A 72,089-nucleotide genomic window follows, 5' to 3' on the forward strand; every position below is an offset into this window, starting at 1 on the left:
GAAATTTTCCTATTAATTTTCAACATCGCACAGCTCCGCATCAATAAGAAATGTAAATAATATAGATCAATATAATGTTCAAAACGGAGAATTTTATCCATCGACTCCCGAGTTGGTATCAGAGCCACAGGGAGACTACTAAATAATCAATTAAACGTGATATCTTTTCATGAAAATACTGAAAATAATATTCCTAATTCAGTTCTAAGAACAAATGAAGTATTTGAAAATGAAAATATAAATGAATTAGAAAATGAATTTGAAGAAATGGATATAAATGAGTATTTATCTGATGAAATTATAGATCCAGTTCCAATAAGATTTTTACCGGATTTAAATCATGAATTTGAAAATGACGATTGGAATCTTCCTTCTCCATGAATTGTAATATACGTGAATATTTTCTTAATGAAATAAATAACATGGTTAAACAAAAGGAAGAAATAATAAATGAAATAAGTTATTGGGATTATAGATATACAAGTTGTCTAACAGTTGGATGCTCTCCAAATGCATTAAAGGTAATAAAACAAAAAAAGAATATTAAGTGAAAATGAATTCACTTCAACGAATTACATATTAGACAAGTAAAATCTTTAAAGGAATATTGTAAAAATTTACCATACTGACCTCTTCCTACTGAAGATAACGAGCTAATTCTTGAAACTGATGCTAGTGAAGAACATTGGAGTGGAGTTTTAAAAATCAAAGATAACCCAGAAAAAATAAGTAAATATGCTTCAGGCTTATTTTCAAATACAGAAAAAAATATCGCATAAATGAAAAAGAGTTAATTGCTGTTGTTCGGAGTGGTAGTAAATTTAGCAGTTTTCTTTTACCTAAAATTTTTTTTTTTTTTACGAACAGACAATACTCAAGATAAAGCTTTCATTAATAATAATTTACCAAGTAAACCCGAAACAAAACGTTTAATTAGATATCAGATTTTATTAGCAGAATATATATTTGATAAAGAAATTATCAAGTTAACAAACTATTTATGCATGTATATGTGAATATTTCATTACTTTTAGTATTTACGATTCACTATTACTATTACTATTCAACCTTATGTCATATCTATATCTATATATATTATATATATAATATTAATGCATTCATGTATTATATATTATATCTTTAATACAGCAGTAAATACATACACACACAGCAATTAAAATGTGTGTGTGTATATACACACACATATTCATATACATACACACACACACAGACATTCATACATTCATATAAATACATATATACACATGCACAGATATATATATATATATATATCTATGTATGCATGTGTGTATATACATATGGTGTATGGATAGGGCTCATTTAATCAAAAACGGTTCCCAAAGTGTTTCTTTCTCCTTTAGTATAAGTGAAATTTATATTAATTCCCTAAGGGTCTTGAATTTTTGTATAAAACATATCCAAATATACTTGTGTATTATATACTTAATTATAAATTGGATAATAATGATCCTGAAATATACATATATACCTATCAATTTCACACATGCCACAAAGTTGTAATTTTATTAGAACTTGTTCATATTCCTTTACCTTTGTTCTATCTCTTAAAATATTACCTTCTCTAGTAAATTCTAATCTAAATGCTTCTATTGTTCTTGTTATCATATTATTTAAATCATTATTAGAGCATATGGTGTTTTTAGCTTAATTTCTAAGATGTTCCTCAAATCTAAGTGTACTATTAACAAGAGTTCTTTCAATAAATCCTTTAGTTGTATCATAATCCATTTTATTAATAGTTGCAATTAACCTTAAAGTTGTTTCCCATTTATCTATAGTTTCTTCAGTGTTAGAGACATAGTTTGTCCCTGTGCTCTTGGGCAAATTGTCCATCCATCCCACTTAATATAAATACTCTCTCCAGCTCAATACAAAAAATTAAAAGGCCTTCTTTTTCTTCTTTTTTTCTTTTTTTTTTTCCAGTTTCTAGTTTGTATTACTATTAGTACTTAATTATAGTAGTAGTACTTGTTACTTACTAGTACTGCTACTCTTTCTGTTTCTTTTTTTTTTTTTTTGGTTTCTCTTTTTCTTTCCCTTTCATTCATCCACCGAAGCCTCCTCAGCCATAATAATCATCATCTCTAGGCTCTACTTATTCTTATAGAGTATAGAGAGCAAGGGAGGGACTGATTGGTCAGTGGATCTGATGGAGACATCAGTAGTAAGTATGGGTGTCAATCGAGTTTTTTGAGTAGAAATTTAGTAAGCCTAAACTCAGCTTACAAGTTATGTGGATTTTTAAGTTTTGAGTTTTTAGGCTTCGGCCCTATAATAAAAAGGTTCAAGCTCAATCCACATCACTATATGAGTTTCGGGGTCAACTCGGCCTTGGCTCAAACTCATAATTAAATATAAAATTATATATAATATATATTTTATAATTATAAATTAATACAAATTTATATATAAATTATTAATATTTTATGCTGTATTATGTACTAGTTTCAAGGCACACACTAATGTATATACAACTAATATAAAAAATAATTGTGATATTTATTGAAATCATTTTCAAGAAAATTAGTTTTATATTTTGAAAATACATATGCAAAAAATTCAGCAAAATAAAAGTCATAAAAAGTAGTTATTTGGTAGTTATTCATAACCATAATTGGTAGTTTCTAATTAAAAAAATTAAAATTTACTAAACAAGTTAAAAAATAGAATATAAAAAAATACATATTACTTGGTAAAAAATCATATTGATAGTGGGTAATTATCAAAGATAGATATTTTTTTATTTATTCCAAAAGTTCCCTTATCATCAAGGTAGTTTAGGAAATATATAAAGTGACAGATTTTTGTTTACCCCAAACTTTGCCCTCTCCTTTTATATAGAGTATAAATAATTATAAAGTATACATATTATTAGGGTAAATTCCATTTTGACTCCTTTAAGTATGCATGGTTTCCCACTTTAGTGCCTAAACTTTAAAATGGGATACTTAAGTCCATAAACTTTAAAAGCTGTCTCATTTAAGAAAAATCGTTGACAGAATCTACAAAATGGTCAGGGTTTTTGGGGCATGTAAAACATGTGCAATTAATGAGGTTAAGTAAGCAGTGTAAGTTAAAATGGTCAGGACATAAATGAAAAAATTTCCTATTTGGTAAAGAAGCAAAAACAGCTTTCTTTGTTTCTTCTTCACTGTTCCTATATTGATTTCAAAAAGAGGAAGAGAGGAGTGAGCAAACGATTGCCCAATTTGTACCAGCAAAAGCCATGAACTAATTGTGATCATGGTTCAGAAGTAAAGTACATCATAAACATGGGAAGGAAGTGGGCCGATGGAGAAATAGGATGTGCAGTAAAGAACAAGAAGAGAAAAGGCGAATCGAGTAAGAGAAACAAGTTTTGGGTCATTGTTTGCTTGATGATTTTTGTAATAGTGTAATCAATAGTTGGCTTATTTAAATTGTTATTCTTGTTGGCTAAGGTTTGTAGGAATCTTCTCGAATGAAAAAAAAGCATCTTGAATTAGGTATTCGTGATAAATTTTGGTTGAGAAAATTATTTAATGTTTATTGCATGGACTTGCAAATGATTTGGGGTGTTTTTAAGTGAAAGCGTATGTTGTCCAAACCCAAATGCTCCGTATATTGAAGACATTATGGTCCTCGATCCCCTATAAAATGTGTAAAAAAATTAATTACAGATTTAAAAACTTTTGTAGGTGAATCAGAATATGGTAATTAGGGAATCTAGCCATTACCTTTCTTGTTAAAGATACACTATCAAGGGACATTCACAAACTCTCCTAACAAACGGTACTTAGAGGGAAGGGTTAACTTTATAGATGTGTGCAACCTGGAAATGTGGATATTGGTAGTTCTAGACAAGGGTGGAGAGAGACTTGGGTATGATAACGAAGCTGGTTTTGGGTGGTATTATCTATTGCCAGGGTGACATTGGATACAAACCTATTCTTCTGCTTGTGTGATTGGGATTGTGAGGTCATGGTGAATACATTACCACCACATAGGGTGGCAGAAGTGTTTCTAACAATTGAAAGCGAAGGTTCTCCGATGGGATCATTCCCACAGCTTGGTGCACACTCAAGTCTGGCTAAGAGAGATGAAGCTACATGGGATAGAGACAGTGATGTTGTGATCATACAAGAGGGCGGGAACGGTGATGAAGTGGATCAAGATGGAAGAGAAAATGCTGACATGCAGCCAGCAACTTCACATAGTTGCAAAGGGTGTAGCACTGGTTTGGATAGTAGCAAAGGGCTTGAAGATGAGCAAGGTTCTGCAAATAAGCAAGGAAAAGCTGCTGAAGTTGTACCAAAAAGTGAGGACTTTCACAACAATGCCATTGAAGATGAACCAAAAAATGAAGACATCCAAGGAAAAACTACTGAAGTTGCACCAAAAAGTGAGGATTTTCATAGCAATGCTGTTGAATATGAACCAAAAAATGAAGACATCCAAGGAAAAACTCCTAAAGTTGAAACTGTGGTTGAAGAGAAAGCTGATAGTAGGGGTGCTGCTACAAAGGAACCAGAAGATGATGAGACAAATGAAGATGATGTGCAATAGAATGCTGATGAGACAAACGAAGCTAACAAATAATAAGTGTTTAGTATATATGGATATTAGTAGCATTTTGTGTGTGTTTTTGATATAAATTATGATGATTTAAGATATAACTTGATCCCTAAACTTCTAAATTTTGCAAGTTTCATTTGAGCAATTTAATGTGTAAAAGTTGGTTATATTTGCGGGAATTGAGGTGAACTCTCAACGTTGGATCAAGATGGATTCGATTCGAAGTCATTAAATCTTGATTCAATGATAATTTGGAAAGTAGAAGATCAAATGCAAGTATTAATGGTGCATTGTATGAACAAACATCTGGGCATTATGATTAGTAAGGAATTGGAGCAGAAAACAATCGAGAAATCAATCCAGAAAGCAATACGCAATCTCAATACGTGGCCTTAGGTCACGTATTAAGTGATCGCGTATTCTCCCCTATCTTTCTGCAATTTGTTTTGCAACTTGCTCTGTTTTCACACTGCTTTTCAGCTTAATTTTACCTCAAAATTTCAGCTGCACATGCTCAAGATACCTTAGGGAAGAGAAAAGAAACTTTATGTCTTATCATTAACCACTTTTGACTCTCTTAACAATACATATGTAAGAATTATTGAAGGGAGAGAGGATTGTTGGTAGTTTTTGGCAGACATTAGTTTTAGTTTTTTCTCATTATCTCTAGCTAGAAAGTTGTAAGAAAAAGTTTGAGAATTCATTGCATCACTCATTTTGTTGAAAAAATACAAGATTTGGGTGCTTGTTTATCATCTTGCCTAAGCTTTCTCTATCTTTCTCTTTACTTGTGATTCATTATGTTTGCATGCAATGAAGTTATGCTTTTTATTGTCTTATTTCACATGAGTAGCTAAATTTCTAGATCTAGAGAGTAGATGAATCTTATGGCTACTCGATATGAAGTGAATATGATGTACACTTATTACATCTTGTATTAACTTGTCCATTTATACATGCTTATTACTTGTTGTTACTTAATCACCAATAGCAAGTTTTTAATTGTTATTACATAATGAAAATTGGTAATAATGATATAACAACATAAATGGAGTTTAAGGAGTAGACTCATAAGAATAGAGGTACACTTAAGTGAATTAACTTTGCATTTCACGAAGAACAAAGAGTAGATCTAGTTATTCATCATGAGAATAGGAAAAACTAAACTATTCTAAACCACTACATCATGAGAGTGAGTTTTACGAAATTTGGAAATGAATCTTTAGTTAAACAAGAAGTAAATCTATTCACTTATATCTTTGCGCCATAAGTGGACTCTGTCTCTTTAGATTCAAGTATTTAGTGAAATTTGTTCATTGTTATCTTGCAAGTTATTTAGTTAAAATAGTTAGATAGCAAGTATTTTTATTTCTTTTGTCTTCATTCGATAGATAGTCTAAATAATAGAGTAAGTAAAGGATCTAGTACTTATAATAGTTGCTTCTCGTGGAATCGACCCGATATATGTCCTAAACTACTATTTGACTTATATACTTGCAGTCAAACGGATATATTTTGAATTAAACTTGCACTTATATTGAAAATCCATCAAGTTTTTGGCATCGTTGCCCGGGAGCGATAATATTAGAACCTAACAATCTTTATTAATTTAGACATTTTCTTTATTAGTTAGATTAAATTTTGCCAATAGATAGGTTAAGAATTTTTATTTATTTTTATGATATAATTACTACATTATCTCTTTTCTGCTTGCTTGTAGTATATAAACCAGATATTACGTGTGGTTGCATCTTTTGATTCGAAAATTGAAAGGACACTGCGTAGACAAAAAAAGTGTACACCACAACAAAAGGAAAAAAAGGTTCAAGATATAGAGGGAATCGCTATTGAATTGTCTTTTGAAGAAGAAATGGTGGAAAATGAAACAAATATGTGAACTCTTAGAGATTTTACTCTACCGGAGATGCAAGGATCACAAACAAGTATAGCATAGCTAACAGTAAATGCTAACAATTTTGAGATTAAACTATCACTCATTCAAATGATTCAATAATCTCAATTTGGAGGTAATGTCGTAGATGACCTAAATGCACACTTAATCACATTTTTGGACATATGTAATACAATTAAAATGAATGGAGTTAGTGAAAATGCTATAAGGCTAAGATTGTTCCCGTTTTCTTTGAGTGATGAAACTAAAATTTGACTACACTTCCATGATCCTAATACTTTGACTACTTGGGATGATTTATCTAGAGCACTCTTGAATAAATATTTTCCACCAAGTACAATGGCTAAGTTTAGAATAGACATTACTAGTTTTAGCCAATAAGATGATGAATGATTATATAAATCGTGGAAAAGGTTCAGGGGTTTGCTACGGAAATGTCCACACCATGGATTTCTCGATTGGTTCATTGTTCAAATTTTCTATAATGGTTTATCTTTCTCTACTAAAATTACTATTGATGCACCAGCTGGTGAAGTTTTAATGGATAAATCACCCCAAAAAACTCAAAACTTGATAGAAGAGATGGCGGCAAACAACTACCAATGGGCAAGGTAATTCTAGGTGCCAACTAGGTATGATCAAAATGGACACTCTAAATATGTTAAGTGCCCAAATGAATAATGTGATAAAATTGCTAAGTAGACAATCTGGAGTTGGCCCGAATTCTTCATCTAATGTACATGTTGCATATTGCTCTATATGTGGGGATGACCATGACACTAATGAGTGTGTTGATTTTGAATAGGTTCAATTTGTCAATAATTACAACCGAAATGCTTAAAATAACCCCTATTCAAACACATACAATCCGAGATGGAGAAATCATTCAAATTTTGGATAGAAAGATTAAAGCAATCCTCAAAGATCGACTAATCTATTGAGATTCCAATCAAGGCAACCATCAACGGATACTAAATTGGGTTGAGAGATTGAGGTGAAAAAACTGCCCAAAGGCACCTCGGAGAGATTTGAACGAATAGAAAGGAGATTGGACCAATTAATTAGGATGTATAAAAATGTAGAGGTCCAAATAGGTCATATTGCTAATTCTATCAATAATATAAACTAAGGAGAATTACTGGGTAAAATGGAGGTGAATCCGAGGGAGCATGTTAAAGCCATTACTCTTCGCAGTGGCAAACAATTAGAAGATCCTCCGGTGATTGAAAGTAAGAGGAAAATTGAGAGTGCAGAAAAGAAAAATGAGAGAGAGAACCAAGAGTCAAGTGTAGGGGAGGATAATAGGGAAAGGTAAAGTGAAGATCAACCCTCATCTTCCACTGCCATTCCAATACTTCCGGCGGTGTCATTTCCTCAAAAGTTCAAATCAAATAAGTTTGATAAAGATTTTGAAAATTTTATTAAAATTTTTAAACAATTACATATTAATATCCCTTTTGCCAATACTATTTTATAGATTTCTTCATATGCGAAGTTTTTCAAAGAAATCATGCCTAGATAGAGGAAATTGGAAAACTGCGAAACAATAGCATTAACGGAGGAGCACAATGCCATCATACAAAACAAGCTATCATCAAAATTGAAGGATCCAGAGAGTTTTCCTATACCACGGACTATCAGTAACATTGAATTTTCTATAGTGTTATGTGACTTTGGTGCTAGTGTATCATTAATTTCTTTAACAATGGCTAGACAATTAGGTTTGCATGAGATAAAACACACTAATATTACCTTGCAGTTAGCTGATAGGTCGATTAGATATGTATTGAGAGTATTGGAGAATGTATTGATTAAAGTGTATAAATTTATCATTTTCGTGGATTTTGTGATATTAAATATGGAAGAAAATATGTCTATGCCAATCATTCTTGGTAGATCATTTTTAACAATTGCAGGTACTATTATTAATGTTAAAAATGGCAAACTTAAGTTTCAATTAGGTAAGAGGATGTAAAATTTAATTTGAATGAAAGAAAAAATACCCTTCTTTTACCGATCATGCTTGTTCTATTGGCAACATTAATAAGCTAACCTAAGAGTTGAGCCGAATCAACTTTGATTTTGACCCTCTTGAGTTTTGTTTGACGAATTTAGGGATGCAAAAGGGAACTTGAGAAGAGATTGAAGAATTGGTTAAGTATCTGGATATTCAAATACCTTATGAATAGGGTAATGTTTATGAAAATCTTACTCAAGGAAAAGGGCTCCCACCACCTTAAAAAATTGAGCCTCCAAAATTAGCTATCAAACCACTTCCAAATTATCTAAGGTACAAATTTCTTAGGAAAAAATAGCACTTTACCGGTCATTATTAGTGCTCACCTGAATGAAAAACAATGCACGAAGTTGCTAAGAGTTCTAAGAAAGTATAAGAAAGCAATTGGGGTGGATAATCTTGGACATCAAGGGTATAAATCCTTCTATATGTGACATCGCATTCTATTAGAAGACAATTGCAAATCGGTGGCGAAAATGCAAAGAAGGTTTAATTCAAATATAAAAAACGTAGTAAGAAATGAAATTCTCAAATGGCTCGATGTAGGTATAATCTTTCCTATCTCTAATAGTATTTGGATTAGTCTTATTCATGTTATCTCTAAAAAAAAAAGTGGAATCACTATAATTATGGGCAAAAATGATGAAATGATTCCATCTTGACTTGTGGATCTAGTGGAGAGTGTATATTGATTATCAAAAATTAAATACGGTTACTAGAAAAGACCACTTTTCTACCCTTTTTTGATCAACTATTGGACCAAATAGCCGGTTATGAATTTTACTATTTTTTGATGGCTTTTCAAGGTATAACTAAATAGTTATAGCTCCGGAGGATCAAGAGAAAATTATATTTACCTGTCCTTATGGCACCTTTGCTTTTAGAAGGATGCCATTTAATCTATGCAACGCTTTTGCTACATCCTAACGTTGCATGATGGCCATATTTTTTTTAATTATATTGAGAAAATTATGAAAATATTCATGGACGATATTTTCAGTATTTAGCTCATCTTTGGACTATTATTTTCATAATTTAAATTTGATTTTGTAGAGGTGTGAGGAGACCAATTTTATACTAAATTTGGAGAAATACCATTTTATGGTACGAGAAGGAATCGTTTTCGAGTACAAGATATTATCTAAAGAAATTGAGGTGGACAAAGTAAATATAGAAATTATCAAACGAATGCCACTTCCAAATAATGTCAAGGGGATAAAAAACTTTCTTGGACACGCTGGCTTTTATAAACATTTTATTAAAGATTTTTCTTAGATAGCAAAGCTATTGTGATTTATTATGTAAGCATACCTTTTTCAATTTGATGACAAATGTTTGACTGCATTTGATAGGTTAAAGAAAGAGTTGACTTCTGCACCAATTATAACTTCATCGGATTGGTTGCTACTATTTGAATTGATGTGTGATGCAAGCGACTATGCAGTTGGAGCCATTTTAGGGCAAAGAAAGAAAGGAATGTTGCATGTCATCTATTATGTGAGCAAATTGCTAAATGAGGCACAATTTAACTGTGCAACTATGGAGAAAAAACTATTGGCGGTCATATTTGCTTTAAATAAATTTAGATCCTATTTAGTAGGATCTAAAGTTATCATCTATACTGATCATTCGATTCTAAAATATTTGCTCCATAAGAAAGATGCAAAATCTCGTCTAATTCGATAATTCTATTGTTGCAAGAATTTGATGTCGAAATAAAGGATAAAAAGGAATCCGAGAATCTTGTGGCGGATCATCTATCACGACTAAAGTATCTTCCTACCAATGACCAAGTTCCAATTAAAGAGAATTTTTTGGATGAATTTGTCTTAACAATTGTCAATTCTCCATGGTATGCGAATTTTGCTAATTATTTGATAAGTAGAGTGATGCCAAAGGGTTTTAATTATCACCAAAAGAAGAAATTTTTGCATGATGTTAAAAGTTACTTTTGAGAGGAACCACTACTGTATAAACATTGTGCTGATGGTAGGGTACGTAGATGCATTCCCGAGAACAAGGTACGTGATATTTTGTATCATTATATAATCTAAAAACAAGTGGTCATTTTAGTACATCAAAAAACTGTAATAAAAGTATGGTAATCGAAATTTTATTGGCCAACAATGTACTGAAATGTTAGAAAATATGTTAAAGTTGTGAAATATGCCAAAAAATTGGGAACACATCAAGAAAAACTGAAATGCTCCTTACTACTTTTTTAGAAGTTGAATTATTTGATATTTGGGAGATGAATTTTATGGGACCGTTTCCTAGTTCTTTTAATTATAAGTATATTTTAGTAACCGTGGATTATGTCTCTAAACTCTAAATGTGTAGAGACAATTGTTTCACCTATGAATGATATTTAGGTAGTATTTCGATTTCTTAAAAAGAATATTTGTAATAGATTCGGTATAGCTAGAACCATAGTAAGTGATAAAAGAAAATATTTCTATAATAAACAACTTGATTCCTTATTGTTTAAATATGGTTGTAGGTATAAGACATCACTTCCATACCATCCTGAAGCCAATGGACAAGCGGAGTTAAAAAATCGGGAGATCAACCTTATCTTAGAGAAAACAGTGAAAAATCTCGAAAGAATTGGATGAGAAAACTCGAGAATGCACTTTGGGCATATTGGAAGGCATTTAAAACACCCTTGGGGATGTCACCATATCGTTTAGTTTACGAAAAATTTGTCATGTACCCGTGAAGATTGAACATGAGGCATATTAGGCTATTAAACCAATTAATTTGAATTTTAATCTTGCAAGTGGAAAGAAGGTTGCTTGAGTTAAGAGAAATGAAGGAATACTGACTACATGTTTATAAAAATGCCAAAATTTATAAAGATAAGGTCAAATGTTAGCATGATAAGCATATTATTCTTAAACAATTTGAGGTGGAGCAAAAAATGCTTTTATACAACTTGCGCTTTAGATTGTTTCCAAAAAAACTAAAGTCAAGATGGTCGAGACCATTTTGAAGTCACTCAAATATTTCTTTATGAATTCGTTGAAGTAGTTAATGCAAGAAATGAGAGATTTAAGGTCAATGGACAAAATTTAAAACCCTAAATGGTGGATGAAATCATCTTTAATGGACTTATTTGTCCTTTAATGATTCTTCTTTAACCTTAGGAATCAATTCTTTTTACTCGAACTAATAACTATAAACAAAAGTGCTAATTGGGAGGCAATCCAATGTTTTTGTTATCTATGTTAATTTGGTGCGATTTTGTGTTTAAATTATGTATTTAAGTTATTTTATTATTTTTGTATTGTAGGATTTGAAAATGGAAGCAAAAATGACCATTTGGGGTAAAAAAAAAAAGAAATTTGATCAAGAAACTCAACCCTTCGATTTGAGTAAATATTATTTTTGATTCGTTAGAAAGGAGTAAAATGCATGTTTTGATCATTTTATATATGCACGCATTGATTATTTTGATAAAAGAATGATTTATGATGCATTTTGAGATTGGGGTCAAGAGTGTAATTTTGAAAGTCAGAAAAATCTGCAGAAAAACGGTAGAACAAAGAAAACGCAGTTGAAAACGTGACCTTTTTTGTTGCCTCGTATTGCATTCTGCGAATTTACATTGAAAACGCGACCTCGAATACGTGACCTTGAGGCCACATTTTTTAAGGCTGCATATTTGATCCTGTGAATTTTCAACAAAATACATGAGAAGAAAATGCAGTTTAAAGGCCTTGTTTTCAAGTCGTGTTTTTCTGAAGATCGTTTTAAAAGAAAAAAAAACGCGAGTTCCCTGATTCATTTCTTTTCTTCTTCTTCTCCTTATGTTTTCACACACCCACACACACACAATTCACAAATTCTCTTTTTTACTCCATTTCCTTGCAAACAAATATCAACCCAACATCTTTTAACATTCTTAGAGCTTTTTTTACCGATTGAAATTCAAGAAAAACAATCAAAAAAGCGACTTTTAAGAAATTGAAGGTTAGGATTCTTAGTTCTTAAGTTCTTCAATTGGAGGCCAATTGGGGCATTTTTCATAGGGGTTTTTGTATAATTTTCTTCTCCAAACATCATTCTACATGATTGAGATAAGTTTTTTCATCAAATCTTTGTATTTTAGAAGTTGATATTTTTCAATTTTTTGAGTTTTCTGACATCTTCTAATTTCAAATTTTTGATGATGTTTATTGATATTTTCGACCTCTAATATGGTTATTAAGGTTGTTTAAATATGTTTACATGTTCAAATGTAATAAATTGATGGATTATTAGTTGTTTAAATTTTAATTTGCTATATTTGGGACAAAATGAGAAAAGTAGATTAAATTGTTATTTGAGCCATTTTGGTTGTTGATTATAACTAAAAATGGTTGGTTGATGATATTTTCGCATGTACATTGTGTATAGAGAGTAATTTTGATGAATTTTGTGACTTTTAGGGATAATTTTTGCTTAATCATATTTATGACTAAATGTAAATTATTGTTACTAATTAATGCTTGGTATAAATTTGATTATTGTCAAATTCATTAATTAGAACATATTTGTTGCCTATTTCAATAAATTGGTGATTTTGATAATTTTTGACAAATTTTTGACAATTTTAATGTCGTGTCTCTCATATCATAATAGTAAGTATTATTGAACATTTAATTGATTCTTTATAATATGGGGATGTGTATTTGTGATTAATCAAGTTAATGTTAGTTCCTATACATGAATGATAATTCTATAACATGCCTATGGCTACTATAAATAGAAATCTTCTCCTTTAGGTATTTTATAAGAAGGGAGAACTGCACCAATCATCCCTCACATATCACAGATGTGAAATTTAGTCCCTCAGAACAAAATGATCAGTTTTAGTCCCTAACAAATAAAAAATGATCACTTTTAATCCCTTTTCACTTTTTCAAACAAATTTTGGCCGGAACTCACTGGGCCCACATGCAATGCCCTATTTTTAAAGGGTAAAAGTGGCAAATCATGGTTGACCAATTATGCGATGAACCAACTGTGCAAAATTTTAGTTAAACATTCATTAAAAAACACAAAAACCAACCCACCATTTTTTGCAATTCATCTCAACCCAAAATCTTAATACCTAGCAATTTAAACAGTAAAGCATTGGCGTATTCCACTGTGCTGGATTAAAAGAATATGTAGGGAAATCATAAAGAAAGGACTGAACTTAATGAGATGAAGACGATCAAGGAAGCAGATAAAACAAATTTTAGTGTTGGAGCAAGCACCATTACCACCATTACCACAGGCATACGATTTACCAAAGTTTAGATGATGACCTTGTTACCAAGTACCATGTCGAAACAAGATTACAGGGGACCGAATTAATTTTTTAAGTAATTTAACTTACATGGGTAGAATAAAAAGATTCATTTTGTATGCATATTAAACTGAGGAAACTGCTGTTACACAGAAACAGAGAAGTGGATTCTTACTTCTTACCTCAGATCAGGGGACAACTAATCAACAGATATGGATTTCAAGTTTCAAGCTTGTGGGGCACCTCTGGAAGAAGAAAGGAATAAAAAAAAAAAAGAAGATGAAATTTAATACTCCATAAACTTCTCTAAAAACATATGAAAACGAGACACGGATTGAAAAGGGTAGAGAATGTTAAATAAGAAGTTATGTGCCGAACCAAAAAAAAAGTGAAGCCTCACATTACCAGATGGAGGAAGAAATTGATTGGAAAGACAAGAGGGAAAAACGTACAATTATTAGCTAGGGAGGAAGAGGAAATAATAAATATAGGAGATATATTCGTTTCTCACCCTTTTTCCTTGAATCTTCCACTTCCAATTTCCAAACAAAGGTAGATATAGGGAGTCCAAGGAAGACAAGAAAACTTCATGATTTGACGAATGGGAAAAATTTTTAGTAGTCCGAATCTCCTCCGGCGAGAGAGAGAGAGAGTTGTCCTCTTTCTTGTCCAAGTTTAGTGAGGTGATTTGTCACTTTTACCCTTTAAAAATTGGGCATTGCATGTGGGCTCAGTGAGTTCCGACTAAAATTTGTTCGAAAAAGTGAAAAGGGACTAAAGATGATCATTTATTGTTTGTTAGGGACTAAAACTGATCATTTTTGTTTTGAGGGACTAAATTTTCACATCTGTGATATGTGAGAGACGATTGGTGCAGTTCTCCCTTATAAGAATTACTTCTTATATAATAGGTGAGGGGTGCAAAGTTTTGGTCTGATATAAGAAATTAATTATACTTTTTTTTTAGATACCATGACATACGGAAAAAAATTTGTTATTCACGAGCCTTCTTCCTTTAGCACCAAGAATAGTGAAGGAAGCGAAGAGATGGAGGTGAGTAAGGAATTCGAAAAAAGTAAAGAAGAATAGTCTTTTTCGCCCCAACCTATAAGGAGGCGTCAACGGGGGAGTACATCTAGATGCGCTGAGACCGATGTTTGTGATACTGCTAGGTTTTCAACTTGGAGGAATCAAGAGTGGTACGAAACACACGTTAACTTGGAATTCATTTTTGAAAAGCATGTTAGTTCGAAAATTGAGACGGTTTATCATATTTCTGAGGCGTTTACCCAATTTGGTTGGGTGCCGATTCTCATTTTGCCGACTCATTACTATGCCGACTCATGCACCCAATTTGGTTGGGTGCATGAGTTCTATGCCAGCATTGTTAACAAGGCAAGTAACAGTGGAAAGTTGGTAAACTCATGAGCGTACGGTATTCGGATTTACTTAACTCGTGATCTCCTAGCGCGTATATTGGGATGCAATAACACTAGTCTAGCTATTGATTTGAAGAAAGGATTCATTGTTCTCAATAAGATATGGGATCCATCACACGCATGTCTAAGTTTGGTCTCAAGTACCAACCTTTCCATTCCTCAAAGAAAGAGATGATAGTTGCTAGCGTTTTTTACACTCGCCATCATATTATTATTTATTTGATGGCGCATAACGTGATCCCAAAGAAGAGAGTGATCACGGGGATATATGAAAAAGTGATATTTATTTTCTAAACTACATGTTTCATAATCGGAAATCCTCTTACGCTCGCATCCCACTACCGAACATTATAATCAGTTATATACGGTCAACGGTGAGACGACGCACTACTTCTTTCAAACTTGCGTTTTTCCGTCTCCTGTCTTTAGTGTTCGAGTGGGTAGGAGTTAATTTGCATAGTATAACTCGGGTAGCTGTCTACCCTAGCACAGAGTTATTAGCTTCTTCACTTCATGCAATAGGAATTGCTATGAAGCATCTTCCTCCGCCTACTCAGGAGTGATGATAGAAAGCATGCCATGACCAAGACGAAACTGGACCCTCCACTACTGCTCCACCTCCTTCTCTACCTCAATCTAATTGGCAGAAGCTTTTTAGTCGCTTAGATATAATTGAATATTAGTTAGGGTCAATGGACATTCGCATGCGATGGATTGAAGACTATTTGGACATACCACCTCCTCATGATAATGAAGTCACAGATGATTGAAGACGCACTAGCTTATTGAAGTCTTTTGCTTTTACTTCCATGTTTTTTAGTAGTTTTCTTTTCTTGTTTTCTTTGTATAATGTTTAATTTTACATATATCATTTTGCACTTGGGGACTTGTGGCAGTTTTATTTGATTTTGGTGTTGATTGTCGATGGCTTGTGACTCAAGGTTGAACTAGACCGCAGCCATTGAAATAGAGAGTAACTTGTTCTTATTTTGCTTTATTTTCTTTCCCTACACACTAGAAACAATGTGTATGTTAAGTGTGGAGGGAGAAATGTCTTAAGTAGAAGTTACTTTTGCGTTTGAATGTTTGGACATGTTATTGAAAAATTGGCTGTATTGTGAATGTTTGGATTTGCTAGCAGGGAGTTTTCGTCCTGTTTTAAAGGAAAACTCTGTCAAAATTTTGTCAAAATTTTCACTTTTGCCCCCAAAATTTTCATATATACTTCACTTGACTTCACAAATGTATGACATTTAAGTTCCTTTTTGTTTCAAATTCTCCTATATGAGTGAAATGAAGTAAGTAATTTGAAATTTTAATATTCACTCAACTTGGAAAAATTATTATGTGATTAGGATTATTACATGTGAGAAAGTGTATCTTGTAAAATAGGAAAAATTATGCCTATAATTTTGCATGATAAATGAAATCTGTCATCTTAATTGATTTATATAGTTGTTAAACTATTTTCTTCCTTATATCTACATTATTGAGGGAATTGTTCAAAAAAAAAAAAGAGCTCCAACAAATTCTTGTATTGAGTAATCAAGAGTTTTCATCTAAAAATGTTGACTTTCACGTAAAAAGGTATTTGAATTAAGGAGTAATAAGTGAAGTGTCGAATAATCAGGGATCTTCATTAAAAATATCGATTTTCGCGTCAAAAGACATTTTCACCCTTTCAAGAATGAATAAAAGAGAAATAAAGTGAATAGTTCATTCTTAAAGTTTGTAAAGTTAACATTTCATTTCAAAGGAAGAAACTCTAAGGTGACTATCTAGGTTAGTTATTTGTGAGAGTAGGTGAGAGAGAGAAAGAGAGAGATTGACTTTGTTAGATTAAATTTTGGGTATAATTATCTCTCTTTTGCATGATATGATGAGTATTGAGAGTGATATGAATGGTTGCATAATGAAAACTTGCCTAGTCGAGAGAAATTGATATTTAAATTCACTTGATTCGTCTCACTTCTTAAATCATTGTTAGATTATTTTTCTTATTGTTTGAGGACAAATAATGATTTAAGTATGGGGAAATTTGATAAGTATTTATTATATATGGATATTAGTAGCATTTTGTGTGTGTTTTTGTATAAATTAGGATGATTTAAGATATAACTTACTCCCTAATCTTCTAAATTTTGCAAGTTTCATTTGAGCAACCTAATGTGCAAAAATTGGTTATATTTGTAGGAATTGAGGTGAACACTCAACGTTGGATTGAGATGGATTCGATTCGAAGTCATTAACTCTTGATTCAATGGTAATTCAGAAAGTAGAAGATCAAATGCAAGTATTAATGGTGCATTGCATGAACAAGCATCTGGGCATAATGATTAGTGAGGAATTGGAGTAGAAAACAATTTAGAAGGCAATACGAGACCTCAATACGTGGCCTTAGGTTGCATATTGAGTGATCGCGTATTCTCCCCTGTCTTTCTACAACTTGTTCTGCAACTTGCTCTATTTTCACACTGCTTTTCAGCTCAATTTTACCTCATAATTTTGGCTGCACATGCTCAAAATTCCTTAAGGAAGAGAAAAGGAGTTTTTGTCTTATCATTAACCATTTTTTGACCCTCTTAACAATACATATATAAGAATCATTGACGGGAGAGAGGATTCTTGGTAGTTCTTGGTAGACATTAGTTTTAATTCTTTCTCATTCTCTCTAGTTAGAAACTTATAAGAAAAATTTGGAGAATTCATTGTATCATTCATTTTGTTAACGAAATAGAAGATTTGGGAGCTTGTTCATCATTTTAGCTAAGCTTTCTCTATCTTTTTCTTTACTTGTGATTCATTATGTTTACATGCAATGAAGTTATGCTTTTTATTGTCTTATTTCACATGAGTAGTTAAATTTCTAGATTTAGAAAGTAGATAAAACTTATGGCTATTTGATATGAAGTGAATTTGATTTACACTTGTTATATCTTGCATTAACTTGTCCATTTATGCATGCTTACTACTTGTTGTTGCTTGATCACCAATAGTAAGTTTTTAGTTGTTATTATACAATGAAAATTGGTAATAATGATGGAACAATATAAATGGAGCTTAAGGAGTAGACTAATAAGAATAGAGGTACACTTAAGTGGATTAACTTTGCATTTCATAAAGAACAAAGAGTAGATCCAGTTATTCATCATAAGAATAGGAAAAACTAAACTATTCTAAACCACTACATCATGAGAGTGAGTTTTGCGAAATTTGGAAATGAATCTCTAGTTAAACAAGAGTAGTAACAAGAGGTAAATTTATTCACTTATATCTTTGCGCCATAAGTGGACTCTATCTCTTTAGACTCAAGTATTTAGTGAAATTTGTTCATTGTTATCTTGCAAATTATTTAGTTAAAATAGTTAGATAGCAAGTATTGTTATTTCTTTTGCCTTCATTTGATAGATAGTCTAAATAATAGAGTAAGTAAAGGATCTAGTACTTATAATAGTTGCTCATCGTGGGATTGACCCGATATACGCCCTAAACTACTATTTGACTTGTATACTTGCAATCAAACGAGTATATTTTGGATTAAACTTGCATTTATATTGAGAACCCATCACAAAGACGATTGGAATAGTCGGATTATGAAATAGCTGGTGAGAATAATGATGTAATTGATGAATGCATAAAATTAGGGCAACAATTTTGTTATCATAAAAATGCAAATGAAGCTGGAATAAGTGCTGCATACCAGAAATCAAGGAAGAAGAGGGGCAAGGAGAAGGAGCCTGCCATAGATGTCAATGCATACAAAGATCTGAACATGGTTAATGTTGATGGCATATAGTCTGAGTATGAATCAGATGCATCCAAGGAGCTTAAAAGTGAAAGTGAATCAGAAAATGAAGATAGTGAGAGAATAAGAAAGAGGCCAAAGTTGCTAGTTTTTAATGAGAAAATGGACCTGAAAAAGCCACAACTCAAAGTTGGTCAAAAGTTTACTTCTATGGTAATATTTAGATTGGCTGTTAGAATACATGCCATTCTAGAAGGAAGAGACGTATACTTCAAGATGAATGACACAAGAAGGGTAAAGGCAACATGTAGATGATGTGATAGGGAGCTGTTTGTTTCTAACATGCAAGGTGAGAGTACCTTCCAAATTAAAACTCTTTCTGGTGAGCATAGTTGTGGAAGAGTGTTCTACAATAAAAATATGACTTCTAGGCTAGCAATTAAATTATTTCTTGATGAGGTTAGAAAGATCCCATCGATGAATGTTCATGAGCTCATGATGAAGGTGAATGTAGAGCTAAATGTGGATTTTTCTTTGAAACAAGGTTATAGGACATCGTAGAAAGTGAGGACAGCTATGCAAGGGTCTCATTAGAAACAGTACAATATGTTGGAGGACTTTTGTAATGAATTGAGAAGGACAAATCCAGGTTTGACTATGTTTGATGAAACTAAAGAAGAAGAAGATGGCATTTCCAGGTTCAAAAGGCTCTATATGTGCTTAGATGTGACGCCCCCCACTTCTTCCAAGGGCGAACCCAAGGGTATCCGCGGGACGCCTGCCCAACTCTCGCCAGGACTCAAGACAAATCAAATCGAACTTAACGATACATACCAAATACTATGAGTCAAAATAAAGAAAAGTCGCTTCCTTAACTAAATATTTAAATCTTACATCATGTCTACAAAAGATACATCAAGTTCCAAAATGCAACCATTAAAAGTCGACTACACATTTACAGCCCCGATTCCAATCAAAAGTATAATCTAGTCAGCTTTACCAAAATCTTCCAATCCAACCTGTTAAGGAAAACAAACTAATAGGATGAGTCAATACTCAGTGAGGCCAAGAAAACACACATGCAAACACATAATCCAAGTAGCAACAACAATTACATTATAGGTAAGGGTATCAAATTCGAATAATTCACATTTCGAATAGGAAAAATAAACAGAAACAATTCAAGGATACTGTAGCTCTCAGGAGCTAAATTCCACGTAGTCGAGTCGAAATCTTGATCACATCTCACGTTGACACTCCGTCAACCACATAAGTATCAAATCCGTAGATACACCACTTTTCTTCGAATCCCGTCACCATAACACCTCCTTACCGGGCCCGCTAATCAAAGTTTTTGATAATACTCGAGTATATCATGGCAATACTGCACGAGTAATGCCGAGCAAGATCTCTCCAATAGATCATACTCTACGAATATCTCATGGTTTGCTAAGCTTATCGACCAAGCCCATGCTGGTTCGATTCGCAAAGTTAGCCAACGAGTTTTGGGCGTCCCCCGAATATGAATACGAATACGAATATAAGTCGATGAGCAACGCTCAAATCGACAATTCCAAATACGAATCACAAATACGAATCACATATACGAATCACAAGTACAAATCACATCCACATTACCATGTACAAGTCGGATACGAATTCACATAGCAAAATTCGAATATAATTTCATTTGAAAGAGAACGAGTGCGATAAAGTACACCATCGTCTCAAAATTTCAAATTTACATAACGGATAAGAAACAGATAACCACTTAACAACAAGTTCATGCACTTGACACTCACAGTGATTCAAGTAGCGAGTTCAAATGATGGTTTAGGCGTCTTCCGTGAGATCCTCTGGAAGGTCCTCTTGAGCGCCTGAGCATTTAATAGTGAATTATCATTCACACATCCCAATTATCAAGGAAGATTGTGCACTAGTACAATCTGGGGAAATTTCATGAAAATGAACCTCAATTACTAGTAAATCGAGATTCAAGTGGAGTTTCTTAATGTACAAGAGCAATCGAGTTTTGTTATCTTGGAAATCAAGCATAAACGTTCAAGTATTATCGAAGGAATAAGGAATACTTGAAAAACTCCATTTCCTTGAAATTCAGAAAATTTCAGTTTTGATACGATATTTTGAAAAAATCGTATCTCAGATTCCACATGTCGAAAATTGAAAAACTTGGTACCGTTGGAAACCTCTTCCAAAGTACTAAAAGTTCTTAGAAGACACTTTTCCATGAATCTAAGTGGAAGGTATTCAAAAATGAGCTTAAAATTGCTGTTCCAAATCACCCAGAATTGAGCCGGGGTTGGTTTTTCGCTAACTTTGAAAATTCAACAGAATTCACTCGTTGCAAACCAGCCCTTAAAATTTGTAGCTCAATTAGAGGTGTAAGTAAGGTTTAGGGCAGAACAAGCGGATCGAGAATCGGAGTTTCGAGCACCAAGATATGGTAGTTCAAAGTTGGGTAAATTTCAAAACTGTTAACAAATTTCCAGATTTGGTTCCGACTTTGGACCTTTTATTAAGTGTCGAAACGGACTTCGATTGACACCAAATTTTGCAATATAATACTCCCATATGAAGGGTATCTCTCTATCAAATTTCAGGGAAAAATACCCTCGGAAAGGTGGTTAATCAATCAACCAAAGTTTGGAAAAATCCTTAAGGCAATCTGTCTAAATCTAAGATTTTCAAAAACGAGGCAGTCGCCGTATTTTGATCATAACTCCCTCAATTTAACTCAGAATTGGGAATGGTTGATAGTGTTAGAAAATACATTCACAGGGCTAAAATTTCACAGAAGAAATCGTTACAAGTTTCAGCATGCAACTGGTTCGAAATTAAGCCTAAAGTTGCAGCATCATCAAATCATTTCGGCAGAACGGAGAGACAGGACAACTGAATTCAGATGAATGGTGCGGTTCACACACATGGAACCAAAATGTGCATTATACACCGTTGGAAACATGGGAACGTCTAGTTTGAAATTCCGCTAACGGCACTCGATTTCGACTTCGGAGTAAGGAGTTATGGACGAAACACGAACACTGGTCTGGTTACGACGGCAACCGTTTCCAGATTACTAGCTTTGGAAAGTAAATTCTTTTGATCAACCAAAACTCAATATTTTTCAACGAAATTTTGTACACAACTTCTACAACATGTAAACAACACAATCAAGCCATTAAATCCTCAAATATCTGCAGTAAAGTGGCCGAACAAACAGGGGCAAAATGGTCAAACTTGGCCATTGCACTCAACGTGAGTTTCCAGCAGTTTTCCTTCAACAAATCACTAACTTAAACACTGATCCGATATCATAAACTTCATCAAGCACAAAATCAGCAACAACCCAAGAGTGGGAATTCATAGAGCCCACTTTTTTTCCAACAATACAAGCTACTAAAGTGAAGATTTCAGCTCAAATGCATAAATCAACCTCCATAAGACAAGTTTAAGGTAGTTGATCATTACCTACTTTGATGGTTGTTCAAATCAGAAAATTTCGGTCCCTTTGAAGCCTGAAGAAAACCGTGAAGCTCCTCCCTTTTTCAGCTTAAAGTGTTGTCCAAGTGTAGAGTTAAGTGTATGTGAAGTTTTGGTTGAATCTATGGAGGTTTTGGTAGTGATTTGGTGAATTTGTAGAAGGAATGGTGAAGCTGTTTCGGCTGAAGCTATCCGTCCATTGCAGCTAGAAGAAATGAGATGCGGTTCTGGTTTCCTTTGCGTACAAAAGACGCTTGACGTCTAATATTTTAAATACGTCAAATCAATTACAACTAGTGCCCTACGTGCGCGTTTTGTGTTCGATTTCTCTTACGTTTGTTGCACTAGTGCACTAAACCTCTAGGGCACTTACATTCATATAAATATTATTCATTCTTAATTGTCCCAAAATAATGGTCCAAAGTCCCCCAATTAAGCGCGCACGTGAAAACACGTATTTCTAATTTAGGCGCAATAAAATTGAAACCTTTGAGAAATTCTTATAACGATCGTACCACTAGCTATTACTTGTGTGTTTAAACCTAAAATTGTCTATTTTAGGACCATTGTATAGGTCTCAAATTTTTGAGATTATTGTACTCCCAATTGGCTAAAGTGTTTAGACACGTTTTCACTTTTTCGCTAAACAAGCTTATAAGAAAATATTTGTTTATTTATCTATATTTTTATTTTATTTATTTTTAAAATGAGATACTTTAGAAATATAACGAAACTATAAAACCATATATTTAGGTCTAATAAGGATAGAAAATAATATTCGGGGCGAAAATCCAAATAGATAATTAATTGAGCCAAAATTAGGGGTTTAAAAATAATAATTTTACGAGTCCTCACGCGAATTGAGTATTAATTCCTTAATTAACCTTTCTTAATCTATTATTGATCGTTCTTAATTCTCCAATATTAATACACTCTCGATTCAAATATAGTCTCGAAAAATGTGCACTCGTTGTTCCGAACTAAACGAGTTTTCGAAAAGTGAATTTTTCCAACAAAACGCTTTTAAAAATATAAAAGAGGCGTCGTTCCATATAAATGGATTTTAAATGATCGAAATAAATAATTTGGAGAAAAATGAGTAAATAAATATTTAAACAAACTACTAATATTCGATAAAATAAAATAAAAAATTTCTGGTCCTCACATTAGAGCCATTGAAGAGGGGATTTTTAATAGGTTGTAGGCACTGGATAGGTTTGGATGGGTGCTTCCTAAAGGGCCCCTATGGGGGTCGGTTATTATCAACTGTGGGCGTGGATGCTGACGATAAGATGTATTCAATGGCTATAGCAGTGGTTGGTGTGGAGAACTACATCAATTGGAGTTGGTTTCTAGGGATGCTTGTCTAGGACCTAGAAATTATGAATTCCTGCAATTGGTGCATAATGATCGACAAGCAAAGGCATCTTTGTCTTGTTGTAACAAAGTTTGTCATTCTAGCAGTTGATTAGATATTTTTTTATTTACTATACTGCTAAGTTCACTGATAGTTTGAGGTTTTTATGTGAACTAGGGACTTCTTCAAGCAGTTAAAGGCAAGCTGCTATTGGCCGAGCATAGATGTTGTATTTAACACTTGTACACAAACTTCAAGATGAACCACAGAGGTTTAACTCTAAAAGAGAGGATTTGGAGATGTGCCTAAGCATCTTACGTGAACCAATTTAGAGCTAAAATAGAGGTTATGAAGCAAGAATCTACACTTGCGCATGCCTGGTTGGATGAAAAAGAGCCTACATCTTGGAGATCCCAGTTTAGAGATGGATTTGACACTGACATTTTAGTGAATAACATGTGCGAATTAACGCAGTGACATTGAAAGCAAGATCACTTCCTATCATAGGAATGCTACAAACTATTTACCTATATCTGTTGAAGAGAATGGAAAGTAGTAGGGACAACATGTCCAAGCATGAAGGTTGTCACGCCTCATTTTTGAAATAAAATTTAATTTAGGTGTTAAAAAATAATTTTTTATTTTAAAGAATAAATAAAGAAAAGAAAAGAAAAAGAGCCTAATATGGGACCTAAAATATGCGATAGTTTTGGTCCAAAATAATAGTCTAAAAAGGAATTTTTAAGAAAAATGGGAATCACCGCTTGGTATTGATTTTAGGTGAATCAAATCACCCAAAATATTTGTAAATAAATAAATAAAAAATAAAACCCCTTTTAGGCTACTCAGGTCTTTGAAAACAAGAGAAGAGAATTCGGGAGTTACGGTTAAAGAAAGGGAAGGCAAAGATTTAATAGAATCAAACCTAAGGTACCATTTCAATCTAACCAAGGCTAGTTGCGAGATTTAGTTGGAAATTTTCTTAGTTTAACCTATAAAACTTATCACATTAGAATGTTTTTATATGGATGCAAATCTAAACCTACGGAGTATCGGGAGGGTTGGAATGTCGCTTCAAAATTTAATTAAAACTAATCACATTAATTGTGATGCCTAAAAATGATTCTTTAAAGAGGTCACGAATATGCAAAAGATGATATTCGAAGAAAATAAGAATTATAATATATGAATATACGTGATCTAAAGGAGATGAATGCAACATAACGGATATGAGGGACTAAAATTCGTGACTCAATTTTCCTTTTCAAAGAGGGGATACGAGCATGCTAAATCTAAGAAACTATACTCGTTCATTTCTTATATTTGAAGGGTGATTTTTTTAATCTAGTCAAGCAAATAAACTAACCTATATCTAATTTTCTAAATGGAATGCAAGTCTAAATATCATGTTTTGCGCATATAGGGAGAAGGGAGATAATATATAGAGGAAATATCATGCAAGATCAGAAAATATCCTAAAAATGAAAAATATGTATGAAATGCGATGAATGTCACGCAAAAAGTGTGGATCTAGCGCGAAAATGGCCTAAAGGGTCTAGCATTGGGTTAGTTTATTTCTACAAATTTTTACTAGCGTTGGACTAGTGAGAAATCGGGGAGAAAGACCACAACTAGCGTTGAACTAGTGTGGTGACGTCATGCATTTATTATAACTAAATAAATCATATAAAATATAATTAAAACAAGTAAACAGATAATGCATATAGAACACATAACATATAGGCATAATTTTTAGATGCAAAACTCTAGTGAAAGCGAATAAAGATGTAAGCACACAAGCAAATAAACGCAAATAAAAATCTAACTATTACATTCGAAGTCCTAACTACAATCTAAGAGGGAAATTAAAAAAAATAATAATAATCTAACTATTACATTTATCTAACTAATTATATTTTTGACAAAAATTAAAACCTGTCTAATACATAGTTCAGCTAAATACATGTTTTGAACATCTATCTATTACAAATTAACATTTAAATGCCTCTCAAATATTCATCAAAATTAAATAGAATAAATGAAACTTAAAATGAATAAAATGAGTAATTAAAGGAAAAAACACTCAAAACATGCAATTACACATAAAAAAAAATACATAGGAGCACATAAGAGGATTTAAAATAATGATTTGTCCTATTTATACTCCAAAATCAACAAAATGGTCAAGGCACCAATTTAATTAACAAATAAATTATAAAGAAGTGGAAATGACCATGAAATCTACCAATTAAAGCATTTAAATGAAGTATAATTAACAATTAAAGAAGATAAACAACTTATATTTAAGAAATCAAAACTATTAGGGACTTAATTATAAAAATTAAGAAATTTTTGGGGTTAATTATAATTATTATAAAAATCAGGGATAAAAAGCAAAGAAAAATAAAGTTTAGGGACCAAAATATAATTAAATTAAGGACTTAATTGAAAGAAATTCAAACTTTTAGGGCTACAATGAAATTTCTCAAAGGACTAAGGACTCAATTGCAAAATTGTCTTTTGGTTTCTTAAGACAAAAGGCCCATTTTTTTGTGATTTCTTGGGTTGAAATCCACTTTGGCCGAAGCAAAAAATCGAAAAGGAGTGAACCAGCCCACTAATTTTACTAAACTAAGCCTGGTGAAAAAGGGTTAGGCAAGAACCCCAAGCCCAGTCACAAACCCACGCAGAAAAGAAAATCTCGGCCCAAATTTTTTAAACCTAAAACATGTTTTATCAACCCATCATGGCTAGATCAGATCAAATCAAGTAAAACAAATAAAATAAAATCAGAAGAGAATAGAAAGAAAATAGGTGAAGAACATTCCAGCGGGTTGACCCGTGGCCGAAAATTCGCCGGAATCCATTTTTATCGGCTTTTAAAGCTGGTTCTTGACATAAACATACTCCTCATGATCTTTTAAGTTAATTTAAACATCAAACATCACCATTTAAACAACAAAATCATGAGAAAAAAAAAGATCTAAGATGAAAAACCCGTAAAACTCATGTAATAGCTGAAAAACACATGAAAAATGTTAGAACAACCAAGAAAGAGGGTTATAATTACCTGAGGAAGTTAGAGAACTAGAATAGATGCTAGAAATCATAGTGAAACGTGCCCAGATTCTGAAAGTGAAGCAAAACTCTTCTTGTCACAGAAGTTTAAGAGCTAAGAAATTGGCAACTTCATGCTTGAATTTGAATGTTTCGGAAGTGTTTTTTCAGGAAACTTTTGACATGAAAAATCCTCTACTACATCCATAAAGTATCCAAAAAATCAAGAATCGATCCAAAAGAAGTCAAGACGAAGAAGAAAATGGTGTCTAAATAGGGTTGCCCAGCCCTGGCTCAGGTTTTTCTGGAAAATTTCCTGCTACCTTTTCTTCCTTTTCCCTCTTTGTTTTCTCTCTTTTTCTTCTTTTTTTATTTTTTCGCTGCCTCCCCTTTTGTTTTCTTCCTCTAAGGCTGCGTTTTCAAGCCCTTTTATAGGAACAAGAACCACCCCCCCAAAACCCTCACCTCAAATGTGAGGATGAAAGCTAGGTTTCTTTAGGAATTTTGAGCCATTAGATGGCTTTTATTCTAGAAAAATCTTGATAGAGATCAAAGGGGTTGAGGTGGCAAAGAATTGGGGAAAAAGAAAAAATCAAAAAATAAGTGGAATAGGACAAGAAATGGTTGCTGCAATTTCTGGTACTATGGCCTCGTCCATGGCCATGTACGAGTAGGAAGATGATGCGTGCATGGCTTACACGCGCGCGTGGATAAGTTTTAATTTTTTCTTATTTTTTTTGAAAATCTGATTTTAATCTTCTTTTCTTTTCTTTTCTACCTTTCTTTTTCTTTTTTTTTCTAATGCCTTCCTAAAAAATGAATTTGGGATGATTTTCTTTTCTTTTTTTTAAAAAAGAAATAAAACAAAAATAAAATAAATGACACTATAATTTTTGGTGTCTACAAAGGTGTATATCTCATTAATGTGCATCAATTGGTGTTGGTTTTGTAGTCATTAATTTGCTAATCAGTAGATTAATCTCATTAATGTGCTTGTCCTATTTTGCAGGCTTATTATGTCCAAGAATATTTGATATACTTGAGAAAGTCAAGAATGAGCAATGCATGTGCATTGCCTCCTATGCTGGGACGCAGAGATATCAAATCTCTTGTCCATTTGGGGAGTAATATGTCATGGATATGGGTAGCAAAACTGTTACATGTAGGAATGGCAGCTGAGGGGAATCCCTTGTGGCCATGCCGTGGCAACTATGAATAGGAGACATAAGCCACTTGAAAAGCACGTGTCTCGGATTTATTGGAAGACTACATACCTGGCAACTTATGAGCCTGTCTTGAATCCCGTCACTGGGCATCTGGACCCAATCTATGGGGACATAGACTTGCCTCCACTGAAGCCTCCTGTCAGGCTACACAATTCATGTTCTCAGGCGTAATAAGGGCTCAATTGAGCATTAGTTAGTTTAGTCAGCTGATTAGTTAAACGATGTCGTTTAAGAGTTTGTTAAGCACCACAAACGGTGCCGTTCCACTTAATCAGACAGTTAGGCATTAGCTCAGCTGTTAGTTACTGTCAGGTTGTTAGAGTTAGTTATATAAGTGGGGCCCGCTTTGTAAGGAGAACACGGAATTATACTGATTCTTCTGATTTCCTCAATTTCGCTCTCATTCTCTCATTCTCACTCTAATTCTTTTCCCTGTTTTTCCCCAATTTCCTAATCCTTCAATCAATTGATCTTGATTTCTGAAACAATTCCAGAATCATCCCTGAGGTCGTGACAAAGTGGTATCAGAGCAGCGATCCTCGGAATCTGTACCACGATCAATGGTGGAAAGCACCAGATTCCGCACCATTGAAAAGCAAGTAATGAAGAAAGAAGCTAAGCTCCAAGAACTTATGGAGTCCCTGCAGGCGTCCAGATCTGAGCACCAGCAGGTCAAGAAGGACCTGAAAGTGGAGTTGGAAGAAAACAACAGGCGAATGGAGAATTTGTTATCTGGAATGGAGCAGAATTTCAACCAGCTTCTTGAGCAAAAATTCAGTGAATTGTTACTGAAGATGATGCCTAGAAAGGAGAAGGTGATCGAAGGAAGTAGCAGGGTGGTAGATCAGATGCCACTTCTGCCGACTCCACCAGCTCATCAAAGGTTGTCAGTGGATTGCGAGACTCAAAGGAATTTCAAGAAGGATTGGAGTAAGTTCCAGCTTCCAAATCCTCCTAAGATTGATTTGCAATTGTTTACTGGAGAGAATCCTAGGGAGTGGTTGCGCAAATGTAACAAGTACTTTCTGAACTATCAAGTTCCTGATGAGCACAAAGTAGATGTAATTGAGATGTATTTAGAAGGCAAAGCTGACCGATGGTTTCAAGGAGTTAAAATTGAGAAACCTAAGCTTAGTTGGGAAGAATTTGGGGAACTGCTCTGTAGCAGATTTAATGATAGGACTTGTAAAGATGTAGTGGAAGAATTTAATAAGCTGCAACAGTTGGGAAATGTTGAAGATTATCAGGAGAAGTTTGAGGAGTTGAAGGCCTTAATGATGATTAAAAATCGAAATCTGGATGAGAATTACTTCATCTCTAGTTTCATTAGTGGCTTAAAGGAGGAAATCAAACCCATGATCAAAATGTTAAAACCTCTGACCCTGACTCAAGCACTTGAACTGTCTCAGTGGCAAGAATACTCCTTGAAGTTGCAGCATAAGAGTACCAAGGAGAATGTCAAACCTCTAGGAGAAAACAGACTGGGGTTGACACGAAGCACTACATCAACTCAGGGAGCTACTTCATATAAGATTCCTTTCTACAGCAGCCATAAACCTGCTAAGCTGGGAAATTTGCAGGAAGGCACTAAGGATACTAGGACACTTTCTGCACAAGAAATGCAGTTTAGGAGAGCTAATGGACTCTGTTTCAAGTGTGGTGACAAATATGGAATAGGACATCAGTGTAAGGTAGGCCATACGAACTGCATGATACTGGAAGAGGAGGAGGAGACTACATTTGAAGATGCTCTGGGGGAACAGGATGAACAAACTGGAAATCCTGGACAAACCATGGAACTGTCCTTGAATGCCTTATCTGAGGCATTAAAGAGGAAAACCATCACACTTACAGGGGTCCTGAATGGAGAAGAGGTGTCCATCCTAGTGGACACTGGGAGTTCTGACAGTTTTATCAACAGTGAGCTGTTATTGGAATGGACATCAAATACCAGTGGGTGGATCAACCCTTCTCTGTTATCATGGGTAATGGAGCTTGTGTCACCAGCAATGCTGTATACCCAGGTGTACAGTGGAGTATTAATCAGCACCACTTCAGGTTTAATCTCAAGGCGATGGAACTAGGAGGATAGGATATCATATTGGGGGTAGATTGGATGACACACTTTAGTCCCATTACTTTTGACTTCCAACAACTTAGGATCTCATTGCACCATGAAGGAGGGGAAATTCACCTACATGGACAAGCAGATAATTGCGACCTGGACTTGATCAGAGGCAAGGACTTGAGGACCTTTATTGAATACAAAAGGCAGATGTGCCTGGCTATGAGTTCTCAACAGAGTGAAGAGAGCAGATTGGATACCACACCCCTGGAAGTGCAACAATTGCTGCAGGAGTTTGAGGATGTATTCCAAGCACCACAATCACTACCCCCAAGCAGAAGTGTAGACCACGAGGTACCCCTTAAACCAGATGCCCAACCCTTCAAATTCAAACCTTATAGATATCCTCATTGTCACAAGGAGGAAATAGAAAGGCAGGTGACTGAAATGCTGCAGAAGGGCATTGTCAAATATAGCAACAGTCCCTTTGCCTCTCCTGTATTGTTGGTCAAGAAGAAAGAAGGCACCTGGAGGTTCTGTGTAGATTACAGAAAGCTGAATGAACTCACTGTCAAGGATAGATTTCCAATACCCAACGTAGATGAGTTGCTGGATGAATTAGCAGGATCTGTATTCAAGACCACACTGGATTTGACTGCAGGGTACCATCAGATCAGAGTCAAACCACAGGACTCCTTCAAAACAGCCTTTCAGACCCATTGTGGTCACTTTGAATTTCTGGTAATGCCCTTTGGCCTTACCAATGCTCCTGCAACCTTCCAATCATTGATGAACCAGATATTTCAACCTTATTTGAGGAAATTTGTATTGGTCTTCTTTAATGATATCTTGGTATACAGTTCCACCTTAGAGGACCACATTCAGCATTTGAGACTTGTGCTGAATCTGCTGAGAGATAATCAACTGTTTGTGAAGAAGTCCAAGTGTGCATTTGCTCAGAGGAGGGTAGACTATCTGGGACATACTATTACTGACAAGGGAGTTAGCATAGATGACTCCAAGGTTAGTAGCATCTTGCAGTGGCCTGTACCTCAAACTGTAAAGGAATTAAGGGGCTTTTTGGGGTTAACAGGTTACTACAGAAGATTTGTAAAATATTATGGCCAGGTGTGCAAGCCTCTGACTGAACTGCTCAGAAAAGATAGTTTCAGGTGGAATGAAAAAGCACAGGCTGCTTTTGAGCACTTGAAGGAATTGATGTGCTCATCCCCAATTCTTACACTTCCAGACATTACCAAGGCGTTTGTAGTGGAAACAGATGCCAGTGGGAGTGGTATTGGGGCAGTTTTGATGCAGGAAGGACGTCACATTGCTTTCCTGAGCAAGGCATTGTCACCCAAGAATTTGGGACTGTCAGTATACGAGAAAGAACACCTTGCTCTAGTGATGGCAGTCACTAAATAGAGGCATTATCTGGTTGGAAGTCATTTTGTTATCAGAACTGACCATCAATCCTTAAAGTATTTGTTGGATCAAAAATTGAACACTGCTTTCCAACATAAGTGGATGACAAAACTCATGGGATTGGACTATGAGATACAGTATAAAAGGCGAGCTGAAAATAAGGTTGCGGATACTTTATCTAGGAGACAGGAAGCTGTTTCAAATCCTTCCCTCAAGACCTGCCTAGCTATCTCTGCAGTGAGACTAGGATGGATTGAGGAATTACAGAAAAGCTATGAACTAGATGAACATTGTCAAAACATCATGGCTCAGTTACTACTGGATTCCAACTCTCACAATGACTACACTCTAGTGGATGGAGTGCTACGATACCAAGGGAAAATCTATGTGGGAGGTGCCAATAATATCAGAAATCAAATCCTTCAGGTGCTCCATGCGTCAGCACTGGGAGGGCATTCAGGGCAAAAAGGCTGTTGGCAGAGGATTAAGTCACTGTTCTATTGGCCAGGGATGAAACAGGAAGTGATAACCTTCGTACGTAGCTGCGATACCTGCCAAAGGAGTAAATTTGAGAATGTACCATATCCTGGTCTGCTGCAACCAATTCCAGTTCCCACACAGGCCTGGACTCATATTTCCATGGATTTCATTGAGAAGCTACCTAAGTCACAAGGTTTTGACACCATACTGGTAGTGATTGATAGATTCACTAAGTTTGGGCATTTTGTTAAACTCACTCACCCATTCACTGCCAAGGGGGTCGCACAAGCGTTTCTGGACAACATATACAGAATGCATGGATTGCCTGAATCCATCATCACTGACAGGGATAGGATTTTCACCAGTGGATTTTGGAAGGAGTTATTCAAGGTGATAGGAACAGAACTACACTATACATCTTCTTACCATCCTCAGTCTGATGGTCAAAGCGAAAAACCGAATCAATGTGTGGAGAACTACTTGAGATGCATGACGGGAGAAATGCCATCACAGTGGAGCAAATGGCTATCTATGGCTGAATGGTGGTACAATTCTACCTATCACTCTAGCCTCAACATGACACCATTCGAAGCTCTGTTTGGATATAAACCCTTGCCACTACCTTTGGGACCTTATTTAGATTCTGTAGTTCCGGCGGCTTCCAATATGATCCAGGAAAGAAACAGGATCTCTAACTGCATAAAAGACAACTTGGCCAAAGCTCAACAAAGGATGAAGCATTTTTCTGACCAACACAGAACTGAGAGAGAATTTGCCGTGGGAGATTGGGTGTTTCTGAAGCTTCAACCCTATAGACAACAAACTGTGGCAGTAAGAAAATGTCTCAAGCTATCTGCTAAATACTTTGGGCCTTTCCAGGTGGAGGAGAAAGTTGGTACAGTGGCCTACAGATTGAAGTTGCCAGCAGGTACCAGATTACACCCTGTGTTTCATGTGTCACTGTTGAAGAAAAAAATGGGGCCAATGCAAGGGAGTTCTACCAAACTACCAGAATTGGACACACAAGATCAATGCCCCCTGCAACCAGAAGCCATACTGAGCAGAATAGTTATTTTGCGTAATGGGCAGACTATCATTCAGTTCCTGATTAAATGGGAGCAGCTAGAACCTGAGAAAGCTTCTTGGGAGGATAAATCATTCATCGAAAGCCAGTTTCCTGCGTTCCAAACTTGAGGACAAGTCTGTTCTCAAGGGGAAGGGATTGTCAGGCTGCACAATTCATGTTCTCAGGCGTAATAAGGGCTCAATTGAGCATTAGTTAGTTTAGTCAGCTGAATAGTTAAACGATGTCGTTTAAGAGTTTGTTAAGCACCACAAACGGTGCCGTTCCACTTAATCAGACAGTTAGGCATTAGCTCAGCTATTAGTTACTGTCAGGTTGTTAGAGTTAGTTATATAAGTGGGGCCCGCTTTGTAAGGAGAACACGGAATTATACTGATTCTTCTGATTTCCTCAATTTCCCTCTCATTCTCTCATTCTCACTCTAATTCTTTTCCCGGTTTTTCCCCAATTTCCTAATCCTTCAATCAATTGATCTTGATTTCTGAAACAATTCCAGAATCATCCCTGAGGTCGTGACACCTCCCAATTATGAAAGGTCACCTGAGAGGCCAAAGAAAGCTAGGAAAAAGGTCCATTTGAAGATAAGACTAGTGAACCGTTTGAGAATCCAGCAAAGCCTCGCAAGTTGAGCAAGTTTGGCACTAGGATAAGCTGCACCGTATGCAAGAAATATGGACATAACAAGAGGAGCAGCCCCGATAAGAATAATTCTGCCCAGCCACCAGAAATGAGACAAGATAGCTCTCATAACAACAAAGACATAGGTGTGAGCATGGGAGGTACACAAGAGAGCAATAGAAGTGGTCTGACTACTGATGCTATTGAGCTTAATATTACACAAGAGAGCAGTTGTGCACATGTGGTCTCCAATCCCACCCAAGACAGTCAACAAGAGCCACTAGCCAAAAAGAAGAGAAAATGCTCCTTTAACCATAAATCTGGCCATGCCAATAATAATTACAAGTTGAGACAATGGACATTTAGAAACTCATTGGATATGACGGGAGACCTTGGTCTCAACCAAGGCAACAACAGCTCCACCAATATGGAAAAGGGAAATCCAACTTCAAATATAAGTGAAATACCATATGAGCACTCTGTTATATGCAATTGTATGTTTATTCATTCTCATGGAATGCTATGCCATGTTGGTGACCTCAAGTGCTGGTACAAAAATTTATTCCCATAGTCCATGGGTGACCATAAAAGCACCAGCCTCATACATAGAGTAATAGTCACAACCAGAAATGGGAGCAAGATCTCACATGGCATTAGGACTTCATCTAGCACCCTTCACTTGGAAGGGCAATCTGTGTGTCAATCTGTCCACCTTGCGGGTTGCTGTGGCTCACAAGGCAGATTCAGTTGGCATTGGAAATGTTCAGATCCAATGAAAGGGAGACTGATTATCAGTTGGCAAATAGTTTTGGTCTAGATCTTTTGGTCAAGTCTAGACATTTGCAAATAGTTTTGTGTTGTTTGTTAGCTTTTTGTCCAGATTCATGAAAAAGTAAATATCTGGTGACTATTAAATATGGTGTAGCTTTTTGTGCAATTTTGGTCTAACCATTCATGAAAAGGGAGACCTATTTTTGTGCAAATTGTAAGCCTTTTTTGTGCAAATTCATTTTGTTTTTCGGATGTTATACTGGATTTGTGCAATCATAGACATATACTTTCTTTTGGAAATAGAATGTTGCCCACAATTTTTGTTATGTGCAATTTTTTTCATGTTTATTAGGCTTTATCATGTAAATTATGCATCCAGGTTAAACTTCAGAAAATGGGGTACTACATTACTCATACTTCATACAAATGGGACACTTTGATCCCTAATGTTTGCAGAGGTAGGATGTTTAAGTCCCTGAACTTAAATAGATAGAAACTTACTTCCTTAAACTACAACAACAGCACATGCTTTGCTCCCTAAACTACAACACTCGACCTACTATCCCTACATAACCATCCTACCAGCATTACTTCCTTAGATACAAGTCAAAGGAAACAAAGGCAGCCTACATCATTCTGCCATTTTTTAGCACAAAACCCATTTCTCATTACCGCCTTTTTCTTCTTCAAGCTTCATTCCGATCCTTAACCCCAGATTTGAACAGAATAAACCACACAATGACAACCCATTGTAGTATCAAGTAAAACTTAAACCTCCTGGATTTGGCTTGCTGCATCCTTGACTGCTCTTGTAACCTTGCAATCTCTTCTTCCATCTTATTTTTGCTGTTTGGTACCACATACAACAAAAATTATGGCTGATGATTTCCATTGCCTTGTAATTTGGACAGCGATAGAACTTTCTTCCCGGGTTCATGTTCCGCCAAGCTGTGACCATTTCTATTGGTTTCCGGCAATTACAAGTTTCCCTCACTATCAATACTTTGCACTTTCTTTTTAGCTTGACTGTTCTTCCTTCGATTGTGAAGATGTAGCCGCTGGTTTCTCTTTGTGTAGGGTAGCAAAGGCCACCCTTTTATAACATGGGTCAAGTTAATTACTTGATCCATATTTGGTGGTTAAATGGAGGGAAATTTCCCTCCTTTGTTCTCCTTAATTTCCTTTTTTTCCAGAAAAAGGATTTTTTCCAAATGCCCCTCACTAATGGTGTGTGTTTTACATGCCCCAAAAACCTTGACGGTTTTATGGACTCCACCAATGATTTTCCTTAAATGAGATAGATTTTAAAATTTATGGACTTAAGTGTCCCATTTTGAAGTTTAGGACTGAAGTGGAAAACTGTGCATACTTTATGGGGTCAAAATGGAATTTACCCATGTTATTATATATATTTTACATATGTAATTAGACTCATATATGGGTCGAATTTTAATTGAACCTAAGCCTAGTACAACCCAAGCTCAACTCATATTTAGTTCAAGTTTTAATATTTATGTCCAAATTCTGTTCGGCCTAATTAAAACTTAAGTTCAGTGAGTTTTTTGTTAGTCGATTGGGCTGACCCGACCTCATTGACAGTCCTTGTGGCCAATGAATAAAGAAATATTACATCCCTAGATGACAAGTCCTAAAGGTATTTATATACCCATATAGAATTAACATACAAAGATTATAAGGCAGAATATTTTGTTGCATACATCGATAGTGGATTAGGATCTTGCTTATGTAAATGATCTTGCTTTCCTAAAAAATATACTAAAAAATTAAAAGAAATTGTCGGACCAGATATATCAAATAATCCAATTCATCTTTCTGAAGGACTATCTTCATGACAGATATTACTTGGAGATTTTCTAGTTAAATATCCACCTTTTTACTTTCATGATACAGGAACTAATATATTACTTGAAAATAATTTCTTACAATTATTTCATAAAGTCTTATTTGATACATTAAAATAGCATATTTAAAACCCTATGTGGACTTTGGATTATAGTAAACTGCAATGCTAAGGCTTATGCACGAAAACACCGATTAATTTTCGTCCTCACACAACCCAGCGTGGAGGTATTAGATACAAAGAAACCACTCTTTCCTAAAGGAAAACTGTGACGACCCCACTCCCCCTAAGGCGTACCAAAGGGTTCGGCGGACCGCTTGCCCAACTCTCGCCAGAACTCACTTACTCGTATCACGTGCATACATCCATGGACCATAAATAACATCGTAATTCAATCTTATAATTTACATTGATACAAAGTCAAAGTACAAAGTTTCAATATACCCAAACTGGTTCAAAGTGTATACAATCCCAATACAAATAATTCTATTCGTAGAATAGAGCGAGTGCAAGTCAAAAGTCAAAACAACTAGACTACACTAGTCTTTACACGTCTCACGCCTCGCTCGTACCCCTGTAAGGAAAACAAAACTAACGGAGTGAGCCAAAACTCAGTGAAGTTTCAAATATCAAATTGGCCATCAAATAAAGTAATAGCAGTGTGATAGTGAAATAGCGAGCAAACAAGTCCAATCAAAGAAATAATACTTCAGGTAGTCAAGAAATATATGGATCATATTCACATGTAAGGATACAGTGGCTCATGTCTGGGCTCCATCCCAACTTGATCGATTAGTAGTTGACACTCCGTCAATTTTCAAGTAATAAACTAGTCCAGAAATAAAACCCCACTTCACGCGAGTTTCCGTCCACCGATCAACCCCTTTTCAGGGCCCACACGCCACACAAAACATGGGTGGTAATACTCGAGTATACCGATTAGCCGAGAAGATAACACTCCACTCGACATTACTAGTTACCTAGGGTTCGTTATCTAATCGACCAGACCCTTGCCGACTCGACTCGATTAAGTAGCCACAGGGTTTTTGGAATTCCAGACAAGATATAATTCATATGCATGTAGAACAAGACAAGTGAAATCGATAAACAAGAACAAATCTGGTTAGGGCAAGTGCGATAAAATACACCCTTACCCTATCAAATCACTTATATATCACGTAATCACGTTGGTCAAAGATAAATCACAAATATCAAGTTCAATCAGATATTTGAAAGCACTCACCAAAAGTAGTGCCTCTAGTGTTCACGTCTGGGTTGTACTCCAGGTTTGGAGTCCAAATCTGCGATAAAACTTGACTTAAGAAATTTGAAAATCGACTAAGGTTCGAAACTTAGACGTTTCGTTCAATAAGAATCAAGAAATTAAAATTTACTTGGAGAATAGTCGTGAAACAGTTGCTCGCTTTTCAAACTGAAAAATTTGGTAACATGTTTGTTTGGAAATAACTTTTGAGTCGAAAGTGCAAGGAAAACGGATTTATAGTGATTCTTACCGCTTTTCCTAAGGGTACAAGTTCGGCTAGGTTCTAACGTATAACCCTCGATAAACAAGGTAGCAAATGTCCTAGATGGTTCAAGTGATATGCATTTATCAACTTTACCCAAGTCGCAAGTGTATTTCTCTAGTCCTTGAGCGTAAATTTGGGCAGCATGCCCTTTGTATTTTCCTATTTTCAGCCATTTATGGCTTCATTATTTCCTCAATCAAACCCAAAGTTACACACACAACCATCTCATTTCAATAGCCGTTCAATAGGTTCAAGACAATACAAGGACAAAAATCAAGCTAACAACAAGTGCGGAAATGAGTTTTAGCAAAAGATAGATTTGATAGGGTTTAGCGTAACGGACACAACCGAGGCTATGCTTATCGGATTGAGGTACAACGTATACAGTTTCAAAGCTAAGACGAAGGCCTACAATTTTCATGAAGATCACTTAGTCCAATTTCCAGTGTAATCCAGTCAAATTCCCAGTTCACAGAACCAAATTCCAACTAATTGGCTAATTAACCGTACTACCTTCAAATGGCCATATCTCAGGTTACCAAAGTCCGTTTAAGGCATTCTTGGAGGCATTAAAAAGCTAAGACAGAGTACTAAAACTTTCATGTTTTGGAAAATGGCTAAATCAGCACGGATCATAGTGAATAGACACGGTCAATTGGATGAACTGTCTAAAACGAATCACTGGATGCATCCTAGGGCAGTGAGGGTATTTTGGTCTTTTCATAGGCTACGTTGCTCCAATTGGGGTGAAATTTTGTAGGAAACTATAAAACATCCTTCTCCACAACTTTTATGTTTTATTCTAAGCCTAATTAGGCCTCTAACATCATGAACTGGAACCGGACAGAACTGAACTACAATTTTCCAGAAATCTGAAATTTTACGGTTTCAAAGGAAACTTTCTTCATTTCTTGCTTCAATCACTACCACAACCTCTTATATAAGCTTAGATACAACATATACTATCCATACAGCAAGTATAGGCAGCAATCCTTCAAACCCTAACTCATGTAACTCAAAAAAATATACACTATATCCACCCAAATCATTATAATAGCTATCATCCACCACAAATTTAAGGTGCTATGCCAAGTTAAACAAGATTAAGAGTAAGAAATGGTAACCCAGCATTATTACCTTACTAAAGTGACTACCAAGAGCAGCTCTAGCTTTTCCTTCCAAAGTTTCACCAACACACCACTAGCTAAACACTCAAAGAAGGTTTTAATTGGTTTAGTTTCTTGTTTCCTCACTTAGATGACTCAAACCCAAGATGAATTGGTGCAGCTCTCCCTTGGTTTTTCTCTCCCTCTCTCTCGGCCAAAGCAGCAGAAAAATGATGAAGAAAGAAAGCTCCATGGTGATAAGAAGGCAAGACAATTTGGTCTTGGTCAAGGCCCTTAGATGGCCAACAAGTGTCATCACCAATTTCCACTCATTTTTTTGTTTCTTTTCCTTGCCAATTTGGCCAAAATTTTTGGCCAAAGCCAGCTGAGAATGAGGGGATATTTTGCACAAATAGTAATGAGCTTATAGGGTAAGAAAGTGGTGATCAAGTGGCGTGTTTAATCGGTAGTGCACGGTACACGTCGGTTCGCACCATTTTTCCTTAAATCACACGTACTAGGGTTTTTACTTCCTATTCACTAACTTTTTATCATTGCTTCTAATCACATATTATTTCTCACCTAAAAGTCACTCTTAAACACCAAATTTGATCCTTACCCCGTATCGGATAATCACCCTACGGAAAAACGCGAAAACCCTAACTTGCTTCAACTTGAAAACGAAAAGTGAAACCCTACTTTCTAGGTTCATTTGCACTTATTGTGGAATGATTGGGTAGTAGGGTTATAATAAATGAATAATTTCCAAATAAAAGGGCATTTTTGAGAAAAATATAAGGAATTTGCAAGTTCTCATAAAAACCACAATTGAAAATAGAAAATATAATAGATTTGACAACCAAACAAATAAAGATAATAAAAGAAGAACTAGAAAAAGTAAAAGACAAAATAAACCAATGCTATTCAGATAACTCTTTAGAATTTTGGGACAAAAAAAAAAAGAGGAAGCCCAATTAAAACTAATAGATAAAACCAAGATAATTAGAGTAACGTTTATGAGATATAATTTACAAGACCAAGCGGAATTTAAAAAACAACTAGAAGAATTACAAAAATTAAAGATAACACAGCCAAGTAAGTCTCCTCACTCATTCCCTGCCTTGATGGTTAGAAACCATGTAGAATTAGTTAGAGGAAAAGCTGGAATGGTTGTCAATTGCAAAAAATTGAATGATAATACTGTCTTTAATGGATTTTTTTACTACATAAAGAAAGTCTAATAAATGCCACAAGAGGGAAAAGGATATTCTCTAAATTCGATTGTAAAAGTGGTTTTTGGCAAATAAAAATGGCTAAAGATAGTATTCCACTAACAGCATTCTCTTCCACACAAGGACAATATGAATTGTTAGTAATGCCATTTGGATTAAAAAATACTCCACAAATATTCAAAAGAAAATGGATAATATCTTTTAAAAATATGATTTCTGTCATGTATATGTTGATGATATTCTTATAACTAGTGATAATATTGTGCAACATATTATTCATTTGAATACTTTTGCAGGTCTATGCTTAAAACATAGATTAGCTCTTTCCGAGAAAAAGACAAAGATATGCTTACCAGAAATAGAATTTCTAGCCTTGCTAGATGTGTTTTCTCTCTCTCTAAAAACCCACCGCTGTCAGGGTGAAAGGTAGGAGCTCCGGTCTCCATGGAGCTACCGCCACCCTTGCAGCCACCGCCCCAGCCACCACCCCCACAGTCTCTGCAGTTGATTGAAGACATGCAGCCACCTTCCCAACCCCCTCTGCCCCCCCTCAACCACCCTTTGTACCCTCTCCCCCACCCCTTAGCAACACACTGAAAACCTCCTTCCAACCCTCTCATGTCACCTCCTACAAAGATAGCCTTGACAAAACCCTCTGTGACCACATCTCCACTTTTCATCAGTCCTTCATTTCTTCTTATCATGATGACTGCTCTAATTCAGAAGATGAATCATCAGAAGACTTGGCAATCCCCATCCACAAATCGGATAAACAAAGAATGAGGAAACCATGGAAACATGCTTTGATTGTCAAAGTATTCAAGAAGCACTTGGAGTTCAAATTCTTCGATCAAAAGATTAGGGAGCTGTGGAAACCGTGCGGAAATATGTCTCTTATAGACATTGGAAGAGGATTCTACATAGCCAAGTTTGGTTCTCCCGAAGATTTCCTCAAAGTTGTAAAGGGAGGGCCTTGGTACATTCTTAAGTATTTCGTATCTATTCAACAATGGGTACCAAATTTCAACTCCAAGAATGGTCAACCCTCTACTACAGCAACCTGGGTTCGTCCCCCGGGACTTCCTTTAGAATACTATAATCGGGAAATCCTTGCTAGAGCGGGAAATAAAATTGGAAAATTAATCTCCATGGACGCACGCACAGCAAACTCGGAAAGGGGGCGCTACGCCAGATTTTGTATAGAAATTGACCTCTCCAAACCTCTCCCCACTTCTCTCAAATTTGGTAGGTATGTCCAAGAATTACAATTTGAGGGCTTATCCTTCTGTTTTGACTGTGGATACGTGGGCCATGACTCCGGGAAATGCCAAGAATTTGGTCGTCGGTCCGCTTCTTCTTATCAATATGGCCAGCCGATAGGGAAAGCTGACCGTATTTGCTCCGCTCCGCCGCAGAACCCAGAAGATGCCCACACTCATGGCAGCTCCTTCGGGCCTTGGATGACCGTTCCTCGTAATCACCCCCCAAAAATCAAAGGCAAACCCCTTGACCGAATTCGGCCCAAACCCCCTTCAATAAAAAATTCAAATTCGAACATTTCAAGACTGTCTGGCACATCTCAACCACCAAAAAAAGTCCAACACCCAAAATTTTCCTCTTCAATGTTACTCTCGAACAAATCGTTGACCCTAGACAATGCATTCAAACCCCTTGCTGACCTAGACCTTGAGCCACCTCCCTTTAGGAACTTCTCCCGAAGTCATCCAACTCCCCCTTTGCATACAACTCAGGAACGGCTTTCCAAAGACAGCTCTCTGGGCTCCCTTCCTTTCACCAATTTGGAAAATCCTAAAAAGATGAACCCAGAAAATACAACTGTACCAACTCGTGACCTTCATGCTCATCACTCAGTTTCTTGGATCCTCAGATGATGGAGCCTCCTTCCCCCTTTATTTCTTAACTCGTGCAACGTAGTCCTCACACCAGAAATCCTCCATCCCTCCATAAACAACAAAAAATGTCCCCCCATGTCTCCACCAAGCTCCAGAAACTCCTCCTCAACCCCGCAAATGCATCGATCCAGATCGACATCCCGCCACTCCAGACTGCCCGTCGGCTGCACCAGACCGGCATGAGCGACCCACTTTCGACTCCACCGGCCTCTTCATTGGCTTGGAAGAAGGTGAGCTCCCACAATATTTACAACCCCCTTCTCAAGTATCAGAACCATCTTCCTACAGAGGATTTCAACCGCCTGAGAGACTGCAACATCTTGGGCAACCTCCTAGTCTGGAGCCACCCATCAGGGATGGCAACGACAATGGAGTTCGACCCGGCAGCATTCCTGGGCCTAAGGTATCCCACCTGCCTGGATCATTGGATCCCATTAATACCAATGATGGGGAGACCGACAGCTTCTCCAGCTCCCCCAGCATCCCCTATAAATCCTATGGAGGGCAACATGGAAAGAGGCACGGAGCTGGCTTATCTCCTCCAGCCACCAATAAAAGTAATCCTGGAGCGTCTGTCCCCATACCCGCTGCCTCTAAGATTCTTCGCCGTAAAAGAGTCCGTGGTGGTCTTGCCGCCACCCAGAAACCTCACAGGATTCAGACGTTTTATCAACTCCTTTCCGAGTCCAAAACCAGGAAGTCTAGACTTCGAAGTGGAAATACAACCCAGGTACTACAGAAACGGAGAACGCATCCTTGCGAGCTGCACTTCGAATCTAGCAGAAAGGAGACTCCCTTAGAGCCCTTTGTTGCCCTTTCACCCTAGTCTGGAAGAAATGAAGCTCTTAATATGGAATGTGAGAGGTGCGGGTAGCTCCGCTTTTCGTGACCATCTCCTTCAACACATTAACACTCACAAACTTGGCATTGTCATGGTAGTGGAAACTAGATTAAGTGGAAGCAAGGCTGTGGAAGTATGTGAAAGCCTTCCGTTCACCAACTTCCGGATTCAAGATGCAAATACCTTTAGGGTGGTCTGTGGCTCCTGTGGAACAAGGCTGAGGTCAATGTCGAGCCTATCTCCAGCACTTTCCAAGTCATCCATGCAACCATTAAGGTATCTCCTAATGCCTCTCCCTGGTTGCTTAGTTGCATCTATGCTAGTCCTAGACTTGAGGAACGCTTGCTTCTATGGGAGCACCTTAAAAATCTGTCTTCCTTAAATAATTTGCCTTGGATGTGTATTGGTGACTTTAATGAACTGCTTTCTCAACAAGATAAAATAGGAGGCAACCCTATTAATAAATCTAGAGTCTCAGCTTTCTGCTCTGTCATTGAAGCATGTAATCTCTTAGATATGGGCTTTGTGGGACCACGATTCACTTGGGTCTGTAAGAAAAATAATTCTTTCATCTATGAAAGATTAGATAGAGCCTTTTACGACCCTTTGTGGAGAAACCTTTTTCTTGAAGCTTCGATTCACACCTAGCCCGCACTAGATTTGATCATTGCCCACTCCTAGTTAACCTCTATCCTCAACCTCTAGAGCTTTCTATAAAGCCTTTCCGGTTGGAAAAATTTTGACTCTCTCACCCCTCTTTTCCAGATATCATCAGAAAAAACTGGTCTTCCCCTCCAACCCCTATTGCTGAGTCCATTAAATGTTTCACAGCAGCCATCAGGGTTTGGAGTAGAGCCTCTTTTGAAACATCTTCCACACAAAAAAAGAATCTCCTCAATAGACTAGTAGGGATCCAAAAATCTTTTCAAAAAAATCACCCATCCGTCTACCTATCCATTTTGGAAAGTTCCCTCACAGCCCAGTTAGAAGACACTCTAAGGTTGGAAAAAGACCTCTGGCTTCTTAAGTCAAGAACTAACCATCTCATCTGGGATGACTTGAATGTTAAATTTCTGCATACCACAACCGTTATGCAGAGGAAAACAAATCAAATTCTTGTCATCAGAGATCATGTTGGTAACTGGATCACTAAGGACCCTGCTATCAAATGTCACATCTGCTCCTTTTTCTCCAACCTTTTCACCTCTGACTTTGTAGAAGTCAGCCTTCACCCTGAACCTTTTCCTAGATCCCCTCTTACCCTCTTGCCTAGTGAAGCCCAGTTTTTTAGTCGTATCCCTTCTAGCCAACAAATCAGGAAAGCCTACTTAGATTTCAAGCCCTTCAAGACTTCTGGACCTGATGGACTCCACACCTACTTCTACCAAAAATTCTGGACCCTTCTGGAAAATTCTATTGTTCAGTTTATCCAGGATGCCTTCAACCATTTACCTTTTCCTCAAGGTATCAATAATACTTTCATTTGCTTAATCCCCAAAACAGTTTGCCATGAACTCATTCAAAGTTTTAGGCCTATTAGTCTGTGCAACTCACTTTACAAAATCCTTTCTAAAGTGATTGTAAACAGACTCAGACCTTACCTGACTAAGGTTATCTCCCCTTTTCAAACCAGTTTCCTACCTGGAAGGAGTTGCTCCGATAATGTCAAACTGGTTCAGGAAGCCATTTTCAAGATTAAATTGAAAAAAGGCACTAAGAGTCTTTGTGCTATTAAGATTGACCTTGAAAAGGCTTTTGACAAACTAGAGTGGCACTTCATTAGGGAAGCCCTGGTTTTCTTTGACATTCCCGAAGCTCTCACTCAAGTTATCCTCCAATGCATTTCCTCTCCTAGACTTGCCGTCTTGCATAATGGTAAGCCTATTGATTGGATCTCCCCTTCACGGGGTATAAGGCAAGGAAATTCCATCTCTCCTTATTTATTTATTATGTGCATGGAATATCTCTCCTTATCTATAAACAAAGTTATCTCTGAAAAATGATGGAAGCCTTTTTCTTTTAGTCCCAACACTCCCCTTTTATCTCACTACATTTTTGCGGATGACATCACCTTGTTTGCTGAAGCTAACCCAGGATCCATACTTTCTATCCAAAACATCCTGGAAGATTTTTCCCTCTGGTTTATCTATCAATCGTCAGAAATAAAAAATTTTCTTTTCTCCTAACACCCCATTGAATCTTAGACTCTCTATAGTCAATCAGTTAGGCTTTTCTGAATCTCATGAGTTTGGAAAATACCTTGGTTTCCCCATTTCTGGGGATAGGGTTAGCAGAAACCAGCTAAACTTCATTTAGACAAGGTAAAAAAAAAAACTCTCTGGATGGAAGGCAAGCCTCCTCTCTTTTGCTGGAAGGAAAGCCATAATCCAGCAAACAACTGCTGCCATTCCTGTTTACTACTCCCAATGCAACCCCTTCCCTGCCTCTCTCTGTAATGACATTGACAAGGAGCAACGAAATTTCCTTTGGGGCTCTACTTCTCAAAAGAGGAAGCTTCACCTAGTCTCCTAGGACAAAATTACCAAGCTTAAAGACCTGGGAGGATTGGGAGTCAAGCAAACTACCTTAATTAATAAGGCTTCGATGGCTAAATTCTGTTGGTAGCTTCATACAGAAACCACGAAACCTTGGGCACAAATCATCTCCCGCAAATACCTACCCAACTCCCATCCCACCCCATTCCTTGATTGGAATCCTGTTAGACGTAGAGGCTCGGTAAATGTCAAATGTATTCAACAAGGCCTCCCCTTGTTCAAAGCTGGTAGCTCTAAAGTTATCAAAAGTGGAGCAAATACATTTGTTTGGCATGATAAATGGCTTCCCCAAGGTATCCTCAGATCCTTAATCCAAGGGCCTTTAACTTTGGAAGACCATTCCATGCTTGTGAATGACCTATTCAATTCCCTTCATGACTGGAATCTGGAAGCCTTGTCTATGGCGTTTTCCCAGGATCTAAGCCAAAGGATGTCTACCATCCCACAGCAGAATTACAACCCCACCCTTGATACCATTAGATGGGGACCTTTCCTTAATGGTAGCTTCTCATTCAAATCTGCCTACTTCCTAGCTTTTCTCCAAAAATACCCAGACCCAACCGAGTCTAACCTCTCGTGGATCTGGTCTCTGCACGTCCCCACAAAAATTAAACACTTTCTTTGGTTGTTAGCCCAACAGAGAATTCCTACCAAGCAACACCTCTTCGACCGGCATATCATCCCTGACACCTCTTGTCCTTTCTGTAACCATTACTCAGAAGATGCTGAACATGTGGTGAGAGGATGTCCCCGAGCCTTAGAATTCTGGGACAAAATCCAGCCTCCCTTCCTTTACCACCCTTGGAAACCTTTTAACATTTGTCTCCTTCAGATCTGCAAAAATTCCTCCCCCTCCCCCTACGGTTCCATTTCTTGGAACGTCATTCTTGCTTTCTCTTGTTGGGTACTCTGGAACAATAGAAACAAACTTTTGTTCTAACCCATTAGAGCTTGGAAATTCCCTCACATTCAGGCTTTAAATCTTGCTGCTGAATTTGTCGCTATTGGTCCAAGCCGCTCTCCCTTTCCCTACCCAAAAGCCAGGTCCTTATTGGATGGACTCCACCACAAAGAGGATGGCTTAAACTGAATTCTGATGGATCCTGCTCACCCAACCCTGGTCTCAGAGGATGCGGGACCCTGATAAGAGACCATCTTGGTACCCTGATAAGAGACCATCTTGGTACTTGGATTAAAGAGTCGATTCGAAAGCTCGGCCACACCAACAATTTGCTTGCAGAATGTTGGGCCATCAGAGATGGACTCGAAATCGCAAGATCATTGAATATCCAATGTTTGATTGTTGAATGAGACTGTGAAGTTGTCCTTAACATGCTAAACACCTCAATTCCTGAAGGTCATGACCTTGCTCCTATCTTAAATGATTGCAGGTACCTTCTCTCTAATTTCCAGCAAGTGCAAGTACGGCACATCTACAGAGAGGCAAATAGAGGAGCAGATGCACTAGCAAAGTTGGGTGAAAAGCTTTTGTGTCCCTTTTCACTTCTAGATTCCTGTCCTCTTAGTTTAGGATCTATTTTGCCTGATGATTTGAGGGGAGTCTGTTTCCCAAGATACATTGCTAAGTTGTAACCTTTCCTTTTTATTTTATGCAAGTCTTTCCTGCCAAAAAAAAAAAAAAGAAATAGAATTTTTAGGCATATAAATAAATGGAAAAGAAATAAAAATGCAAACTCATATATTTGAAAAGATTACTCAATTTCCATACCAACTTACTGATAAAAAGTAGCTTCAAAGCTTTCATTGAGTTTTAAATTATGCCCCAGATTTTATTCAAAATCTCACTTAATTAAGATGGCCATTTCAAAAGCTTTTAAAGAAAGACCGAAGGTTTGAATTCTCACCGTACTTAATTGACCAAGTATAAAGGATAAAATTACTCTCTCATGATTTATCATTATTAAGTCTACGTACAGATGAAGATACTTTAATTTTCGAAACAGATGCTTCACACTCTAATTGGAGTGGAATTCTAAAGAAAATAAATTATGATGATACTAACTAAAAGATTGGGAGTCTTTGTGCAGGTATTGTTCAAGTACATTTTTAGGCACTCAACAATGACTTCATATCAACGAAAAAGAGTTGCTTGCCATGGTAAAAGATTGTAGCAAATTTTATTATTTTCTTTTACCAAAAAAGTTTCTTTTAAAAACCGATAATACTCAAGTCAAAGGTTTTATTCAAAACTACCTTTTCTAAACTGAAATATGGGAGACTAATTAAGTGGCAAACACTTTTGTTTGAGTACACCTTTGATATTGAAATAATTAAATCAGAAGAGAACGTTTTAGCAAATTTTTTAACTCGAGATGGGAGGTCCTGATTTAAACAACAAATGCATGATTTAATTGCCCAAATGTCTGAAACAATAGATACACTTCAAGGGACACTTTGAGATATTACAAAGATAGCAAATTTTGGAAGTATTCCCAACAAAGTTTCTGATTTACTTATTTCACTTCGATATACATATATATATACACACACACACAAACAATTACATATATATATATATGTATATACACACACACATACATACATTTACATATATATATATATGTATGTATATTTTTAAAAGTTTTATGCCTAAATAAAAATTTTCAACGTTGAGGGGAGTAATTGCCCACTCTCAACTCCATTTGACTCTGCCTCTGGGATTAGACTCCTCTCCATTACCTTTTCTCTCCAATTTCCTGAATACACCCTTGGATGACACATATATTAAATATGGGTTTGTCTAATAGATGCTTTATCGGCACTCATTAAGATATATTTCTGATGTTATATTTTTTAAAATATAAGATTAATTAGAAAAATAAATAAATATAAGGAAGGATAGGTAAGATTAAATAGGAAAAGCATATAATATACATGTAAGGGAGAGTAATAATTATTGTACACACATGGTAGGTTAGATAAATGTTAAGTGCGTTAATGAGTGCCCTATGAGCACCCATTAGAAAAACATATTAAATATTTATAAAGGGTTAGGATTACTTTTATCTAACTATGTTTCCAAACATGAGGGTAGAATGTTAATTATGACATCATTCCATTAAGTTGTCTACTTAGGAAAGTTCCTACTAGTTGCAATTATCAAGATTAGAATTGATCTATGTTTTCTGTTTTAAAGATTGAAATTGATATATGTTTTCCTCACTTTTAAGAAGACTAAAAGAAACGAAAATAATATAAATAGTTGTCATTATGAAAAATCATATGCATCCCCTAAACCAAAAAAATTGATTTTTGATTAAATTTATTGCTCATTCTTTCTCATTTCTCTCTCTTTTTTTATTTTAAAAAATCAACAAGTCCGGTAAGCTTAGCTTTTATAACATGAAACCATGCAAAAATGAAATTTTCATATTGATTTTGGTTATGAATCTTGATAATCTTTTTGTTTTTAAATTAGAAGACACACCAACTATAGCAATTAGAAGAAAGTTTAAATGGTTAATCTATAATTTTTTGGATTCGATAAAAATTGTTTAGATTCACAATCCAATAAAATGAAACTTTTATTTTTCAGAATCTTTTGTTATCAAATCTATGCTTTTCCTCTTTTACTAAATTTCAAAAAAAAAAAAGAAAAGAAAAAGAATGAGCAATTCATATTAAATAACCAATTTTAGCAATTCATATTAGATAACCAATTTTCTTTTCTTTTTTTTATTAGGATGCATAAGATTTTTCATAAATACTTTTTTTTCCTGTTCCGATTCTTTTACTTTTTTCCAAAGTCAAGAAAAAAAATTATAAATTCCAATCTTCCAAAAAAAAAAAAAAAAAAACAACCTTGACGTGTGCGATCAGTTTTTGAATTGGAAAGCTATGAACTTTCTTTAGCATGCAATCAAATTTTGAGTAGGAAGGTTGAGAACTTTCCTTAGATAACTCGAACAGGATAGATGTCAATTATAAAATTTGATAACTATAGTTAAGAAATATGGTTGCCTCGTGATAATCCCAACCATTTATAAATACTTTATTTAATACATTTGTCGCTAATGTAAGAATGCATTGAGCGAAGAAATTGGAGGGAAGGGACAACGGAGGGGAGCCCATGCCCCGCCTCTGCTTCTTAAGCATTCTCTTACTGGGCATGTTCATCTATTCATATCATCCTCTAGACACTACACAAGAAAATTAGGATTTGAGCCAGTGATGTATGGATTGATCTAATTTTATTGGTGTAATTTTGGGCTATGACGGTGAGTTGCATAAACAGGCGGACACACTTTATTGTGATGTGGTTTATTAACTTTTTTTAGAAAAAGAGAAGGACATCAATGCCACTGAGAGCTTAGGGCTTAGCAACAGAAAAGCTTTACTACTAGTTAAGAGTTTTTTTTTTTTTTTTTTTTTTGAAAAAAAATGTTTAAAGCAGAGGAGTATATAGTAGTTAAGAGTTTAAATGAAATAAGTTGATTTAAGCAGATCACATACACTAATTTTCGGAGTGCCGGAGTGGATTTTGCAGATCAACAGGTCAACTGGTTTTTGCTCAGAATAGGGGCACGGATGTAAGAATTTTTGAACAGGTTGTAATTCAAATTGAACTGCTTGTACATTCTTACAACAGACACGCAGCTATTATGCATAGGATCCATATGAACAGTAATAGAATATTACACTTCTGTTATAAAGAAAGATGTACAATCTATTTACTATGAATTACAATTCATTCAAAAATCTTTGCGCCGTTCTGGACGGTTGTCAGCGCCCCTAATGGTTGCATTGTGGTGTGGCAGGGGAATGACCAGATAAAGAGGGACTGTGGAGCAGGTGTCTGTGTCTACTAGAGGCTGGGTAGAGGTAGAGAATTAGAGATGGACGGGTAAACTTAGCAGATTAACAGTATAGAAAATAGTACTATCTTAAATGGGCAGATAATTCTGAAACAGTTGTCCAGCAGGAGTGTCATTTTCCTCCCAGATTTTGACAGAACATAAAGGGGTATGGTTTGCTTAATTATGCGCTTTTGAAAACACACCAATTCTCATGCTTTCAAGAGTAAAAGCAACGTTATATGAATTTTTAGTCAACCAAGAGTTCAGGCACTCAGTAATATCATCAACAGGGGTTAGATTAATGGTAACACTCAAGATTACATCAAATTCACCTCGATGCAATAAATCCAAGCAGGAGCCCAGAAAATCAGTTTCAAACCTTGCATAGCATTTTTAGAGTGTTTAGCATCATCCACAAATTAAACAACCATAATTCTAGTCCCTAGCTAAGACCTGTTCCGTATCAACATTTTTGGTTATAGTCTTCTGCAAGAAAATTATGCATCATATCAAGATCCTCATTGTAAAAAGGGTAGTTTATTAGATGGCATGTTACATATTTAAATTGCACAAAGATAGCAGATGCCTAATCAGAGTGCATGCAGCATAACGATTTACCTTTTGTAATATAAAGCAGCAAATACATTTGTGGAACACAGCAAATTTTATGAACAAGAAACTATGGCTCATAAACAATAACTGGCCAATTTAGAAAGGTTAGAATGATCTTAATACACTTAGCTATAACCTCCTTACCCAAAAAAGGGGGAAAAAAAAAACTAGGCTATAACCAATACTCTACATGTTATCCCCATCCAAAGCCACCAATTTCACATTTTCTAAACAGTTTCATTCTTGACAAAACATGTAACATGGTTTGCATCATTATTTGCTTCAAAATTTTGCAAAGTCCATTATGAAAATCCTGTATACAACAAAATCATGAAAAAGAAGAAATATAGCATCATTTACATGCCAATTCTCATGCCTTGAAGAGTAACGGCAACATATATCAAAATCATGTTATTTATTCATGGATGCACTTACTTTGCACTACGCAGCTATTAAGAAGCCACATTATTTTGCATTAAATCTAGAACAACAGTGAAACTTTGGCAGGAAGCGTAGAACAAAAAACTTGAACTAGTACACCATAAGTATCCTAATAATATTCATTCCACTAACATGGAGAATCTGTTAGTAAGAATCTTGCAAACTGAAGAAGTCAATGCTTCTGGATACTAAGCCACTTTGGCTTCGGTGCTGAAAGTAAGAGAACATGAGATAATCAGCTAATTTGTCCATCATTGGCATCAGGCAAAACTAAACTTTCATCATAGATGTCCACCCGAAGATCATCACCAACATGTGGTGAATTATATCTAATAGTACAATCCCCGTATGAATCATCTTCAAGATTGTAAAGGACTAATCTGGACCCCAGTTTCAGCAATAACTTACCATCAATTGATAAGAACACAGGTTGCATTGCACAAATGGCAGATCGCGAAAATTGACATTTAAGATCATCTTCAGGATAAGGAATCATCAACATTTTAGTCCAAGATTGTCCAACTCCATAGTCTGTCATAATCCATAAGTTCACATGTTCCTGAACATGGTGCCAAAGCAAAGCCAGATACCCTTCCCCTAAAACTCGTATACTCCATTTCCTAGAACCCCTCATCGCCGTATAATTTTCTGGCAGTTCTATATCTCCGTAAGTCTCATCAACCAAATAAAACTAACTATTTTATTCGCAGGATAGAGGCCTCTTCTACGGCGAGACTTTGCAGCCCAATGAAGCTTCCCATTCACAAAAGCGCCCCCATAATTAACACGCCAATCTTTTAGGGAAAGATGATTCTTGGAACCCTCAATCCTCTTCCAAGAATTTTAGAACTTCGACTATAAATTTTAAGAACTTGATCCTTGGGACTGTCCATTCCCCATGAGGAGTCACATACGAGTGCTACGAATTTGTGATCATCCTGCAGCTCAACATACCCATATATTCCAAGATTCGATCTTTTAAATTCAAAACCCCAATGAGGAAGTCTGCTGAATGTCCTGATATATGGGTTCCACAAGTATAAACATTGCTCCTCGCAAACAATAAACCTGGTGACAATGCATATCAACCCATTAGAGAAACCCACAATTTCAACTGACTTCCCCGCGGCTGGATGCTGAATTTTGCTAGCCTGAGTCGCGGATGAAGCACACAAGGAATATGATGCAGAATTAAGATGACATTGTGTTAGGTAACTATTAAAGAAGTCGAAGGAACTTGAGAAAATCAACTTGCGTTGGGCAGTGTTGTCTGCCTTGGATGATTTTTTGAGATGGCTTTCGATGAATTCTGGGCTTTTGATCATCGACTGCCAAGAATTCGAGACGCACATGAATCTCAACAGGGACTTGACTGGGAGTCGTGCAAGGATATGGAAGATGAGATCAAGAGGGAGTTGAGGATAAGGAGCATTGCAAGCCTTGCTTTCCATTACCAAAAATATCCAAGAAACAGTGCCCTAAGGGTTGGGAAGAAAAAAGATTAGCAGCAAAGGAAGAAAGAGCGGTTGGCTAAACGGAGAATGCTAAGAAGGCCAAAAAAATTTGAAGGATATGGCGGGAGGAAAGGTAAGAGAAATCAGGGGACGGGAGAGGAAGAAAGAGGCGAGAAAAAGCAGGGGAAGGGGGAGGGAACGTCGCACGACCTGTTTAGGGATTAAACGACTATGTCTAAGAAAAACTATAGTGAAATCCCGTCTGAAAATGTCTAAGAACAAACCGCTATGGCCTGTAAAGTTTGTGATGGTCTTCTAAACAACTAATTCGTTATTTGGTGTTCAAGTGCACTAAATTTTGTAGTGGGAGTTTAATAGATAACTTCAAATCTAATTAAGATTTGAGTACATAAAACATGACATGGAACCAAAATAAGCATCTCAAACACAAAAAAGCCTCATACGAACAATTCACATGTCTATTTTCAAAAAGTAATTTTCTACTACAATTCTTAATTCTTTGGTCTTATTTCCATAATGAAATGATTTTGCTACTTCAACATGTAATTCAAGGTACAATTGAAACTAGAAGGAAAAAAACGAAAAAACAATTGTACTATGTCATTCTAGGAGGCAGGGGCGGAGCCAGAAAAAAATCTTAGTGGGGGCACAAATAATACTAAAATTTTTTATCTACTCTTTTTTTAATTTTTTGAGCAAAAAATAAATAAATTCACTAACAAGTATAAATGATATGTATATGCCATGAAAAACATAAAAAGACAAACTCAAAATTATTAATGTAATAATAATTTTATTTCAAAAACAAACTAAACTATTTACAATTGTTCACGATGAGTTTTCATATTTTGATAACGGTTTACAACTTTCTCATTTTCAACTTCACAAAGTATATTTTTCTCAATATAAGTAACTAAACAATCATTCATCCAAGTGTCTCCCATTCTATTTCGCAACCGATTCTTCACTATATTCATAGCTGAAAAAGCTCTTTCTACTGTAGCTGTAGCAACAGGCAAAATCAAAGCCAACTTTAAGAGCATATAAACCAATGGATACACAATATCTCTCTTAGTCTCCACCAACCTTTGAGCTAGATCAGAATATCTATTTAACTAAATTTACCCATATTTGTCCATGAATAGATGGGTATGAGTATCTTAAATTTTTGTATACGGGTATAAATGGGTTACCCAATTAATCCATTTATAATTGTTTCCCCCTAAACCTCCTCTCTTCCTCCACCCATTTTTTTTTCCCAAAATTTTCATTTTATCATAATGTTAACTACTTTGTTTCATTATTATTATTATGTGTTGGTTTTATCTTATCATTTTATTTTCTCTTAGTTTGTTAACTTGCTCTCCCAGCTACACATAATATACAAGTAGGTAGTAATATTTTATTTTCTGGATAAAAATAAAAGAAAAATAAAAAAACTACTTCCTCTCTTTTTTTTTTGTTTTAATAAATAAGAAAAGTAAAACTAATTATTATTGCTCAGATCATTCTTACATACTATAGCTAGCTAGTGTTACTTGAAGGAAAATAAATGATCCTGTAGGTGAAATGCACAAAGCATCCGGCATGCTCCGGCCAGCCAGTCAGAGTTGTTATAACAGATTTTTGTCCCGGATATCCATGCACTTCCGGACCTGCTCATTTCGACCTCAGCGGAACTGCTTTTGGTGCCATGGCCGTTCCCGGGAAAGAACAAAAGCTTCGCGATGCCGGAGTTTTGGAAATCAGCTATGCACGGAGTTTTGGAAATCAGTTTTGGAATCCCCTATATATAGGGGGTTTTCCGGCGGCTTGGGGGGGGCTTAAGCCCCCACCAGCCCCCCCTTAAATCCGTGGCTGCTAGGAGGTGAGGATGTCAATCTGCAGGTCTTCAGTATCTTGTTCTTCCTGAATCTCCCGTACTAAACTTTCAACCGAGGGTGAACACCAGCGAACTTCAATCTTTTCAAGAGTTGAAGTAGACCCTAAACAAGAAGGGATTTCTTTCATCCCACAGCTCTGCAATATTAATTTCTGAAGACGTGGAAAATGATCACCTGATCCTGTCCACCTGGTGATACCCAAGCTACGCAAATGTAATACTCTGAGGTTGGGAAATTCAACTTCAACTGGTATCTCCCATGTTCTCTCCTTATCAGCGCTGTCCGACGATAATGTCAGAACCTCAAGATTGGGTAGTTCCCAAATTCTGGAAATCATACTCCACGAAAAGAAAAAGAGATGCAACTTTCTGAGACTCGATGGAAAGTGAAACTGAAGACGACATTTTTGAGCCCACATAAGAGTAACACTGAGTGATTCTAGTCGACTCAGATGGTCCATTTTCACTATCCTACTGCAATTCGGAACACAATCCTTTGAGACAAAGAGATGGAATTTTAGCTTGCGGATGTTTGGGAACTTCATTAGTATCTTTTCCATGCTCTGCCCATGATAAAGCAATATATTGGAAAAACTGCTCAAGTTATATAGGACAGAGTTGTTTTCAAGAATGCCATTCACCAGACTAACTTTACCCATACTCCAATTCACGCTTATATGCCTCAAATTCGTCATATTCCAGATAGTGTCTGGCAACATAATAGTAACCTTAAATCCTTTCACAAGAAAAATTTTCAAATTGTAGAGCTTGGCTATTGATGACGGGATGGATTGCATCTTACCTCTGATGGCCAAGAACCTTAACTCAACAAGCATCTCTATTTCAGCGGGAAAATGTTCACCAAAGACAACTTCTCCCAAATCCAACACTTTTAGCAGTTTGCAGATTCTAAAAATGAAGAAGCTATCACAGGGTTGTATTGGGTACCCTTCACCATGAGGAAAGAACATTAGGACACGTATCTGGGGACAAAACAGCCTTGACTTCTCAAAATACTCTCGCTTAGAGTATATGCACAATCTTCTTGTGCTGTATGACTCGCAAAAAGTATAAAGCCCGTCATAGCCATGCAGCAACTGCAAAAAATTCTCCTCTCTACCTTTCGTTGCCAAAAACTCATGTATCAAATCATGTACACGACAAGTTTTAATCCCACCAATAGATGTTTTCTTAGCAACCATGACTAAGCTTCTGCCAATTAGATCATTCATGTAGCCCTCTGCCACCTCCTCTAGTTCCTTGTGCTCAACTTGTTGCACGAGTCCTTCAGCGATCCACAACCAGATCAACTTTTGCATTGGAATTTCTAGGCCTTGTAGAAATGTTACAAAGTAAAGAAGGCAAGGCTTCAAGTAATCTGGTATATGCCTATAGCTCAACTCTAACATATGCTTGCATTGATCTGATGCGCTAAGAATACGTGTACTTAGCCTTTCCGCATATTCTTTCCAACCATCTTGTTCTGTAGTTGCAAGAATTCCAGCTATGATGACAACTGCAAGAGGTAGCCCACAACAGCTTTTGGCTATCTGCATCCCAACTGTGGCTACTGTAAGAGGACAGGATTCATTGGGAAAGAGCATCTTCTGTAGCAACTCCCAGCTCTCATCATCAGTGAAGTGGCGTAGATGGTTAGGTTCACTATGCTGTTTAACTTGTGAAGCAACTTCATACAGTCGGCTTGTTATGAGTATTCTACTTTTATTTGAATCATCTGGGAATGATTCCTTCAAGCCATGCCATGCCTTTATGTCCCATACATCATCCAAGACGATGAAGTATTTATTTAGCTTCAGGGATTGGTAGAGCTTCAGCATCAAATCATCTGCTTCCATCTCAGAATATTGCTTAGAATTCTCAGGATGGATACAACCCAAAATCTCAAGTAATAAATCTTTCTTGCGATATACTTGAGAGACATTGCACCATGCCCAAATATGAAAATTGTTTCTAATTGAACGATTGTTGTATACACGTTTGGCTAAAGTTGTCTTGCCGAGTCCGGCCATGCCGACAATGGATACAACGTCCAATTTCTGCGATCCATGTTTGACTTGATTAATTATTCTTTTTGTCTCATCATCGAAACCTACCACAACAGGATTTAGTCTTGGGATTCTTCCTTGTAATGAGCCATAATTAGAAGTCTTGGCAACTTTCTTGGCTTCAGAGCCATACATGTCATCAATCTCTTTGGCTTGAGTTTTAATTTGCAATAGTTCTTCTGAGATGCTATCAAAGGACAAAGGAGAAAGATCAAAAGAGCTAATCAAAAGCATTACCTTGTTTGCCACCTCAATAGCATGACTCCAGAGAGCTGTGAGCTTTTCATTCTTGTTGCGCTGCTCATCAATCTTCTCCAAAACAGATCCCAAGATTACAAAATCTTTCTGAACTATCTGAATTTGATCCCTTGAATGGGCAACTAAATCAAGCCTTGCCAGCTCAGTCAGATTGTCTAGAAGAAACTTTATAAAGCCAAGCCCATTGGTCCCTGGGGGGTCAAATGTTGCTGTTACTATCTTGATAAGCTTAATCTTCTCCAGAAAATCAAAAAATGCAAGATCCAGATCCTTCAGTAAATCTCCTTCTATTCTCTTTGTGAAAAGAGAATAAATCAGGATTCCTGCATCATTGACACCAGCTCCTACAAGATCCTTCATTTTTTGGTGTAGCAGATTGAACTTTTCCTGCTGCATTTTGAGAATGGCTCTCAAGAATCTGAGTCCATCATTGAGCATTTGCATCTGGTCTCGCTTTGCAACCGCAAAGCTGGTACCACAGTTTAGAACCTCCCACAGCATATCCAGCAGGGAATCAGCAAAGTTCCCAACTATACCCATATCTGTCTCAAAATCCAGACTGTGCAATAATCCTGTTAATTTTGCAGCTCTTAAGACCCGGGCACAAGTCTTGCTAAATTCAGGATTAACAGGCATGATCATCTGTAGTAGTTCAGAAATCAGAAATTGAATTTCAATAAACACTTCATCAGAGCTGTCAAACCAACACATGTAAGAGAGATGGGCTGCCTGGACAGCCACAAATTGGAAGCGGGCCAACAGATCTTTCCACAGACTATGCTCAACACCTTCCCATGTTACAAAGAGAATCAAATCCTTCAGGAAGTTTAACTTCTCTTTGAGGGGTTCCTTGGGTCCTAAAACATCCCCCAGATTCTCTAGCAGGGAGTCAATGAATTCCAGAAGTACATCATCCACCATAGAAGAATTCGATAGCAATACAAAATCCAACAAACTCATGTACAATTCGCTGAATTCTACCTCAAAAGTTCTTAAGATGGCCCGAAATTTAGACAATACCTCGAGGTCCTCGATCATATCATATTCGTAGGGGAGATCATCATCCGTTAGAGCGTAGAAGGCCTCATAGTTGTTTAGAACAATAAGTTCACGTTCAAGGCTGGATAAGAAAGCTTCAAGGCTTCCATGCTTCCACCCGTCGAAGCTCCATTTTCTTGCACACAGAAGAAAAGTTCTTACAAGTTTTAATTCCAGCTTCACAATCATCACAACTTTCAGCTCCTCATCATAAATCTCCGCAAAGTCTGCATATAAGTCCTCAAATTTCGTTAATCTACAGAACAATTTCTCGAGGTTGTCCAAGACTGAAGCAATAGAACAATAAGTCAAATTAGTCATCTCGATCTTCATGTTTCTTTGCTATCCTAGAGCAAATTCTCTGGATCAAGAAGCACTCTGCAGAATGCAAAATGGAGTTTTTCAACATTTCAGTCAATACCCTTTTTCCACGAGTCATGGGAAGAGCTTTTGACCGTTCGGCGGTGGCAGCAAGGGGCCTGTCCCCACCAAAATTATAAAAACTTGAAATTTTACAATTTTTATATGCAGTTCTTTTTTTTTTCTTGTCCATTATAATTATGATCTAATATTATATATTCCCGGTCCCACCTTCCTTCATTTTTGCCTTGGAGGAAAATTCAATGTCCACTCTTTTTAAAGCTTATATTCATTTGGATTGAGTAATTTGACAAATGATTTGAAATCCATCCAAATCTTCCTAGATATTTGAATTATTTAATAAATATTTTGATTTATAATACAGTAATTATTGATTATTTTTAAATATTAGATTAATTTATAATTTTTAAATCAAATACTTTCTAAATAATATAAACAACTAGAGCAATTTAAAAGAATTTCAAATTCTTGATCAAATCTCTCAATCTAAACGAAACCATTCTAGTATTTATATTCAATATTCAATAGTCTCCTTTCTTTTATATAATCCTAGCTCTGCCACTCAAAACAACTTGACTGGAGTTTCACGTTAATGTTCTTCTAAACTTACTTAGGAAGGTTGGAAAAGAAAAAGTATTATACATTGAATTTTGTAAAGCTCGGAAAATGAAGCAACCATATAGGAATTAGGAAAGAATGGCTCGTTGCCTGATTACTCTAATTGTTATTTTAGTTTTCAAAAGTTGCCCCAATGTTTTGGCAATGCTAATCTTTTTGCTGTCTCACAATATTGAAATTATAATTTAGCCCAAAAATTCATAATGAACTTCATGTTCCCAATCAACTTAACCTTTTTCTAAGCAAAATATTTACACGATAGCTTAACCTGAATGAGTTTATATTGTTTATTTATGAAATTAAAAGTACATATCTTCTAGACATCTTCCTTGAATGAGCTTATATTATTTATTTATTTTTGCAATTCTGTTAAACATACCAAGCCACTAAGTGATATGGGGGTGGTAAATTCAAGGAAACCTTGGGATACTAATGTGTCAATAGCGAATGAACTGACATGCAACTATAGATGGAATAGAGCAATGATCAATAATTTCTTTTGGGCAAACAATAATATATAACTTCCATTGATGTAGGAAAAGATTGTACGATATTTGAGGATATCCTCAGTAATACACTTTAAGCCATTAAAACTAGGATTGATCTTTAAAAACATAATTGTAAATGTTACCGGTTTCGGATCAATGATAATTATATAAAATTTGAATTTAAAATCTAACTTTTGCACACGTGTTGTATATTCAACAGTGATAATGTATATGCTCTCAGTGTATATAAGATTTACTCTTAAAACTATACCCAGCCTACTTACAAGTATCAAACCAAACAAATAATCCCATGACTCAAACTCCCATTCTAAAGCTATCATCCAGTTAGTTTGATTCCTCAGGATGCCCTTCCATGTACTAGTTAAAAATTGGATCTCCTTCACCACATTACCCACCGGAGCTATAGCATTACACCTCTTTTCACTAAAAACAAGATCATTCTGCGCTCTCCACAAGTGAGATACACTAAGTAGAGAGAGAGCTAGTTTCAACATATTTTCAGCAAAGCTTGTTTGAGCTACATGCTGTGTCAACCATCCAGACCCCTGTTGCCAACCATTTGCACCCCTAAAGACCAGAGAAAATAATTGAATCTTTCCCAGATCATAGCAGTAATTGGACAGTTAAAAAAAATAAGTGCCCCTGTGTTTCCTCTTCCAATTGCAAAAGGCACACATTGTATCAAAGTGTAAGCCCCATCTTCTTACTCTATCCTTAGCAGACAGCCGTCCTTTACACAAAAGCCACGTAACAAAAGCAAACCTGGGAACACTTCCTTTGAACCAAGCCAGTTTTTGCCACTCGACTACCACTCCAGAGAGGACTGAGTGCCTTGACTGCGGATGCCACAGTGAACACTCCAGAATCATGGGCTAGCCATATGCTTCCTTGGGTGGAAGTTTACAAGAGTACTCTCAATCAATCTCTGAACTGCTGCATTGATTCTCTTGAATAATGGAATCTAATGTAGCAGATAGACAACACCCAAAAGCATATAGTAGCCTACTAGAAAACATTTTCACCAGTGGGCCACAAAGGGTGCCTGTTGTCAAACCACAGAGAAGTGGATTTCCCATTCCCCACCACTATTTTAATCCGCTTATGAGCCATATTTCGTATTTGCAAGATCTTCCTCCATATCCATGAGCGATCTGAAGAAATTCTAACATTCCAGAAGCATTTTCTTTCAAGTAAATTTTCATGCACCCATTTGATCCACCATGAATCTTTTTGACACAAATTAACCAAGTGTGTTTTAAAATCAGTCATTTATTCCTCAAACCAAGATCAATCAACCCCAAACCACCCTCCTTCTTTAGTTTACATACATCAGCCCAAGCTACTTTTGCACAGTAGTGAGATTTAATTTCATCTGTAACGACTCCACCTTCCCCAAGAGCATACCCCAGATGTTAATAGACCGTCTGCCCAATTCTTGCCAGAACTCACTCACTAATATTAACTTTAGAGATAACATTAACTCTAAAGTAACCATGAAACTCTCCAATAAGTATTACAAATAATCCAATTTCTAAAACATCCATACTTATATATACAATTAAATGGATCGAAATACAAGTAGTTCAATTAATTCACTAAGTACAAATAGGATGATAATTACTTAAAATGAGGACTTTCACCTTTGAACTCACTTCTTCGGATATCAAAGTACAAGACAAAAGAAAAGAACCTAAACAGCTAATACCATAATATAGTGTCAGCCCAATACAAGATCAAGATTTCCTATTGCAAACAATTACAATTCTTGTCTCTCATCCCGTGCTCTGCTAAGGAAAATAAATAATGGGATGAGTTAAACACCCAGTGAAATTCCAAGGAAAACAACAAGCAATCTATCAGGCATTATAAAATTTACATGATGGAATGATCACATATTTCATGAAACAAGCGATAACCAAATGAATCATTAAACAAAATACAGTCAATAACATATTCAAGTAAAAGGATACAATCAGCTCTTGCAAGTTAGTTCAATAGAAATAGTATGCTCTTGCGAGCCAGTTTAGTAGTAGCTTGTCCGGAATCCGTTGATACTTTGTCAACCATGAAAATATAATAACAAGTCCAGTAGAGCACTACTTAACTCCAATCTTCGTCTACCGTTCAACCCTCTACTGGTTCCGAACTCCAAAGATAACAGTAAAGGTAATACTCGAGTATACCAAATCCAGTAGTTCCAATCCAGTGGAATAACAGTAAACAATACCCATGATTTGTCAATCTTTTCGACCAAATCCTTGCTGGCTCGATTCGACAAACTAGTCAATCGGGTCTGTGATCCCAGGCACTTCACTTGCATTTCAATTCAATCATTCAGTGGAGTCACGATAAACACTTGTAAAATACTTGAGGGTTGCATTTCAAGTTCCTCAATATAGTCTATGGGATAACATACCCAAACGACTTCAAGTCGAGCACATATATATCATTTCACATGTAAACAATAGAACAGGGATCCAGTCAAATTTGGTCGAATGCGATAAAGTACACACTCGCCCAGCCAATATCAATCCAAGAGAGTTAGCATTCCAGTCAATCGATAATCTCATCAAAACAGCATTCAAATCAAGTACAAGTCAGATCATACCATTGAAACACTCACCAAATCAAGTGGACAGTCACGTCTCGACTTCGGGGTTTCCTTCTAACTCACCACCAACACCTAAGAAATGCCCAAACTATAATTACACTTATCACCTTGATTAAGACAAGTGAAAGATACATAAAACTCTAGTTTTAAATGTTATCAAACATGTAGGTTAAAAAAGTATAGTGTCTTGCAGCCAAATGCATGAAATAAGGTTGGAAACCTTGTCCTTACTCTCAGCTTCTTTCATACAATTCTCTCACCATGATTACTTCAAGTTTCTCCAAAAACTAGTGAATCAACTCATGCATGCTATGTTTAAAGCATTCAATTTAATGAGTCAAAAGGTACGAGTTCGCAGCCAATATCTTAGAGTTAAAATAGGAGTTAAAGTTCAAAGAAAATAATAGCTACATGTCCTCGGTTTAAGCAAGAATTTTTCAGTAAAATAGCATTCGATTTGTTGAAAGTAAGGTCGAAATTTAACCATGGTTCGGTTCATGGCTGGAAGTTTTCCGTCATAACAAATTATATGTAAGTGGATTGCTAACCAAAAACTCAACTTCCTTTCATGGCTCAAGTGTAAATTATACAATGCCTCATAGTGTGACTATAAGCCATGAATCTCTTTGAAAACTTAAAAATGGAAGTTACAAGCTGGAAAATACAGCTTCCACCCTACAGTTCAGGCAAGAAAATTCTAGCAAGTGTTCACTCACTTTCAACGATAAATCACACATAAACAAGCTCATAATACACAGACAAGTGCAAATCCAGCATTTCTAGCCTAGTTTATACCAAAATATCCATTCAAAGTCCAAGAAATTACCATCGGTTAAGTTGACAAATGGTATAATAGTCAGGGTAAGCGTAAAATACAGGGCAAAAATAAAAAATTATAGGGTATCCTTGACCAACACTTGCACAATTTTCAGTTCACAAAACAAAATACTCATGTCTTTCTTCCAATCAGTTACAAGCTAGAAACTTTCCTGTAAAGCACCCTCATTTTAATCTCCAACCTTCACTTACTTCAAAATATAACACATGTAATAACATATAAACATCTAACATGGTATATAACATGGGTCCTAGTAAGGAGTTCATCAACAAGTCAAGATGAAAGTTGAAAATTTCAGCTTTTATACAATTGGGTAAATCTAGAAAATTTTTAGCAAAATCAATGAACATATAACTATGATTCAATCATATAAACATACCAGCTTCTATATACATAGCTGTCATGATATAAAACATGAAGTCTTAGCAAAATTTCACTCAAAATTCAAAGTAAAATGACATTTCCAGCTTTATGCAATTGGTCAAGAACTTGGAAAAAATTCCAGCAAAGCAACGAGTATGGACCAACATTTTAGCCCTAAAATCCAGCTTGTTAAATAAATTCCTAACTTAAACCAACAAACGTTTGAGTTTAAAGCTGAAACTTTGGGTTTAAAGTTGAAACTTTCAGTTCTACTCTAATCAGGCCACATTAATTAACCTTAACAGAATTTCCAGCAAAGTTTCTTCATAAATCAAGTCCTATTTCTCATGAAGGTAAACAATACAATACGTACAGGTCCTAGGAAGAGAAATGGGAGATATATACATTATGTTTAAACAAATTCCATCAAGATTTCTTGGGAGAAAAGAACCAAACTTGCAGCTTCACTCCATTGGTTTTACAGAAATTATTTCAACTTTGTTGCTGCCAATTTCTCACATCTAAACCAACAACGTGCGACTAAAATCAAAGGAAACATGCTATAAACAAGAAATATAACATTTATATCAGGAAGAGGAAAAAATCTGGGGAGCCCTTCAATTTTCTCGTTGTCAACTTTTGGCCCCTCATCTAAAATTTATTTCCGATTGATCCGTGAACAATTAAAAATGCATACTTTGAGGACTTCCGATGACTTTAAGCACAAATCTGACCAGAATTAAAGGGCATTTTTGTCCGTTCACGTTTGAACCCTCGGGACCAGCAACTAAGGAGCTTAAAAAGAGATTAAAAGATGCAACTCGATCTTCAATTTTTAAGCAAGCCAAAGCGTGAAGCAACGCAAATCCTTTCCAAAAATTGAGTTTTACCCATAACAAAAACCCATTTCTTGTTGAAATTTCATCTTAAGTATAAGAATGGCTAGATAATCTTTCAATTACAGCTATTGAAGGTTGCATGGGAGAAATTCTGCATTGAAAGCTATGGATCGACAGAGAAATGGATTCGATAATCAGAAGGAGGGATGCATATTTTGATCCATATCTCGTATACGGTAATGTGCCTCTCGATTTGTAAGCTTATATGGTCGGAGTTTGTGTGTGTAATTGTTGTGTTATTATTGAACGATTTAGGGGTTGTTAAAGAATTAGATGTTGGTTGATAGGGGTTTAAATATAGTGGAGCTTAATTAAATTAATTGGGTGGAAACAAGGTCTGAGAGTTTTGTCCTATTGGTAGGTTGCATGGGGTCCTACTATATCTGTGGTCCATTATTAGTTTACTGAAAATAGTAAATTAATGAAATTTCTAGTATAGAGTTTGACAAAAAATAGTTAATGTTGCATGGGCAATTGTTTATTTAGCAATTTTGTTGCTTATTTTTACTACTCTATGAATATAGTGAATTTTTTTTAATTTGATACATGATTGTGCAGAACATGGGAGTGAATATTTTACTATTAGATTGCACTATGGGGGCAAGTTTAATGGTTCAGATTACAGATTTTATATTGGTGGTGAAGTTGATCATATAGATTTGTGTGCTGGTGATAGAATGTCAGTACATGAGATTAATGAAATGTTAAAAAAACTGGGGTATGGGGAAAAGGAAGCTGTGTTGTACTATTACCTTGAGCCAACAAGTATTCTACCTGATGGACTGAGGCAATTGCAAACTGATCAACGTGTTAACCAATTATGTAGTTGGGTACTGGAATATAAGGTGATGGAAGTTTATTGTGACCATACGACCATTGAAGAGGTATTGAAAATGCAATTCAATGAGCCTGTATATGCAGCACCACCAAAATCTAGTGTTTTGATAGAAGAAATAGATTATGAGGGCAGAGTTATAGAGGAGCCTTGTACTAATATGGTATTAACAAAAAAGCTTTTGAATGCTGGAACTCAAAACCAAAAAAAAAGTGGTGCAAGTGTAAGTGAAAATTTAACGGAAAAACAAGTGCAGAAAGACATTCTTAATAAAAAGATTCCAACATCACAGGCTGAAATTGAAGGAGGCAAACAAAAGACAACAGCTAAAACAATGGGAGGGGGAGGTACTAGTAAGGGTAGAGACAATGATGATACTGATGACACGAGCAGCAGCTCAGATAATGAGCAGTTCAGTGCTGATGATAATTTCTGCAGAGATGACTTGATGTTTGAGGATGCAGGCAGTATAGATGAAACAAAAAATGGCCAGCAATCTATGGGAAGCCAGCAGCAGGAGCCTAAAGTGGAAAATGTGATTAGAACTTCTAACATTCCTACCCAAGAATCACAAAAGAAAGGCAGAAAAAATAAAGCAAGACAGCATGCAACTTTTGGTTCAAAAACTATAGATGTTGGAGCTGCATTTGATGGGGACAAAATAGATGATCAACTAGATAGTGGTGAAGAGTCCCCAAATTCATCTGAGGAAGGGGGAGGACATATCCCCAAATTCATTGACTTTATCCCAGAGAGGGACATGAAGAATCCAAGGTTCTTTAAAGGGCAAAGATTTGCTGATAGCAGGGAGTTCAAAGAAGCTCTTAAAAACTATGCAATTGTTAATGGTAAACCTGTGAAGCCTTGCAAAAATGAGAGAAAAAGAGTTAGAGCAAAATGTAAGCCCTCTGTAGGTGGTTCATTTTTTCCTCAACAGTAAACTGTCTAGGCACAAACGACTTAGTGGTGAAGTCAATCTATGATAAGCATGAAAACTGTGGGCATGCTTGGATGAATAGAGCTATTACCTCAAAGTGGTTGGCAAATAGGTATGAAGAGAGGTACAGATCTAACCTACAACTGCCTGTGAAAGAGCTAATACAAACGGTTGATGAAGAGTATAGGTCCAAAATCACTAGAGCAGTGGCGTATAAAGCAAAAGCACTAGCCACTAGGACTGTGAAGGGTTCAACTGAAGCTCAATACAAACTTCTGGGTAGGTACTCTGAGGAGCTTAAAAAGACTCATCCAGGTACAACGACTGAAATTATGTTCACTCTATTCAGAAAACCTGGTGGTAATCCAACATTCATGCGATTTTATTGCTGTTTGGGGCCACTTAAGCGGGGTTTTTCAGTGGCTACAGGCCACTAGTAGGTCTTGATGGCTGCCATATTAAAGGAATTCATCGTGGCCAATTATTAACAGCTATGGGTGTTGACCCTAACAATGGATGGTGGCCCATTGCATGAGCAGTTGTTGAAAAAGAAGCTGGACAGCAATGGAAATGGTTCCTTCAACTCCTTGCTGATGACCTGAATATTGACAATCAACATCATTACACCTTCATTTCTGATCAACAAAAGGTAAGAGTATCAATATAGTTTGAGTGTTAACAATTGTTCCAATAGAAATGATATTTTTCATGTTTACCGGTTTGGGCGTTGACTCATATTTTTTACCTTTGTAAAGGGATTGGACAGAGCTATGTCTGAGATAGTTCCTGGGTCTAAGCATAGATATTGTGTACAACATATGTACAGAAATTTTACAAAGAAACATCCCGGCAAAGCTTTAAAGTCCAAGATGTGGAGTATAGCCACTAGTACAAATATGGAAGAGTTCAATAAGGCCATGGAAGACATGAAAGATTTCGACTGTGAGGCCTTTAAATGGGTGGAAAAGGCACCTCATGCCAGGCACTGGTGCAAGGCATTTTTTCCAGTCCATACGAAATGTGATATGCTGGTAAACAATATTTGTGAAACATTCAATGCCTTCATTATTGAAACCAGAGACAAACAAATAATATCAATGCTTGAACAAATAAGAGAGAAGCTGATGCAGAGGATCCAACAAAGAAGAGAAGGGATCTCTAAATGGACTGAACTAGTAGGGCCCCTAATCAAGGAATTGATTGAGGATAGAATTAAGCAGGCCTGCCTTTAGGAGCTAATCTAGAATGGTTTGTACGGCTACCAAGTCAAAGGTCCTTGGACAACAAAATATGCAGTAGATTTCAGGAAAAACACATGCACGTGCCAACTTTGGGAGATAAGTGGGATTCCATGTATTCATGCCATTTCTGCAATGTTGGTGTCTGGTAGAAATCCAATGCAGTTCACAGCCCCATGCTACTCAAGCGAGTTGTTTGCTAAAATTTATGAGAATGTCTTGGAGCCAATTAGTGGGGTCTCACTTTGGCCTGATTCTGAGCATTTGGAAATGGATCCTCTAGTCGCTTGTGTACAACCTAGAAGGCCGAAAAAGGCCAGAATAAGGGATATAACAGAGGAAAAGGGAAATGGTACCAAGCTGCGCAAGATAGTTATGATGCACTGTAGAAAATGTGGAGAGACTGGCCACAATGTTGCAACTTGTTCAAAAGATAAAGGGGCTGAGCAGCAACAACAGAGCCAAAATTCAGAAAAGCAACAGTCCAAACGAGTATGAAATTTGAATTTTCACTAACATTGTTCGTACATTAATCCACATATTGATCTAGCCGGATTTACACTTTCAGGGAAGGAGAGGAAATTCCAATGTGAAGCAAGGTGCACCTGAATTTTCTCATGCAAATAAAGAGCAGGGACAGCAATCTAGGTAGCCTACTCAACAGCAGAATCAATCACAAAACAACCAGCAACAACAGCCATCTCAGGCTAGACAACAGCACCAACCACCACCCTTCAATCAGTCAACACAACAGCAGAAGTAGTGGCAACCACCCCAGAATCAAACCTCCAGGACAAAGAAAAACAATACATTGACTGATGCTGAAAAGAGTTGGATAAACTCAAACTATGCTTATCTTGGAAAGCAGCCACCTTTTACTGTAGGAAGATGGAAAGGAAGATGGGGCAAAGGAAGAGCCACAAGAAATGGTACTCAGAATCAAAGTGAAAGTGCTGGTGAAAGAGGAAGAGGAAGTGGGAATCCAAATCAAGATGAAGTTGTTGGTACAGGAGGAAGAAGAAATGTCAATCAAACTCAAAGTGAAGGTGCTGGTGCAAAAGGAAGAGGAAGAGGAAGAGGCAGAGGACATGTGCCTTCATCTTCAACTAACTATTAGATTTGTAGACTAGTCAATGGCATTGGATGCCCTTTTACTTTTGCTCTCACGTAGCAGTGCTCCTAATTGGATGAGCAGAACATGACTTGTCTGGTGGAAGGTCGAGCATGAAAATGACTTGTCTTTTTGGTTTATTCGTAGATGTCATATACAGTTGGACCACCTTTTGTTTGTTAATTAAGTGGCTTGTGTAACAGCCCCATCTTCCCCTAAGGCGAACCAAAGGGGTTAGCGGACTGCCTGCCCAACTCTCGCCAGGACTAACGGATCAGTTTACGTCGATCTACTACGTTCCGGACACAACAACGCGCGCTAACAAGTCAAAATTACAAAATAAAAAAAATAAAAATCGAAGCCGATGATGAACAGTACCGGCCACGTCAGAATCCGGAGCTCAACCAAACATCAATCCAACATATACATACATTGAAATTCAACATTTACAACCAAATGGCATGCCAAAACCATTCATCATGAATATACAGGTTCGGTTTGCCAATCAAAAGAAAATGAACCCAATACCCATTAGGGTTTCATTCAAAGAGCTATTCAAAAGATACATTTACATAAGCTCAACTTGACAACCATCTAACACAATCTTTTCCAAAAGTGGTCATTTTCCTGTAAGGAAAACAAATGGAACGGAATGAGCTTAAACCCAGTGAGTTACTACCACATAAGCAACAAAGAGCATATAGCATGACCTTTCAATTAAAGTACACAATTAAGGAATGAAACAAAACGGTAAAAGGATACGGACGGCTCTCAAGAGCCCATTTCCACGCTTACAGTCTTGATCCAACCTCATTGACCCTCCGTCAATGTTAAGAGTACCAAACCGTAGACCTCACTTCACTTCCATTCCTTCCACCCAACATTCCCCAACCGGGCCCGCACTCCAATCAGTAACTTTTGATAATACTCGAGTATACCGGAACCAAGAGTCTCATTACTACAAGATTCCACAGTACAGTCCCCATGGCATGTCAATTTTCACGACCAAGCCCTCGCCGGCTCGATTCAATTGACTACCTACGGGGTTGAGCTCAGTAATACAGTAAGGCCGTTGGATATTCGTCCAAATGACACCAAATCAGTTTTCCATGAATGGAATTCAATATCTCATATAGCAAGTGCAGTATTTCAGTAAAACGGTAAACAGTCATGAATGGAATCACAAGGGGGTGAGGGCGGTCAAGTACACCCTCACCTCAATCACTTCCAATAGCCAAATAAGCCTTCAAGGCATCAAATTCACATATAACAAAGCCACTTTGTAACATTTAAGTGAGTAGTATACTCACCACTCAAGTAGGTGATGTTTCATGCACCGTCGTTAAACGAACGTCGTGCACCACCGTCACTTCCTAGAACATGCAAACAAGTGCAATGAGACTCGATAACGAGTCATAAAGCAATGCCAATCACAACCCCAATAGGGTTTATAAACATATATAAGCATCATAGGTAACCAGAATTTCAAAAAAATGGCATTAGCTTTGGCCCTGAATAAAAACAGTTTTGTCCTTATTTTGCGGTAATGGCACCAATTTTACTACGATTATCGGATGAGGGTGTAAGACCACCGTTTCGAAGCTAAGAACTAGGGCTACAACAATGTAGAAGGTCACTCAGTCCAATTCCTATCACAACCAGGTCAAATATGCAAGACACTAAACCAAAACCACAAAAACAGGTTTACAAACTTCATCCTGCTGTAATCAGTACAACTCAGTCTGTACAGGTCCAAATTCAGAAATTCCAAAGGCATATGGTAGCTAAGACATCAAGCTACATTTCATCAGAAGACCTCAACAACCAAATCCAAAGCAATTCCAGTCAAAACAGCCAATTACAGGCGCAGTTCTGCCATCCTGATGAACCCAGAACAGCAATAGTAATTTTGACATTTCTCACTCTACACTACTCCAAATGACCTGAAATTTTACAGGCACCTCAAACACATCAATACCTACAACTTTCATGTTTTAAGTAAAGGCCAATTCGGCCTCTAACCATATGATACAAAACCGGACAGAAAAGGGGGTTATGAAACCCTAACTTTTCACATTTCCTTCCAAATCCAAAATTGGTTGCAATTACCAATCATTTACACCTACTAGAGTCATTAAACATCATTTCCAACCATCATGGACAGCCACAACCTCATGATCAAATTAAACCAGAAAAATCACCATTAAATTGAAAACTTCATCATTTCATCCAAAAGCAAGAAATAAATCACAAATGTCATCACTTTAGCTTCCACTAAGCACAACTCAAGCTTCATTAAGTGTAGGAGGAAGTTCAAACACCACTTATCTAGAGCACAAGAGAGGGAGAGTTGTAGGACACCTTAGCTTCCTTGAACACTTCCACAAAATCACTTACTAGCACCAAATGGAGGGATTTTATGGAGTAGAAACAAATTTCAGCAATTGGTTTGGATGATTTGCACTAGATGGTAGCTAAAATTTTGAAGAGTTCTCTTCCTTCCTTTGCTCAAGAGTGCCGACCAAGAGGGAGAAGAAAAGAGTGAATTTTGGTGATTTTTTTGAGATATTTAATCACTTGGTAAGACAAGTCAAAAAGTGAATAGTTGTCAACAAAGACAACCAATGGCCATGTGACACTTGTCACTCCATAAATGCAAGTCTATCCTTCTTTTTCCCTCTCACATCAATCACTTCACCTCCTCTACTTATCTCTTAATACCCGATAAATTTCACCCAGTATCCGAAACTTAACCTAACTGGCCGAATTTTTCTGAACTTTTCGCGCTAGTGGGTCCCACGTCCATAATAGATTCTTAATTTTTCAAAAACTATCAAATACTAGAAAAATCATCTAAAAACTATATCTGCTCATTAAAAATATCTAGAAAATTTTCCTACTAAAAAAAATGCAGAAAACAAACCATTAAATAAATAAAATCCTAGAAAATGGGAAAAGTACGGGTTCTCACAGCTTGACTCTTGGTATTAATGATGTAATTATATGTTGGCAGTTGATATTGACTTGGTTTCCCTATGTTCTATCATTTTCATTTCCAGTTGTACACTATTCCAAATTTTCCATTGTTAAACATGTTAAAAAGAACACGTTGAACATGCAATTGTTCCAATTGTACATGGCTCACAAAAAAAGAATAAACCAATATGATGTGATCATTAAATCTAACTAACAATACAATATGTTCTGTGTCCAATTAAAGCAAAACATGCTTTTCCATTCACCCATGAACTACATTTGTACATTACATTCCAGTTCCACTTTCTTCATTCCTTTGCTTATAATACATCTTTCTAGGGTAATTGCAATAGATCGTTATTTCCTAAATTTCCAACCATCCATACTGCAAATCCTGCTAACACAAAGCCATAGGTGATTGTAAGAGCTGCAGTAAACTTCCTTTCCCTTGATGCATGTTGTTGCATCATAATTTCCAACCTTCGAACCTTTGTCTGCAATTTTGTCCGCATATCTTCGACCTGGATTCCGTGGAGTCCATGATGTTTTTAGAATGGTACTCAATCCGCAGCCACACAT

At 36.3% G+C, this 72,089-nt stretch overlaps 1 protein-coding gene, 1 long non-coding RNA gene and 1 other non-coding gene across 3 annotated transcripts; all 3 read right to left on the reverse strand.

Moving 5' to 3' along the window:
- Positions 1 to 6,853: 6,853 nt before the first annotated feature.
- LOC113715275 (small nucleolar RNA R71) lies at positions 6,854 to 6,960 on the reverse strand. The gene has a single exon (XR_003453911.1). It is a non-coding gene; the product is annotated as a small nucleolar RNA R71 (small nucleolar RNA).
- Positions 6,961 to 19,837: 12,877 nt separating this feature from the next.
- Positions 19,838 to 22,767, reverse strand: LOC113715184 (uncharacterized). The gene is made up of 2 exons (XR_011822294.1): positions 22,474 to 22,767; positions 19,838 to 20,003 (listed from the first exon to the last, which is right to left on the reverse strand). It is a non-coding gene; the product is annotated as an uncharacterized lncRNA (long non-coding RNA).
- Positions 22,768 to 54,810: 32,043 nt separating this feature from the next.
- On the reverse strand, positions 54,811 to 58,515 carry LOC113713958 (putative late blight resistance protein homolog R1A-3). Its single transcript, XM_027237759.2, has one exon. The coding sequence runs from the start codon at positions 58,513 to 58,515 to the stop codon at positions 54,811 to 54,813; it is 3,705 nt and encodes a 1,234-aa protein (XP_027093560.2).
- Positions 58,516 to 72,089: the final 13,574 nt, after the last annotated feature.

The sequence above is a fragment of the Coffea arabica genome, chromosome 10c, assembly GCF_036785885.1.
Source record: "Coffea arabica cultivar ET-39 chromosome 10c, Coffea Arabica ET-39 HiFi, whole genome shotgun sequence".
Lineage (NCBI taxonomy): Eukaryota > Viridiplantae > Streptophyta > Magnoliopsida > Gentianales > Rubiaceae > Coffea > Coffea arabica.

Excerpts from the sequence above, each read along its gene's own strand:
- LOC113713958 (XM_027237759.2), bottom strand. The coding sequence starts at position 58,515 with ATGACTAATTTGACTTATTGTTCTATTGCTTCAGTCTTGGACAACCTC.